The following is a 68,021-nucleotide window of genomic DNA, read 5'->3' as shown; positions in this document are numbered from 1 at the left end:
TATTGGTGCTGATTCATACACCTATACTGAGCTTGTCAATTTCATTAACTTTGCTACTAACTTCCACCCTGCCCTTCAATTCAATTGGTCCATTTCTGACACCTCCCTCCCCTTGCTCAATTTCTCTGTCTCCATATCTGGAGACTAACTGTTGGCCAACATCTTTTATAAACCTACCGATTCCCACAGTTATCTCAACTGTACCTCTTGTCACCCTGGTTCCTATAAAAATGCTATTCCCTTTTCTCAGTTCCTTCATCTCTATCTGCAGCATTCTATTCCAGGATGTCAGAAATATTCTCCTTCTTCAAAGACCGTTTCTCTTCCTCCACCATTAACGTGCCCTCATCGGCATCACTTCCATTTCCCAAATAACTGCACTCACCCCATCTTCCTGCTGCCTTAACAGTAATAGTTCCTTTTGTCTTTACTTACCAACCGAAGAGCATCGACATCCAATATATCTTCCTGAAACTTCCACCATCTCCAAAAGGTTCCTACTGCCAATCATCACCACACCCCCCAACCCATTTTCCACAGAGATTGTGCATGATCCTGTGTGATTCCCTTGTCCATTTGTCCCTGCAAATGGATTAAGTTCCCGCTAACTTCCTCCCTCACCTCCTTTCAGGACCTCAAATATTCCATCCAAGTGAGGCACATCTTCACCTGTGAATCTGTTGGTGTTGTCTATTCAGTCCAGTGCTCCTGATGTGGCCGCCTCTACATTGGTGAGACCCATTGAAAATTGGAGGACCATTTTGCGAAGCACATCTGCTCCATTGGCCAGAAGCGGAACTTCATGGTGGCCAAACATTTTAATTCTGAGTCCCATTACTGTTCCAACATGTCAGTTCATGGTTTCCTCTTGTGCCAAAATAAGGCCACCCTCAGGGTACATGAACAACACCTTGTACTCTGCATGGATAGCTTACAAGCTGATGGCATGAAAGTCGATTTCATCTTCTGATTTAAATAAAATACCCCTCCCCATTCTGGCCCCTTACTTTTTCTCACCTGCCTATCACCTCACCCTGGGTCATCCTCCCCTTTCTCCTATTGTCTTCTCTCCTATCAGATTCCTCCTTCTCTAGCCTTTACTTTCACTACTCACCTGGCTTCACCTATCACCTAGTTGTCCTTCCCCCCCCCCCCCACCTTTTTATGCTGGGGCTTTCCCCCTTCCTTTTCAGTCCTGAAGAAGAGTCTTGGCTGGAAACGCGGACTGTTTAATTTCCATAGATGCTGAGTTCCTCCAGCATTTTGTGTGTGTTGCTTTGGATTTCCAGTATCTGCAGACTTGTGTTAATAATTTTAAAAGTCCAGTCAATGTGATGGGAGGGTGGGAAGGGTTAGTGTTAGAACTGAGGGAAAGCTGGTGATGAGGTAAATTTCAACAATTATCAAACCAAGTGGTGAAACAGTCAAGGGGCTAAATATAGTTCTGTTTCTGAACTTCCACCTTTATTTATTTTTAATTATAGATACAGCACCGTACAGACCCTTCCAGCCCAGAAACCCACAAGTTTTACCCTAGCCTAATCAAAGGGCAAATTACAATGACCAATTAACCTTCTAACCAGTATGACTTTGGACTGTGGGAGGAAACTGGAGCACCTGAAGAAAACCCCTTGCATTCCACAGGGAAGACACACAGAGGATGCTGGGATTGAACTCTGAACTCCATCCCAAGCTGTAATCTTGTGCACGAACTGCTACACTACTCCAGCACCCAAACTTGCCATATTGACATAGTGGAGGAAGTTGTTGGGGAAGAATCTTGTCATATTAGCTTTGTTATCTGATTGGTCGAAACATCCTTTCTTTACAGATGAGAATGAGGAAATGGCTGAAAACAACTTTGGGGAGGGGATTGATAAGTATTCAGATTAATCTTCAGCATGAATCATCACCCATCACTAGGGAAGAATTGTCTTGAACTGGGCTGAACTATATAGAGCCTCTAAATCTTTGCATCATTGGATGTTTGGAAGGGATTATAATCTTGTTTGTGATATTTACTTGCATAATCAGTGAATGGGAAGAAGTTCTGGGACAGCTGGTTGCCTGCGACTGCACCAGGTATTTGAATACGCAGTGCATATTGATATCCGTGAAGCACCAAAGAGGCCTGGCTTTGGTGGAGATCAATTTGTGATATTATGCATGGATAAATATAAAAGATATCATAGAGCAAGGAGTTCTTGACATTCCATCAGTACTTGTTGCCTAACTTCCAGCGGATTATTTGGTTGATAATTGCATTGCTGATTGTGCTGATTGCTGCTGAAATTTCTACTTTACAACAGTGAATGTCATTCAAATGTGCCTCATTTAGCAATAAAGTGCTTTGGGGAGTCCTGAGGTCATGAAAGGTGCTATGCAGGTACATGCCTAAGATCTACTAACAACTCAGATCCCAAAAAAATGTGGATCTTTGTGTAAACTTTTTTTTGATACTTACAAAGGCAAATGATTTGGGAATTTTCTATTACTTGGTAATACCAGCTCTACCTTCAGGGTTCTGCAAGTACGTGGAATAACAAAAAAGCCCAGAAAATGCAGGAAAAGCTTTGCCATTTAAGCAGCATCTATGGAGAAATGTATTTCTCTCCACATTGCTGTATTTTACAAGGCCAAGGTGCTGGCTTGGCTCTCAAACCAGCACAGGTGGAAAGCATGCAAGGAGCCGGCCAGATTTGAACTTGCGACCATTCACCTCAAAGTCTGGTTCTGGCGCTGATGCCACTATACCACCAGCCAGTTATCTGTGGAGAAAGAATCCAGTTAATGTTTGGGTCAGGATCCCTTCTGAAGTGGGAAAGCAGTGGATAGCTTAGTTTTTAAAACAGCTGTACAAGTGTAAACTGTAAAGCAGAAGACTATGGAGATTATTTCAGACAAATGAGGTGATATGGAACATATGTACTGATAATTAGGAACACATTTTATAGAAACTGAGAAGAGGATGTAAGGATATTGATGAGTAATAATGAGACCACAGTTTACTGTAGGTTGGAAATGTCAGAAGGTTGTGTGCCTGATAGAAGATGCACCTATTTCTCTAATTTACGTTGAGCCTCATTTGGTCGTGGAAGAGACCACAAGCATGCATATTAGAAAAGGAGTGTTGTCACAAAATAGAGCTCTGTGGACACTCCACAAACGATGCATTTGTAGAGAAAACCACAATGACTACTGAATGCAATGAACTAGTTCAAAAGAAGTGAAAGTGAATCACTAGCTCACCTGGAATGATTCTTTGGGTGTCTGGATGGTCGGAAGTGAAGAATGGACTGGACTTGCATCTCCGTCAGTTCCAGAGAAAGATGCGGTCAACTGGGAATCTGTTTGGTGGGGATACAGAAGTATATTATGGAGTCAAAGTGAGTGGTCCAAATGAAATTCAGAAAGGGAAGAAAGAAGATGCCATTGGTGGCTGGATCGTATTGCAATGGGCCGGAATTGTCAGCTACAAAATTAATTAGAATTTTTCCAAATGAAGTATGGATTCAATTGAACTTTATTTGATGTTTGCAATTTAAGTTCCCCTGCATTGGAAAACCAAATGCAGACCATAAGATATAGGAGCAGAAGTAGGCCATTTGGTCCTTTGAGTCTGCTCACCAGTCAATCATGGCTGATCCAATTCTTCCAGTCATCCCAACTCCCCTGCCTTCTCCCCATACCCTTTGGTGCCCTGGCTAATCAAGAACCTATCAATCTCTGCCTTAAATGCACTCAATGACTTGGCCTCCACGGCTGCTCATGGCAACAAATTCTACAGATTTACCACCCTCTGAATAAAGTAATTTCTCCGCATCTCAGTTCTAAATGGACGTCCCTCAAAGCTGGGTCATGCCCTCTTGTCCTAGACTCCCCTACCATGGGAAATAACTTTGCCATATCTAATCTTTTCAGGCCTTTCAACGTTCAGAACGTTTCTATGAGATCCCCTCATTTTCCTGAACTCCAGTGAATACAGCCCAAGAGCTGCCAGACATTCCTCATACGGTAACCCTTTCATTCTTGGAGCTTCTGGGTTCAGTCTGAAGCAGTGTTTGCATGCCATGTTAATTCTAAATCCCATTCCTCATCTGATCTCAGTGGCCTCCTCTGCCACTGTAAACTAGGGCAACAACACCTTCCATCTAGGCACTTTGCAACCTTCAGTACTTGTGCCCCGTAACAAATTGTTTGCTTATTTAGCAATACAATGTGGAGTAGGCTCTTCCACACTGCTCCTGCAACCCCACAACTATGATTAACACTAAACTAATTTTGGGACAAATTCCAATGACCAATTAACCAGTATGGGCCCAGACCTTGAACTGTGAGAGGAAACCAGAGGATCCAAAGAAAACCCATGCATTCCACGGGGGCAATGTATGGAGACTCCTTACAGAACGGTGCCAGAATCATGTCTTAATCAATCTCCATTGCCTCTGTGTCCACTTCATTATGTACACCTGTACATCGGCTCTTTAATGCAAATATCTAATTAGCCAATCACATTGGCAACAACTCAGTGCATAAAAGCATGCAGAACTGGTTAAGAGATTCAGTTGTTGTTCAGACCAAACATCAGAATGGGGAAGAACTGTGATCTAAGTGACTTTGTGGAATAATTGTTGGTAAAAGGCAGGATGGTTTGAGTATCTCAGAAACAGCTGATCTGGGACTTTCCCACGCAACAGTCTCTGGAGAAGTGGTTCTCAAGCCGGGGTCGTTGGAGCCCTTGCTTAATGGTATTGGTCCATGGCATAAAAATAGTTGGGAACTCCTGCTGTAGAGTTTACAGAGAATGGTGCAAAAAAATAAATAAACTTGCAGTGAGCGGCATTTCTGTGGGAGAAGACACTTTGTTAATGAGAGAAGTCAGAGGAGAATAGCCAGACTGCTTCAAGCTGGCAGGATGGTGACAGTAACTCAAATAACCACACGCTGCAATGGTTGTGTGCAGAAGAGCATCTCTGAACACACAACGTGTCGAACCTTGAAGTGGGTGGGCTACAGCAGCAAAAGAATATGACCATACTTTCATTTTCAGCAGGTACAGGAGATACCTAATAAAGAGTCTACTGGGTGCATAGTCGTTTGTCTTGTACCTCACTCATCCCCCAGTTCTGTTTTGAAAACTAAACTCTCTGAGGAAGGGTCCCTGATCTGAAACATTTACTATTTTTTCCCTTCTTTCCACAATTGCAGCTTCACTGGCTGAGATCTTCCCATATTTTAATTCTTATTTCAGACTGCAGCATCTGCAGCTTTAATTATCTTGCATTAAATGAATTTTAAGTTAGAAAATTAAGCATTCTTTTTGGTTAACATTGATACATGTATCTAGTTTGAGAGTTGGAAGTCTAGTTCTGTTAATAACTAGGTAATTCATTCGGTTATTTGACAGCAGTTGCTTGTTTTGATTTATACTCGTGCATTGATTCAATCAAAAATATGGATTTCAGGGATTTCAGATGACTGCAATATCAGTGAAAGTTGATAATAACTGATGTTTTTTCCTGCACTTTTGGTGTTTGATGGTCTTTTGTTTTGATGGGTTCTATTAGGTTTCTTTTTTTGTGGCTGCAAGAAAACGAATCTCGAAGTTGTATGAAGAAAACATACTTTGATAATAAATGTACTTTGAACTTTGTTATTCATAGAACTATACAGCACATTTGACTCATTGTATCGTCTTCCAAAGTTGGCACAGCATTAAAGTGTTTAAGATGTTCCATGTGGTCTGTGGGCACTACTCACAGGCCAGTGTATTCACTACTTCAATTGCTCCTGAAGGTGGAAGTAGTCGTGAATCTTTAGGGCTTGCATTCCTTCTGGCGAAAGTATTCCTGTGGTGTTATTCTGTTAACAGGTATAAGATTTGTATCCATCAATGATGGAAAAGGTTGCATATGCAGCTAGGAGAGGAATTTCCAGGTAGTCATGTGTCTGTGTGCCTGCTGCCCTTGTTCTTTCTAAGTTATCAAAAATGAGAAGTGTTAGTGGCATAGCTTTGGCAAGTCTTAGACTAAAGAGAATGAATGATGAGGGAGGAAGTAAAAATTTAACTCTTAATGTTATGTATCTCACATCTGAAACAATGTGCCATTGTGGAGACCAAACCCTTAAAAGGATGCATAGTATGTCTTGGGAGTCTTGGTAACGTATCAGTGAATCTTTGCTGCACTCCTTGCAAGAGATTATATTATGAAAATAAATTGCATATTCAATTTCCATGGAATATTTTTTTAAATGATTGTAGTGTGATAAGTATGCTCTCCAAGAAGTTCTGAACTCAAACTTTTTGAGGGATCAAAGGTATACTTTTATCAGAAGGAAAGAGTGAGCAATTTCAAGTTTCTGGGTGTCAATATTGTGATGATATCCTGAGTTATTCATTATGGACTATGCTTTTAAAAAGAGAGAGAGAGTGTGCAGCTGTACAGCACAAACAACTTGTTACTGAGAGAGAGGCGAAGGCTGCTCACAGTTTGTTTGGAATTTCTGCAAGGACACTGCCAGCTTCTGAGTTCCTACAGAGAGAGAAGGGAGGAGCTATTTGATGGACAGCTGGTGTTCAGCACAACAGTATTTAAACCAGCGTAATTGCTTGCTTCACAGGACACGCAGACGCACTAAGGTGTGGTGAAGTTACCACTATTCTGTTCAGGATCCCACGAGTGTGGGACTGAGGATCAATTGTGAGGAATCGATCTGTGATTATTAGTGCGTGAAAGAGCGACCCTGTGGAGTCTACCAGTGTGTCTAACCCTTGCCTGAGTTGGTAGATTATCACTTGAAGACGGTGCTCTTAAGTTGGTCAAGTTTGACTAACTTGGAAGTTTCGGAGGACAACGGGAAGATTGACGGCATCAACTCACCCGAAGAACCAGACACCTCTCTCTCTCCATCACTACTCAACTCAATACCACAAACTGAACTGATTTCATTTACCCGTCATCGTAAGACTGTATCTGTGTATCCTCTAGACTTGGAGAAGCTTGGTTTTTATATTTCCACACTTAGATATATAATCATTGTTGACCTGTTTGATTTATCTGATTTTATATTACTGTATTGTGTAGTTACTAATAAATAGTGTTAGTTAACAGCAATACTACACTCCAAGGTGTCTTCCATTTCTGCTGGTTCTTTAACCCGTCACGGGGTCGACATGACAAAATGCCTGAGGATCTATTCTGGACCCAACATATTGATGCAGCTACGAAGAAGGCGCAACAGCAGCTATTAGGAGTTTGAGGAGATTTGGTGTGTCACAAAAACACTCGCAAATTTCTACAGATGTAGTGTGGAGAGCTTTCTAACTGGCTACAGCACCATCTGGTATGGGTGGGGGGGGGCTACTGCACAGAATTAAAATGAGCTGCAGAGAGTTGTAAACTTAGTCAGCTCCATCATGGGCAATAGCCTCTGCTGTACCTAGGACACCAAGAATCAATGCCTCAAAAAGGCAGCATCCGTCATTAAGGACCCCCCCCCCATCACCCTGGCATGCCTTGTTTTTTCATTGCTACCATCAGGAAGGAGATACAGAAGCCTGAAGGCACACACTCAATAATTCAAGAACGGCTTCTCCTCTCTGCCATCCGATTTCTGCATGGGCATTGAAGCGTGAACACTACCTCACTGCTTTTTTATTTCTATTTTTGCTCTACTTATTTAATTTAACTATTTAGCGTGTGTACATGTACATTTACTGTAATTTAGTTTTTTTGCTATAATTATGTATTTCATTGTACTGCTGCCTCAAAAACAACCAATTTCTCAACATATTAACCCTGATTCTGAAGATGTCAAGTCCTATCCTATGTAGGTAGCTATGGTACCCTCACTAAAGGGAGTTCATACTGCAGCCACCTACTCTTCAAAGGCTAGATCACATACCCACTATTTGAGTAGTGAGAGGAGATACTTCCAGTCAGTGAAGTAGTTAAAACACAGTTCATCTAGTTTTAGTGATACACATTTAAAATCAGAAAGCTTTCTTGAAAAACGCTTAAAAACTCATGAAGGATTTCTATTGTATGAATGATTTCCAAATTACAAACAATTTCTAAAACTCAAAGGATTTCCAAAACACAGGTACAACTCCTATGAGCTAAAAAGACATGCCAATCTTGCAGATGAACAAGTCGTCTATCACAGAGTTTGAAGGCAAAAGATTGGATTTTAGTCACCCTGTATTTCTGCCATTATTTTAGTCATCCTCTGACCATTCCTAACAAGCTTGACTACTCTCTAACATTTATACTGTTTCCTTGCCTCTTGGGTGACTTCACACAGATGGTCTGAAAGAGAGATCCCAACCACCCACAAATAATGCTGTAAGGGCTGACTCTCTGAGAACACAAAGCTTCCAACTATTGATAGATCAGCAGTTTGATGTGCTGTGACAGTATCAATCTGGTCTGTAAACTATCTTCAACTAAACAACTTAGCCACTGCATCTCTTGAACAGCCAGTTCTGTATGGTAGACCATCATCCTGTGCTCTAGAGATGGTGTTGTTTGTTTTCCAAACTGTCTTTTAACTTCAAACTGATTATTGATTAATAACGGAAGACTGGCTCCTATTTATGACAAAGAATCTTGGTTGGAAGTTTAACTTATTCAAAAACAACACTTTGATCTCTAGAAGTGTGAACTGTTGTGTTAAAAAGCTAAGCTTGGCAAAAAGCTCCCTGCCCCTGTACAGTGAATATCCCACCCAGTAGGTAGATAGTGAAGTCCTTTAGCTGGTGGAGAAGTAATGGTCAAGAGTCATGGATTTAAAATTAGAGCTCCGTTAATTGGGAGTGAAGTTAGGGCAAATATCTGCATACAAATGGTGAAATGTGGAAGAGGTTTTAAAATTGCTGCAACATACATCAAAGTTGCTGGTGAACGCAGCAGGCCAAGCAGCAACTGTAGGAAGAGGTGCAGTCGACGTTTCAGGCCGAGACCCTTCGTCAGGACATTTTAAAATTAAAATTGCTAATGGTTTTATAATTCCACCGTGCCGTGGGAAAAACACATGGAGGAGGCCTACAAGCGGAAAAGAGCCAAGTATGAAGATCTGAAGAACAACTGCCAAAGAAGAGACTGGAGAGCAAAGTGTTGGCCCGTGGAGGTTGGGTGTCGCGGCTTTGCAGGCCAGTCGCTCTGCAAAGTATACACTGCACTTGGAATCATTGGAGAGAGAAGAAGAGCCATTTCTACCTCCACAGATGCAGCAGAGAAAGCGTCAAGATGGCTCTGGATAAAGAGGGCAGGTCTGTGGGTTGCTGCTAGGGCACTGGCCAGGGTCTGATCAACTCCGGGTCGGGGTCGCCTGGGCGAGGGTGTATGATGTTGAAAGACCGGAAACACCTGACGACCCCAGGTAACATCACTGATGATGTGCCCTAGCTTAGCATTATGCAGATGTTTCTGTAAGAACAATTTGGGTAGAATATTAAGTCAAGGTGATGGGAGGGGGTGCCATCGACCACGAGGGGAAGATGGTGATGAGGTAAATAACAACCATAATCTAACCAAAGAGTGAAATGGCGTCAAGGGGCTAAATGTTATAGTTCTGTTTCTATTTCCCACTTTTACTGGCTACCCTGACTTAGTAGAGGCACCTGTTGTCATTTTAGCTATGTTATTTCAGTGGTAGAATAACGTGCTTATACCCATACCCATTCTTCAAGGCCGAGGATGAGGAAATGGCTAAAGATACCTTTGGAGAGGGGATTAATAAGTATTCAGACTAATCTTCAAAATGAATCATCACCCAATACTATGGCAAAGAACTGTTTTAGAAACATAGAAACATAGAAAATAGGTGCAGGAGTAGGCCATTCGGCCCTTCGAGCCTGCACCGCCATTTATTATGATCATGGCTGATCATCCAACTCAGAACCCAGCCTTCCCTCCATACCCCCTGACCCCTGTAGCCACAAGGGCCATATCTAACTTCCTTTTAAACATAGCTAATGAACTGGCCTCAACAGTTTGCTGTGGCAGAGAATTCCACAGATTCACCACTCTCTGTGTGAAGAAGTTTTGAACTGGGATGAACATGTATATATCTTCTAAACCTTTGCATCACAACCTAATTGTATATGTTTAAGTATTATTGGAAGTGACTATAAATTTTCCGTCAGGATTCACCTTCGAGGCTTATATTCCTTCATGTGAAAGTACCCCCTGTAGTATTATCCAGTTAATAGGTAAAATTATATCCAACAATGAAGGGATAGGTCAGCCGTGCAGCAAGGAGAGGAGATGCCAGGTGGTCACCTGTCTATGTGCCTGCTGCCCTTGTTCTTCCCAGGTTATTAGAAATGGTAATTGTGGGAGGTGTTAGTGGCATAGCTATGGTAAGTCATAGACTAATGGGAATGAATGATGAGGGAGGAAGTAAAAATATAACCCTAAATGTTATGTAGTCAAGTCTTCAGCCTTATTAGTTCCAAAGGAAATAATATCCACCCTTATTTCTGGCAGTCTATACTTGTAAATCTTATTTGTATCTTTTCTAGAACTATTATCTATTGTAATTAATTATCAGAACTTAAAAGTAAAATCACTACTGGCACAATGATCTAATAATTCTAAAAACTTGTAAGTGTTTTCTCAAATAAGGTCTATCTTCCAGGGAGGGGAATTGGTTTATACTGAACAATTTTAACAAATAGCAAGTCATAGTGTGTTTGGCTTCCTCATGGAAGCCTTGACTCAAATATTTATTTTCCATTTCTTACCTAATGACCTTAACACTTAATTGATTCCGTAAACAATTTGAAAAGGCCTTCATAATACTTTCCTTGGACGGGGTGTGCAATCTAAGTTTGCCTATTCGTGGATCATTCCGGTCTCACAACTGGTCTTCCATAATGATTGCTGTCCTGAGGTCAATTTGAATTTCATGGTACTCGCAGAGAAGCATATTTGCATGAACATTTCCCAAAGTATACTGAACCCTCTGAGGTCAATGAAATACCTCTGGAATAAAGGCATTGGAGCTATAAGACAAATGTGATAGTTAATTAGCACACAGCATGATAGAAAATTGTGATTATATCGTATCTACAGCACAGGAGGAAATTGAGCATATTAATTCTGTGCTGCTCTGTGTTGAGTTGAGACAGTTCAACTCCCTGGCCCCTTTCCAATAGCCCAGCATTTTTTTAACCTTCAATTTTACCCTCATAAACTACCATTCAGTTTTCATCCACTGCACTGTAATACTTCGCTTTTTGTATCATTTGTTCATAGTGTAAAAATATAACTATGGATCTTTTTGCCAGCCACTTTAAATCTATGAGAGGCATGGTCCTTCACCCCTTTCCTTAAGCCCATAATTTTGTAAGTCAATGTCAGAAATTCTTGAACTCCAAAAAAAGTTGGAACTATTCAGTCAAAGAGCAATCAACAGACACTGGAAAAGTTATATACATAGTGGATTCTGATTAATTGGGACACGTCGGAACCAATATAGATTATGAGAACACTCAGTCCTCGTTTATTGTCATTTAGAAATGCATGCATGCATTAAGAAATGATACAGTGTTCATCCAGAGTTATATCACAGAAAAACAGGACAAACCAAAGACTAACACTGACAGAACCACATAATTATAACATATAGTTACAGCGGTGCAAAGCAATACCATAAATTGATGAAGAGCAGACCATGGGCACGGTGAAAAAAAGTCTCAAAGTCCCGATCGACTCCCAAGTCCCCGATAGCAGGTGGCAAAAGGGAGAAACTCCCTGCTATAAACCTCCAGGTACCGACAACTGCTGATTCATTGGAAGCACCCGACAACAGCCAACGCTGAGTCCGTCCGTCGGAAAACTTCGAGCTTCCGACCAGCCCCTCCGATACAGCCTTCCGAGCGCCATCCTCTGCAGAGCGTCTTCTACCTCGCCCCGGCCGCCAAAACAAGCAAAGCCGAGGATTCGGGGCCTTCTGCTCCGGAGATTCCGGTTACCACACAGTAGCAGCGGCAGCAAAGCAGGCATTTCAGAAGTTTCTCCAGGGGTTCCTCCGTACTCTCACGTCTGTCTCCGTCAAATCAGAATTGTGCCTAATATATTATTGCCTAAATTAACCTGGTGCCCCAATTAACCGAAGTTTCATGGAAATTGTTAAAAAGGTGTAAAAAAGACAAACCACCATTTAACTGAGTAATAAATTATGTATTTAAATGAAATACAGAACAAATTGGAACACTATCAATACTATTACAGTACTTTAAGACCATAAAATACAGGAGCAGAATTACTCCATTTGGCCCATTGCGTCTTCTCTGCCACTTCATCATGGCTGATCCAATTTTCCTCTCAGCTCCAACCTCCTGCCTTCTCCTCATATCCCTTCATGCCTTAACCAGTCAAGAATCTATCAACCTCTGCCTTAAATATACAGAAAGACTTGGCCTCCACAGCTGCTTGTGGCAAATAATTCCACAGATTCACCACTCTCTGGCTCAAGGAATTCTTCCTCATCTCCGTTCTAAAATGACACCCCTCTATTCTGAGGCTGTGTCCTCTGGTCTTAGACCCTCCCACCATAGGAAACATCCTCTCCACATCCACTCTATCAAGGCCTTTTACCATTCAATAAGTTTCAATGAGATCATTGAGGTCACCCCTCATTCTTCTCGATTCTAATCAATACAGGCCCAGAGCCATCAAACGCTCTTCATATAACAAGGCATTCAAACCTGGAATCATTTTTGTGAACCTCCTTTGAGCCCTCTCAGAATCAGAATCAGGTTTATTATCGCAAACAACAGGAATTCTTCAGATGCTGGAAATTCAAGCAACACACATCAAAGTTGCTGGTGAACGCAGCAGGCCAGGCAGCTTCTCCAGGAAGAGGTCCCTCCCCACTGATCTCCCTCCTGGCACTTATCCGTGTAAGCGGAACAAGTGCTACACATGCCCTTACACTTCCTCCCTTACCACCATTCAGGGCCCCAGACAGTCCTCCCAGGTGAGGTGACACTTCACCTGTGAGTCGGCTGGGGTGATATACTGCGTCTGGTGCTCCTGATGTGGCCTTCTATATATTGGCAAGACCCGACGCAGACTGGGAGACCGCTTTGCTGAACACCTACGCTCTGTCCGCCAGAGAAAGCAGGATCTCCCAGTGGCCACACATTTTAATTCCACATCCCATTCCCATTCTGACATGTCTATCCATGGCCTCCTCTACTGTAAAGATGAAGCCACACTCAGGTTGGAGGAACAACACCTTATATTCCGTCTGGGTAGCCTCCAACCTGATGGCATGAACATCGACTTCTCTAACTTCTGCTAATGCCCCACCTCCCCCTCGTACCCCATCTGTTATTTATTTTTATACACACATTCTTTCTCTCACTCTCCTTTTTCTCCCTCTGTCCCTCTGAATATACCCCTTGCCCATCCTCTGGGTTCCCCCCCCCACTGTCTTTCTTCCCGGACCTCCTGTCCCATGATCCTCTCATATCCCTTTTGCCTATCACCTGTCCAGCTCTTGGCTCCATCCCTCCCCTTCCTGTCTTCTCCTATCATTTTGGATCTCCCCCTCCCCCTCCAACTTTCAAATCCCTTACTCACTCTTCCTTCAGTTAGTCCTGACGAAGGGTCTCGGCCTGAAACGTCGACTGCACCTCTTCCTATAGATGCTGCTTGGCCTGCTGCGTTCACCAGCAACTTTGATGTGTGTTGCTCAGGTTTATTATCACCGGCATGTGACGTGAAATTTGTTAACTTAGCAGCAGCAGTTCAATGCAATATACTGTATAATCTAGCAGAGAAGAAAAATAATAATAATAAATAAACAAGTAAATTAATTACAGTATACGTATATTGAATAGATTTTTTAAAACGTGCAAAAACAGAAATACTGTATATTTTTTAAAAAGTGAGGTAGTGTCCAAAGATTCAATGTCCATTTAGGAATCGGATGGCAGAGGGGAAGAAGCTGTTCCTGAATCGCTGAGTGTGTGCCTTCAGGCTTCTGTACCTCCTACCTGATGGTAACAGTGAGAAAAGAGCATGCCCTGGGTGCTGGGTGTCCTTAATAATGGACTCTGCCTTTCTGAGAGACCGCTTCCTAAAGATGTCCTGGGTACTTTGTAGGCTAGTACCCAAGATGGAGCTGACTAGATTTACAACCTTCTGCAGCTTCTTTCGGTCCTGTGCAGTAGCCCCTCCATACCAGACAGTGATGCAGCCTGTCAGAATGCTCTCCACAGTACAACTATAGAAGTTTTTGAGTGTATTTGTTGACATGCCAAATCTTTTAAAACTCCTAATAAAGTATAGCTGCTGTCTTGCCTTCCTTATAACTACGTTTGCACATCGATATGTTGGGAACTTGAAACTGCTCACTCTCTCCACTTCTGATCCCTCTATGAGTTTCAGTACATCCTTTCTAAGATAAGGGGCCCAAAACTGCTCATAATACTCCAAGTGAGGCCTCACCAGTGTGTTTTATAAAGTCTCAACATTTCTTCCTTGCTTTTATATTCTAGTCCACTTGAAATGAATGCGAACATTGCATTTGCCTTCCTCATACCAGACTCAACCTGCAAATTAACCTTTAGGGAATCCTGCACAAGGTCTCCCAAGTCCCTTTGTGTTCTTTGTATTTTTTTTCCTTTTAGAGAATAGTCTACCCATTCATTTCTTCTACGAAGGTGCATGACAATACACTTCTCACCATTGTATTCCATCTGCCACTTCTTTGCCCATTCTCCTAAACTGTCTAAATCCTTCTGTAGCCTCTCCACTTACCTTGCTATCATCTGCAAACTTTGCAACAAAGCCATCATTTCCATCATCTAAATCATTGACATATAATGTAGAAAGAATCCGTTCCAACACAGAACCCCGTGGACCACCACTAGTCACCGGTAGCCAACCAGAAAAGGCTCTCTTCATTCTCACTCTTTACCTCCTGCCAATCAGCCACTGTTTTATCCATGTTAGAATCTTTCCTGTAATAACGTGGGCTCGTAGCTTGTTAAGCAGCCTCATGTTTGGCACCTTGTCAAAGGCCTTCTGAAAATCTAAGTACACCGCATCAACTGATTCTCTTTTGTCTATTCTTTCTATTTCCTCAAAGAATCCCAATAGATATCTCGGTTCTTGATTCTTGATTCTTGGTTTTTGGTTGGTGCAACTGTAATGAAACCCAATTTCCCTCGGGATCAATAAAGTATAACTATGATTTGTCAGGCAAGATTTTCCCTTGAGGAAACCATGCTGACAATGGCCTATTTTATCACGTGCCTCCAAGTACCCTGGGACCTCATCCTTAGTAATCGACGACAGCACCGTCTCAACCACTGAGGTCAGACTAACTCTCCTATGATTTCCTTTTGTCTGCCTCTCTTCCTTCTTGAAGAGTGGGATGACATTTGCAACTCTCCATAATCTAGTGATTCTAATGCTTCCACAATCTCTTCAGCCACCTCTTTCAGAACCTTGGTGCGTACACCATCTGGTTCAGGTGCCTTATTTACCTTAAGCCCTTAAGCTTCCCAAGAACCTTCTCTCTACTTATGGTAACTTCACGTGCTTCATGACCCCTGACTCCTGGAACTTCCACAATAATGCTAGTGTCTTCCACAGTGAAGACTGATGCAAAATAATTATTCAGTTCATCTGTCATTTCCTTGTCAGCAATTACTACCTCTCCAGCATTGTTTTCCAGTAGTCTGATATCCACTCTTTCCTCTGTTTTACACTTTATGTATCTAAAGAAATATTTAGTATTATTGGCTAGCTTACTTTAGTATTTCATCTTTACCTTCTTAATGACATTTTTATTTGCCTTCTGTTGGTTTTTAAAAGTACCCCAATCCTCTAACTTCCCAAGAATTTTTGCCCTAATATATGCCCCCTCTTTGGCTTTTTCATTGGCTTTTACTTCTCTTATTAGCCACAGTGGTGTCATCTTGGCTTTAGAATACTTCTTTCACTTTGAATATATGTATCTTGTGCTTTCTGAATTGCTTCCAGAAATTCCAGCCGTTGCTGATCTGCCGTCATCCCTGCCAGTGTTCTTTTCCAATCAATTCAGGCCAACTTCTCTCTTATGCCTCTGTGATTCCCTTTTCTGCACTTTAATACCTATACATCTGACTTTAGCTTCTCCTTCTCAAATTTCAGATATAAAACTCTGTATTAGTTCCCACTAGTTATAGACAGAGGAATTCATCCAGTGTATGGAATGAACAAAATCAACACAGGCATATAGTGCAGATAATGGACTTCCTTCATACAATGGTATTGATGACTGCATCCTCCAAATCTTCAGTTTCATTACAGCATTCAAGATGATTGCTGATACCTTCAAATTCCAACTTGTTGAGGTAGTGAAATCATTTCATTTTCATTCCCAGCCATTTCTGGCATCTCCAAGCCTGAACGCCTGAAACCGCACAATGAGTAAAATAGTTCTGAATTGCCTTTCTGCTTATTTCGCATCAACTATCAGTGACAACAATCACTGTTTTTTGAACACAAGAGCATGAAACTGACACTATCTAAAAACTTTTCACTCAAGTGTGGTGTAAGTGCAGGCATCTGATGCTAGTTAAAACTGTTCAGCAACGGTCTCCTGTCCCAATTAAGCGGCAGAGTATCCCAAATAAATGATGGGAATCCTGTTTATTTTCTCGATTAGTATTTGTTCTTTGAGAGTTGTCCCAAATAAGTGGCTGCCCTGATTAAACGATGGACCAATTGGAATCCACTGTGTGTGTGTATATATATATATATATATATATATATATGTGTGTGTACACACACATATTTATATATATACATACACATATACACACAAACACACATATATATGTATATGTATGTATGTATAGATATATATGTACATATGTGTGGGTATTGAATTTACATGTGTATTGATTTCCAACACTTGAGCATGAAGGGTATAATTTTAAAGTCTGTGGGCAATATAAACCAGATAACATAGTAAACAGGAGGAGCAGAGCAGGATTCAGGAGAATATGGAGACACCTAATGGACCAGATCTTTGTGGATCCTGCCTGCTGCCTGGTATTGCTGGCCACACTCTCATCATGACCTTGCATAATTGAGATAGACGTGTCTGTGCAGTCTCGCTTGGCTTCTGTGTCTAGGTGGTGCTGTTTAAGCCTTGGAGATGCCTGAGTAGCGATTAGACCTCCAGTGGTGTAGGGCTGAGTCAATCACTCCTTTCTATCCAACGTCTCAGAAGTCGGTCATTTTCCTGATATATAATCTCTGAGTTAAGGACATGCTTGGATGCAGCTTCGTCACCTGCCGGAACAGTCAAGGAATCTGACAAATTTCAAGTACCTCAACATTTGTTCCCCATTCTGTAGGGTACTCATTCTGATTCCATTCACTCCATCTACACTTCTTTCTGCAAGTAAGATAATCAAGGAACCCTCCCAACAAGAATAACATGATTTTAAAGTGACAGAGGAAATGTCAAGTTTGAGTTCATTGTCATTCAACTGCACACATGTAATCTGCCAAACAAGGCAACATTCCTCCGTACCAAGGTGCAGAAAACAGTTCGTATAACTCACACACATAAATTAGCAAATAATAAGGTGGATGCATATGCAATGCAAATTAAAAAGTAAGCAGTATAACGCTATTGGTGCTTCAATAGGGCTTTACTCTTTGGAGAGAAGGAGGATGAGAGGAGACATGATAGAGGTGTACAAGATAATAAAAGGAATAGATAGAGTGGATAGCCAGTGCCTCTTCCCTAGGGCACCACTGCTCAATACAAGAGGACATGGCTTTAAGGTAAGGGGTGGGAAGTTCAAGGGGGATATTAGAGGAAGGTTTTTTACTCAGAAAGTGGTTGGTGCGTGGAATGCAGATACACTAGTGAAGTTTAAGAGACTACTAGACAGGTGTATGGAGGAATTTAAGGTGAGGGCTTGTATGGGAGGCAGGGTTTGAGGGTCGGCACAACATTGTGGGCCGAAGGGCCTGTACTGTGCTGTACTATTCTATGTTCTATGTTCTATATGTGATGAGGCAGATAGTTCAGTAGCCTTACGGCCTGGGGAAACAAGCTGTTTCCCATCCGAACAGTTCTTGTCCTAGTGCTATGGTACCTGTTGCCTGATAGTGGCGGGGGGTCAAATAAATTGTTGGAATCACTGATAATGCTAAGGGCCCTGCGTATGCAAAGTTCCTGATAAATATCTCTGATGGGCGGAAGAGAGACTCCGATGATCCTCTCCACAGTCCTCGTAATCCTTTGTAGGGACTTGCAAGAATAATATGACTTTAAAGTGACACAGGAAAGGAGAGATCCATGTGTATGTATCTGGAAAGTGGTGAGTTAATGCCGAAAGTTCAAGTTCAGAATGCCTTGGCTTTATTACTATAAGAAAGAAAATAATTTGAAAATGACTTGTGTTGATATTTTGTCAAAGATGCATCCAGCTGGGTGTTTAGGGCAACTACTTAGGAAGGATATAAATTTCTTGAAGAGGTAGAGAGAACATTTACTGAAATTATACTAGAGATGAGGGACTTGAATGTGCAGGGCCGAAAAGTTGGCTTTGTTCCCTTGGAGAAGATAAGGTAGAGATCCAGTTTCATCAGTGTGGTCAATATAATGAATGACTTTAATAAACTAGAAATAATTTCCAAGGCAGCAGTTTCAATAATCAGACAACTCATGCGTGAGGTCGGAACAGAAGAACCTGCAGGGAGATGAAATTTGTTAGTTACTGCAGTCTAAGATCAGATGACTGAAAGGAGATGGAAGCCAGTTCAATACCAACAATCAAACCGGATGGAGGAAAAGTTACACTTCAATGAAGAAAGTGGAACATAATCTACTCATGATGGAACCTTTGCAAACAGAAACTTTACCTCTCTTTCAAGTCAACCGTGGATATGGCCCAAACCTGGTATGTAATTCTGGTTTTGACGCTAGAAAGGAATTTAAGATCTGAGAGAGAATGCAAACAGAACTATTGGAGTTCTTAGACTATTTCATGGAATTTGGGTGGCAAGTTAGCGTAACAGATAATGTAGTGCTTTACAGTGCCAGTGACCGGGCGTCAATTCCTATTCGACGTACTTGTGACAATTAAAGGTAATCTTTAATCTTTAAAAAATACTATGATATTTCAGTTACAAGGTGAGACTGGGATTGTTCACCATAGAGCAAAAGAGGTTGAAGGACTTGTAGAGGGGTACAGTACCATAAGGTTTTGGTTTGGTTTGGGGAAATAGAAATTGTTTCAATTACCAAGTGGTTGAAGGATGAGGAGATATGGATTTAAGATGAAAGGCAAAAGAGAAAGGGGATTTTAACAAAATATTTTTTTCATGTAGTGATGGTTTCTAACATAATATATGAAAGGGGGTGGAGTCAGATCCAATAAGGGTTTCCAAAAGTTATTTTCATAGACACTTGAGGTGAAAATAATTTGCAGTGAGGGGGCTAAGCATGATTTAATGAGCTATACGGTCTTTAACATCAGGATTATATTATTCTACCAGCACTAAGTATGTGCAAGGTTCAACCCAACTGATCTGAGTGGTTTCAAAATTAAGATGTGGCAGATACTGGAAATCTTCACCACTTCTGTAGAGAGAGGAGGAGAGATAAAGCTTCAGACTGAAAAACAGCATGAAAGATCATTGGTCTGAAACATGTTGTCTGATTCAAATTAACATTTGAAATTTATTTATTTATTTATTGAGAAACTGTGCAAAATGGGCCCTTCCAGCCCTTTGAGCTGCACTGCCCAGCAATCCCCTGATTTAATCCTAGCCTAATCAATAGGCTCGATAGGTACATTTATTGTCAGAGAAATATATAGAATGCACACCCTGAAATTCTTTTGAAACCTATTGTGCCTAATCATGAGACAATTTACGGTAGCCAATTAACCTACCAACCAGTACAGTACATTTTTGGACTGTGGGAGGAAACTGGAATGCCCGGAAGAAACCCAAGCAGCCACAGGGAGAATGTACAGACTCCTTCCAGATATCGGCGGGAATTCAAGACTGTTTAATGTCATTTCCTGTACGTAAGAAATAATTGTTCCTCCGGATCTGATGCAGCACAAAAATCACAAAATGTAAAGAACAAAATAATAATAATAATAGTAATAATAATAATAAAGACACACAATAAATATAAATAGGTAACTTATTTACATAGATTAATTGTATGTCCGTAAACTGACGCTAGGTTGTACATAAGGTGATTAATAACATGCCGAATATTTCGGGATTTCTTCCCCTTCTATCATGGGTTTCCAGTATCAGCTTTAATTTAGCTCGGGGGGGGTCCATGGACTCCTTGGTTAACGGTAGGGGTTCCATGGCTTAAAAGAAGTTGGGAACCCTCCGATTTAGTTCTTTGCAAGCATCAAGTAAATGGCCGATGGGCTGAGTGGCCTCCCGCCGGAAGGCAAGGGGATGGCGTGGGGCGGAGGCCGGCGGCAGGTGGCGCTGTGTCAGGAGGACGGCGTGAGCCCGGGCTGCTGTGAGCCTGGGGGGGCGGGGGAGTGCGCGGGGCGAGCTCGGTGCGCAGGCGGTTCTCCTGTAAACTGGGTTTCCGCTGTGGCCCATGTGAGCGGCGCTGCCATTGTGTGAGGGAGGGAGCGAGCGAGTGCGCGGAGCAGCGGGCCCTGGCGGGGAAGGACCAGTGAGCGGCGAGTCGTCGAGCGAGAGCGCGATCACAAGACCGGCGGCGCCGATCGATCGATCGGTCGGTCGGGGAGGTGGAGGAAAAAAATAAATAAATCCCGATCTCTGCGCGGCGCCCTCCCGCACCCCAACCTCCGACAGGCCGCTGGAGCCCAACCCACAGCCTCGGGACCCGCGTAACGACTCTCCCCCCTTCCCCCTCCCCACCCCCCGGTTTCGGTTCATGAAGAAATGTCGGCCACCAGCGTCCTGGATCAGGTATGGACCATCAGTGTTTACCGACCGGGGTCGGCGTTCGGATATCTACACGGGGCAGGGTGGTGGTTGTGGCTGTTAGGCCGCAGCCTCGGCACTCCATTAATGATTTTTCCTCTTTTCTTCTCTCCCTCTTTGCTCACCCTGGTGGAAACCTACTGACGCAGAGACCGAAAGGCCAAGGAAACAAAGGTAAGAAAGTGTGGTTTGGTCCCGCCTGAGGGGCCGCCAGGGCGGCGGAAGGCCCTGCCGTTTCGGCCTGTCCGGGGGTTTGATTCTAAAATGGTGGCTGGAGCCGCGTGTGAAAGGCGGGAGCGGGGCTTGGTTCTTCCTCCTTTCGCAAGAACGGGCCTGCCTTCTCGAATCTCGCCCCTGAGATGGAGAAAACCTTGTGTGCTTGGTGAGGGGAAGAGGGAAAGGGCAGTAGATAGGCCTGAAAGCCTGGGTCTCGAGTTCAGTCAGTCCCCTGATACATCTGTTGAACTGCCTTCCCGCTCCAATCATCTTTCCCTTCTGACGCACCCCAACCTTCATACCTGTTAAAGTGTGAATCCAGAACGGGAGTTTGTCTTAAAATAAGTTTGTTACAAGACGCACATTTCCCCATCAACAGGAAGAATGACTAATGTATTTTAATACCATCGTCACTTTAGATTCTCAAATATTGATCGCAATTCTTCGCGAGATTTAGGTTTTTATTTCAATTGTGGAACAGTTCCACGAGTTGAGGGTTTAAAATTATACAAATAAATAGTCTTTTCATTCCACTTCTGGAAATGGGGGAGTTTTGATTCGGGGAATCGACCATCGCATTGACTCTGATACTAATTGACCCTGTTGAGTTCCTTCACCTAGTTTGCTCTTTGCTGCAGATCGCTGCACCTGCGGTTTCTGGTGTCACAAGTTTTATTGAATAAGTAATCTTATATAATAAACTCTCCATTGAAAAGACTATCTCTAACTTTATAAACACATTCACCTGCTGGGGATGCTTGGATCCATTTTATACTTTTAGCTATGTCGGGTCCATAATTTAATATTTCCTGTGTTTAAATGTAAACATTTAATTATTTTAATAAATGTAATTTGGTATCAATTAGGCAAACTAAATACATTTATTATTATGCTTTGTATCATTTCCTGCAGCAGGCAACATTTTGTTTCCGTTTTTCTTAAGTCTTTTTCACTGTTCACTGTCGTTATTTTTTTTGAGGCAAGAACTAGTTTTTTTTCTCTCCATGGTTTATTCCTGTGTAGGAAATGTGTTTGTGTTGGTTTGAGTGTAATCTGTAATGCTGCCTTTGTGGAAAAGTAAACATTTTTTCAAATATAAATATGTTTGTAGTTACAACACCATACTTTTACATCATTGGTGTATCAAAATTAAATGCTTTCCCATTCTGATTATTGCCTTAATTAGTAATTGATCTCTGCCAAACAGTGCATATCCTTTGCCCATAATAAGTTGGTTATTTAAATCTTGATCAATCTAACCTTCCAGATTATAACATTTTCTTTGTCCTGAAATCTTTTACTTGTACATTTACTGGTTATCTGGTAATAGGTCCCAAATACAGGTTAAATATATGTGGGAACGGAGTAAACTTAATCCCTAGGCAGGTTTCAGGCTGGCCAATAATTTAACTAAAAGGACGGATTAGGATAATCGTTTCACATTTTCGGGCTTGTGTTTGCCAAATTCATGTTTCTGGAAAGATGCATCTGGGTTCTCTGCCAGCATTGGTGTGTGAACTCTAAATACAAGTCCGGCACAAATGAAAGCATTTGTGACTATGTTCATAAAGGTTGTGTTATCACTTGCTGCAGTCATTAGCATAGTTTAGAATCTTCCAAAGATTTAGCATTCCCACTTAAAGTAGTGTTATTTTTAGTATGATTTTAGTTGTGATGCAAACAGTAGCTGATTTGTCTTGGGAGGTATCAAACCAGAAACTTGGCTTGATATTTCCAATCTAGATTTTCCTTGTTAATCCCCAAATTTTCTTCCAACTTGTAACACAAATTGTCTGCTACATAAAGATTGGCCATTTATTGCATGTGAGCTCCAATATTGTTGGGGAGCTGTTTGATTGGAAGGATTAAATTTTGTTGTATATGTCAGGAGCTTTGCATTTTCTGCGGGGGTCATTGTATCTGTGTACCTCCTTGGACATGCATTGCTGAGACAAATTATAGAATGTTCTAGCACATTATTTTGGATTGAAATCAAATCTGACTTTCCAGTTTGTGACTAAATAGGATACAAGACTACACTTATTTATTGGGTTAGGGTTGTAGTTCATGTTATTATGAAAGTATTTATATACCAGTATCCTCTATTTTTTGGTGCTTCTGAAGTGTATTCTGGTTAATTGGGACTCTTCGGTGCTAGTACATTTTGGCCCAATTAAGTGGCTGTCCTAGTTAGCCAAAGTTTCATGGAAATAGTTAAGGTCTTTTAAAAAAAACAAATTACCATCTAACTAACAAATGATGTATTTAAATGACATGCAGGACAAATTTGTACACAATCGATAATACGGTATTATAAAACTATATTAGTTACTCATAGTTATTGATGGAGGAATTCATCTGCTGTATGCTGCCATGTTCTTTTGATTGTAAATGAACTAAATCAGCGCAGATACCTACTTCAGATAATGGACTACCTTCATACAATGTTTTCAATGATTGCATCCTCCAAATCTTGATTTTCATTGTAACATTCAAGGCGATTGTCCATACCTTTAACTTCTTCATAGTTCCTAGCTTGTTGAAGTAGTGAAATGATTTCATTTTCGCTGCTGGCCATTTCTGGCATCTCCAAGCCTGAATGGTTGAAATCATAGTGAGCAAAACAATTTTGAATTGCCTTACTGCTTATTTCTGGCCAACATTATTTTCTGATAAAAATCACTGCTTTATGAACATAAACACATGCAACTGACATCATTTTTAAAACCTGTCCACTCAAAGCATGATATAGTGTCTAACAGCGACAAAAATGTATGCGACTGATGCTAATTGGAATCTGTTCAACAACATTCTCTCGCTCTAATTAAGTGGCATAGTGTCACAAGTAAACGAAGGGAATCCTGGTAATTTTCTGGATTTGCTTTTGTTCTTTAAGCGTTGTCCCATATAAGTGGCTGTCCTGATTAACCAATGGTCCAATTTGTCCGGAATCTACTGTATTTATTCCAAGTGTTGGACAAGGAACTTATTATTGGTTGCCTGGAGTTTTAAAAGTGGTGATATGCCCTATTAACAAAAGCATGCAACATGAAAGCTAAGCTGCTATTCATAGGCATTAAGCATTTTTATCTTGGCAGGAATGCCATATCTTTGAATGGTTACACCACGTGCTTGTCTGGCCTACTGAGTAAATGGCGAGTTAGTGAGTCATGCAAATCAAACCCTTGCTTAAGTGCAAGAGTAAGTGTCTGGTAAGGATGCAAATATGATTAGTTTTGTTAATTTTCTTTCTGAAAGCTGTTCTTTACGGGAGGCTAAAAGAGATGGCTTTCTCTTCGCCTGATTCTATATCACTCAATTTTATTTGTAAGCAGATCAATCTTGGTTATTTACTTGGCACTATAGTTGATCCTTGGGTGTTTTCTGCTCGTGTGACCTAAAAATCTTAGGTTTTCATTGCATTTCTGTCTCCCATTTCTTTCCCATCACCATGTAGTGCACGGGCTCCAAACCTGGGGTCCCCAGGCCCCCTCGGTTAATGGTAGGGGGTCCATGGCATAAAAATAGGTTGGAAACATTAGAGCTTCTGCCTTGCAGCTTCAGTAACCTGGTTTCAGTCCTGACCTGCAGAGCTTGTTTGTTCATGTGATTGTGTGGGTTCCCTCTAATGTGAAATGGAGACAGCTTTCTCCCTTATTAGGTAGAGAGAGAGCCTGTGGTATGTCGAATACCGGGTGAACCCGTAACCTTTGGAGTACTGCAAGTCTGCGTCTTTGCTGTTGCTTTTGCTGCACGCTTGAGTGCTCGGTGATGGGTGTGGATGCTTTTTTTTCCCAGTGGGGGGGAGGGGGGAGTCATTATTTTCTGTCGCTTACGTGCCGGAGGGAGGGGAGCTGGGGGGTACTTTGGGGTTCTAACATTTAACTGTCATTCATTCTTTGGGGCACCCCTCTTGTTTTGCGCAGAAAAAGCATTTCGGGATGTATATTGTATACATTTCTCTGTTATTTAATGTACCTTTGAAACCAACCTTTTTAACCCCATGGAGCCTTATCATTAACAGAGGGGCTTGTGACCCCAGGTTGGGAACCCCTGCCCAAGGTGCTGTGGTGTCGTTCACACAAAGTTAGATTGGTATGTTAATTGGCTTCATTAAATTGTCTCTAGTGTGTGGATAACTAGTAGAATTTAGGAATGGGATAGTGGGAATGTGTGGAGGAATAGATTGTGTTATAGTAGGACCGATGTTTAACGATTGTGGTCAGCTGAAGGGCCGGTTTCAGTGCTGCATCTCAATAATCCATTGATTATTTCTTTTATAGTGCAAAATGGAGCGGTTCACCAGAAGGATGCACTGAATGATGACGATTTTGAGCCTTATCTGAACACTCAGACTAGGCAGGTGAGTATGTGTGGAATTTTAATAACAATTTATGATTTTTGGGAAAGAAAATTATTTTTAATCAATGTTATAGTATAGTGGAATTAAGTTGTGATCTGTTCTTCCAGAATAATGTTGCCATCACCCTAGGACAAGGTGAAATGAGAGACCGGTTTTCTGGTGTTATTTTAAATATATGGCCTTTCTTCAGTTACTCTTTGCAGTTACAATATGTAAATATTGTGATGAGAAACACTTGTGTCCAAGCAGCCCACGGATTTTATAGGAATATGGTAAATAGGCTTTCCTCATCCGTTCTTGTATCTTTTCTTTCTTTCCAGCCACAGCTTAACTGAACCATTTCCTCAATTGAGGCAGAGATCGGTAGTGTGGCTTTCCATGAAGCAGGAAGAGGTCGGATAAAGGAAAGGGCATAAAATCTATTTTGGCAAACAGGCAGGACCTAAGTATCAGATTCCTTGACCCAAAACATTTTGTCTTTCCTAACCCTATACTATCACAACTGATTATGTTGGCCCCTCATGGGGTTCTTTAGTTGACCACCAAACTAGTGAGTGAAGAAATTTGTGCTAACTCAGTCATAAAGTACTGTCCCCTTATTCTGAGGCACTGTCAGCTAGTTGTGTATTTACCACTTTTTTCAGTATTAGTGACCTTTATGTGGCACATTAACATTTTGACGGCACTTGATTGTTCAGGCCTTCTGTGACGACACTCGTGCATGTGAATGAACAGTAGCACCCGAAATCAGTAAATTGTTGGCTGAGGAGGTGTTTCCAAAATTTCCAGGAAATCCTCTGTTTTGCTTCTTGGTTCCCACCAAATAGTTTTTAAAATTGATGTGAAGAAAGGCACGTTCTTTGATTTCAAGATAATCTGAAAAGCAACCTCCAATATTTGCTTTAAGACACAAACAAGATGATTCAAAATTATATTTCATCCTTGCAGGGGTTCCCAACGTGGTCCATGGACCCCTTGCTTTAATGATATTGGTCCATGGCATGAAAGAGATTGGGAGCCCCTGCTTGAATGTGTATTCTCAGCTCACATTTCTGAATAAACAAAGTGCTATGATGGGGGCAGACTATTTTGAGGTCTCATGAAGTTTTTGATGAGTTTTGCTAATGTGTAAGTAATTGTGTCCTTTAGTCTACTTCATTGTCTCTGAGGTAAATGTTGAGTTGCCAATTCATTTTGAATTAATGACCAGTTTTAGAAAGCAAAAATAAAATATGTAGAAGAGCTAACACAGTATTATTATGTTTAATAGCTCTTTGTATAATTTTTGAAATATGTTTGGCAATGTTTTTTGCAGAGTATATTTGGTGTGAGCTTTGTGTGGGAAATTAGAAGCTATCTGTCCCTCTGATTAAATTCTGACTGTCAAGCTTGTTGAAAAATGGGTGCATTGAGAAGCTAATCAAAAAAAGAGAAAAGCAATTTTGTGCTTACTGGTATCTTATGAAACACAAGACCGACAGGATGAGAAAGGTTGGCTTTCATTATTGTTTTTTATTTCCTGTTTTTCTTGATTCTTCACTTCTAATATCTCCCTTAAGCAACTAAACTTAATTTTGGTTCTTCATCTGTATATTCAAGTAGAGTATTGGAATACACACCCAAGTATTTGAAACTTTTTTTTCCAAAATGTCTGTTGACCTAGTGCAGTTGTGATTGTCTGGAACAGAGGAATTAAAAGGCAAAAATAAAAGACAAGAATGCTGGCAGGCATATTTAATATTTCTAAGCTTTGGTGTTTTCATGGCTGACATAAAAAAGCAGTCCACTCTTTCTGAAATGTTTTCTAAAAATTCTCACCATGGGAGTCTCGTCACAGTTGGTCGACATAATTTAATGTCATTGAGTTTGTTGGTTCTAATCAGTATGGCACCAAAAAGGGTTAAAACTGGATTAAAATGAAAACCAAAAATTCGGCAGATACTTTATAGTTCAGACCTCATCTGTGGAGGGGGTAATATCACTGAGTTTTCATTGCTAGTATTTCCAGCATGTTTTTATTTCAGGTTTTCAGCATCTGCAGCATTTTAATTTTAAACGTCCTGTTTCTGGCCTAGGGAGCAAAACTGCAACTGTAGACACTAGAAATCCTGAAATATAACAAAACACAGGAAATAATAGCAATGAAAGGTCATTGGCCTCAAATGTTAACTCTTCTGCTGATGCTGCCTTGATGTATATACCCCATACTTCCCGTTTTCATTTGAGATGGAGAGAATGTGAAGAAGTATTGATTCCTTTTCCACAAGGACTATTCTTGCTAGCTGTTAGATGTTTAGTGAAAATAATACTGAGTTCATTAAATCATTAGAAGGTAAATATCACTTCCATACGTACAGTAACATCCGAACTTCCATTCAGACTCGCTGTTGTTGGACCAAGCTATTTATTAAATATCTGGACTTGGATCTTTTTGCTTCTTACTAATATTGCTCTGTGCCCCTCTACAACACAGGCCTCGGTATCCTGCTGAAGGTTGTCCTCAGTCACAGACTCACATCCTTTGTATCACTAAATCATTGACTTTCATTTCTTGTCCTTAACCACACCCTCTTATTACCAGAAACCTAATGTTTGAGTCATTTCTGGAGTCAAGTCTCCCTTTTCTTCCACCCACTATAGTTCTCCAGTAGTCCAAAATGCTGATCTTTTTTGATGGAGATAGAGCTACTGTCTCAAATCTGCGTTTGATTCCTGTCTGTAGGGCTATTCATTTAAAGGACTGTTATTTTTGACCTGTGTCAAGGTCCCAATTTCCTTTTGGCTTTAACATTTTCTGTCCGCACATTAACTATCCATGTTTTAGCTGTACTTCAAGCTCTGGCTTTTTGTACATGGACGGGAAGGCTTTTGACCACTTTTGCTTTTTCTTTCTAATTTTATACTTAATATTTTGTTTACTTTTCTCTCATCTTTTCAATTTTCAATCTTCCAATCAATTCATCATTTCAGATTAGCCATTGATACCTTTTTGGATTAATAGGTTTATTTGCTATTGTGGGATCTGTTCACTCCTTTGTGTTGCAGGCCATTATGTTGACACAATCTGGTGGCATAAGTATGATCCTTTATGATTGCTAGATTTAACTTAATTCCAGTCTTTTCAGAAATCAGTAAACAAAACATCAGGTGTGAATTGTTCTTTTTGGAGCAATTTGTCACAAAGCTAATTTGCAGTATAATGAACAACTGCCTCTCATTTGTGGATTATTTCTTTTTTGAACATTAAGATCCTTATCCCTGAGTTCCTCCAATGTTACAAGCTAAGCATTTCCTTCCTCCTTCCTCCAGTCATAAGTTCTGGTCTGCATTCTCCCCTGCCCCTCCATGTCCCTACTAAATCTTCTTTTCACTAACTTTCTATTTCAAATTTGAGCTTTTGCTAGGAGCAAGTGAAAACTGTTCTCTTTTCCTGTCCCATGACAAATGTCTTGGTTTCTGTTTTTTTTGATGAAATATTGCTTTAGATATCCTACAATCTATGTTTCCAAACTGCTCCTTTTTGCATTTTTGCCCCCTACTTATGGTGAAATTTAACAGAAAGGAAGACCTTGCTTTCTAAGAAATGACTTCTCAGAGTATCTGAGCTGCGATATTGACTGTTGATCATAGGTAGCAACTTCCATATGATTTATAAGTGCAGGCAGTTGCAACTTTTCCTTCTGAGTTGGTGCATATTCAGTTTGTTATATTGAGTTCCAGGGATATCTTAAGTTAAAGTAGCTTCATAAATATACGTCGTTGATTAATTTCTTGTCTATCTTTGTTATACCTTTGAGAAGAAATGGGTGAAGTCACTTTTGCCTCTTCCTGATTAGGTATCTAAATATGAGAACAGTGGGAATTCTTTCCTCTCCCCTCAATATCTAACGGCATAATTTGTTGGGTAGTTGACTATGCAATCAGTTCATGCTGGAAAGCCCCTCCAAATAAGGTATTAATTCAATCCTGCTAGACAATGATGTAATGCTTCCTTTTTTTGTGTGTGTGCCTTTCCAAAGGATGTTTCTTGGGGGTTGTTACAGCAGAATTGAATTATTTCTCCGTTATGCTCTGGCAATTATAGTATAATTGTGCATAATTTGGGTTTCAGCAATCATAAAAAAGATTGCATTTATGTACTTCCATGGAGATGCTTGTAGCCAAATTCCTTTGCCAAGCCTGGTCTATATTTGATCGAGCAAATTATTTTAAAATAATGTAATACAAAAAAAAATAGTAATTGGTCTAGCTTGACAAAGATTTATCCATTCATTGTTCGCATTACCCTGATTTTTTAAAAAAATGTACTTGACATTGTGAGCAATATTAATGCAAAGGGAAGTTCTAAATAGCCAGTTTAACCCATGTACTTCACCTTCAGCATCAAGTCATGTGTTGGTGCTTGCTACTTTCTGAAGTATCATCTAATCTTTCGATAGGCTAATATCTATATTCTGTTCATTTAGGGGTGATTTTGTGCTAGATTTAGATATGCAATCCACAGTATTTTCACTAAAGATGGAATGCTACCAAAATAATCTTCATACCTTCAATTTGTGCTGAGTTCAACGCATTCTGCCGTTTGACCCGGATTTCATGTTGGAATTTCCCACATGTCCCAATAATGCAATTGTATATGCAATCTGTTATCAAAATATCTTGGGTTTGAAAGACCCCCTGTGTGAAATTTTAAAAAAATTTAAAACGCAAGCAAATTCTGAGGAAATATAAACCTGGGAATCTGAATTTCATGATGTTTAGTATAGTTCACATATTTTTCACATGGCTTTTAAGTTCTATACTTTAGTATTAGCCAAAAGGCCTTGTACCAAGAAATTCCCAATCATAACTGCAGCAGTTTTATAATCATGGAAATAAACTGTATCAACTTGAAACTCCTGCTGAATTTTTCTTTCTATTTCTAGTTGTAGTGATGTGCGAAAAACTTTAATCGTAGCAATGGCATGAAATATTTCCACTTTTTTATGGCAGTTAAGCTGAAACTTTAAATGCTATTTAAATTCTTAAAAGATACTCATTCCATATGATGTCTTTCATTACTGAATATATTCATTTTTGTTTTGCAGAACAATACCTATACTGCCATGTCTGACTCCTACCTACCAAGTTACTATAGTCCATCTATAGGGTTCCAGTATTCATTGAGTGAGGCTGCTTGGTCTACAGGAGGGGATCCACCTATGCCCTATCTGACATCATATGGACAGCTAAGTAATGGAGAGCATCATTTTCTACCTGATGCCATGTTTGGACAGCCAGGGACTTTGGGTAATACTCCTTTCTTGAGCCAGCATGGGTTTAACTTCTTTCCTAGTGGTGTGGACTTCTCGGCTTGGGGGACCAGCAGTTCTCAGGGACAGTCCACTCAGAGCTCAGGCTATAGCCCCAGCAGCTATGCCTATCCTCCTAGCTCTCTGGGTGGAGCTATGATGGATGGACAGTCAACTTTTGCCAACGACACACTGAATAAAGCACCAGGTATGAATAGCATTGACCAAGGAATGGCAGGACTGAAAATAAGTGGTGGCGAGGTGGCTAGTAACGTATCTAAAATGGTAGGTTCAGCTGTTGGGAGCAATCCCATATCGACTATTTCAAATAATGCGATACCTTCAAATACCATGCCACCGACTACAATTGCTCCTCCCAAGCCAGCTTCATGGGCGGACATTGCAAGCAAGCCTGCAAAACCCCAACCCAAGAAAGCAAAAGGTGGGTCCAGTGGGCCATCTCTACCACCACCTCCAATTAAACATAATATGGATATTGGTACCTGGGATAACAAAGGGACAGTGGCCAAAGCTGCTCCTCAGCCATCAACTCAAGTCAGTGGCCAGCAACAAGGCCAGCCACCTCCACTGCCGGTGAACCAGCAGGTGGTCAATATGCAGCCTCAGCAAGTGTCCTCAGGCCAGCCGCAGCAGCAGGTGACCCCACAGCCGGTGCAACAACAGCAGCAGCAGCAGCCACAACCAAATCGCTGGGTTGCACCACGTAACCGTGCAGCTGGCTTTGGCCAAAATGGAGTGGATGCTGGTGGTATTGGGCTGGTGCATGGGAATTCAAATTCTGCCTCAGTGGAAGCGCATCCTGTTTTGGAGAAATTGCGTTCTGTCAACAACTATAACCCCAAGGATTTTGACTGGAACCCCAAACATGGACGAGTTTTCATCATAAAGAGCTACTCTGAGGATGACATCCATCGCTCCATTAAATATTCCATTTGGTGTAGTACTGAGCATGGCAACAAGAGACTGGATGCAGCCTACCGTACCATGAACGGCAAGGGTCCTGTTTACCTCTTGTTTAGTGTCAATGGGAGTGGTCACTTCTGTGGTGTTGCCGAGATGAAGTCGACTGTAGACTACAACACTTGTGCTGGGGTATGGTCTCAGGACAAGTGGAAGGGACGGTTTGACGTCAGGTGGATATTTGTGAAGGACGTGCCCAATAGTCAGCTGCGGCACATTCGCCTGGAAAACAATGAGAATAAACCTGTCACCAACTCCCGAGACACTCAGGAGGTGCCCTTGGAAAAAGCCAAGCAGGTTCTGAAAATTATTGCCAGTTACAAGCATACGACCTCCATCTTTGATGACTTTTCTCATTACGAAAAACGTCAAGAGGAGGAGGAGTGTGTTAAAAAGGTTGGTCATACTAAAAAATGTTAATTGGAAAGCTGTAAAATGGTGAAAATTGTCAACTTTTGAAAGTCGATTGAAACTTTTGAGTATTAAGTTTCTTTTAATATATATATATATACACATACACACAAGACAATCTGTTTACTTCAACCCTGGTAATCCTAATTTTGTCTGAATTTGATGATTTATGAATGTTACTGGGATCTCAAAAAACAAAAAGTAGGGATGTGAAAATGTTCAGTGTACTCTTGCACTGTGATCCCTCACTGCAATTATTAACGCTTTAAGTTTTGTCCTTCCAAACTTGGATAGAATCTGGGAAATACTCTTGATTTGTATTACAACAGGATGAAGCATTGAGAAAAATTTAAGGTGTCACACAAGTATATCATAATAAAAGTGTATTGGCATAAATGTGATTTTTTTTTCCACTTGTAGTTTGAAAAACAAAACTGGTGATGACGACACTGGCCATGTTAATATAAGATTTGAATCTAGCTCCTTGTATAGTTAAAGGAATTACGTGGCTAAATTAATTAAAGGTTTAGGGTACAGCTACTGAACAGAATAGTGATGATGACCCACTATTTGTTTTTTAAAAAAATACATTTTCATTTTGCTCTCTATCACCGTAGAAAGATTTACTTCCTTCACTGACTCTGAATTCTGGTCAATGAATTAGTGTAAAGGATTCATCTCTAGATTTAAGTCACTGTGGTTTGCATTTTAGACCAGTTCCAGCTGACAAATGAAATGTTTTTAATGTTTGAAAGAAATTTGGGAATATCTCTGTTTCAGTTGGATTTTAACGCAATGATGTGCAGTTCCGCTTACTTTGATATTGTGGTGGTGGCAGTCTACAGAAAGGTCACAATGGCTGCTACAGTAAACCATGATTTTCTTTTGGAGGAGAGTTTACTTGAACAGTAGATTATTTTAAATTCTGTAAATCCAAACAAGAGATGTCTATTTTAGCTGTAAGGTTTGGTAATGTTAGTGAATGAAATTAGTGTTAAATTCCTCACATTAATAGTCTGGATAATAAGCACTAAAGATAAACCGATGTCTGAAGCTGTTATAGTTCTATTTTCTGTTGTTCAAGTCAGATATTGTATTCAATTGTATAAAAATACCAAGTGATGTATCTTGCGAGGCACCTGCTTGTTGGATTTTGTTGACTCTCCATTGTTCAGGTACAGTGATGCAGTAAAAACCATCTGAAAATTGCAGACTGATGCCTCTCAACCTTGAAATCGCATCATTTTAGAAGATCGTGGGTAACGTCGCTATCTCACCATCTGCTTTGGGCATGAATACCTTCATTATTGCTAGTCATAACTGTTGAACCTGGTTAGCGAATACTTCCATTATTAAAGTTGTAACACCACCAAGTTCTAAATAGCAGCTAGGATTGCCCTTGCAAATGGGGACCAAGCAAACTCGCCTTCAACAGGATTCGTCTTGTAAGCACGATCATTTGGTAGTTGAGGATTCAGGATGGTTACCACTAGTTTCCATTTAAACTTGCACTTTTATACTGATGGAAGGCACAAGATTTTGAATCAAAATATTTAATTATTTTTTGAATTTAAAGTAAATAACCACAAAGGGGAAATTATTTTGGATAATTATTTAATCCTGGTAGTCTGAATAGATCCAAGTTAAACATTTATTTCTTCCATGTTATCTGATAAAACGGTCTTTTAACCTGAGTAGCACATTTATCCTTCACCAATTGAACTGGTATTCATTTCTGCTATGGAATCACTTTTTCTGTGGCTGAGAAATTTGTTGTAAAAGATGATTAAGTTGGCAGTTTTAAATCAAAAATCATATACATCTCTGCAGTTTAAGAACAAATTGAAAACTGCAGATTTTGTTGGTAAAGGATTTGTCAAATTTGAATGTATTCCATGCTGCCCTTCCAAAGTTAGGGGTAAGGTGGGTGGGTTCTGTGGTTAGGCCAAGATTTGAACATATATAGACTTGTTTGACGCTTCAGTATTGTGAATAAGAGGTTGCATTACTAAAGATGCAGTTTTTTTGGGTGAGAAGTTGTACTTTGAGACTCAGTGTTTTGTGATTAGCTTGGAGGATCAGTGTCCCACTTGTAGGAAATTTGTATTTGCTCATAGTAAAAGCTAGATTATGTATTAACCAATATTCATTCTCTCGTACAGTGGAAAAGTTGGGCAATTTTGGTCTTTCTCATAATGCTGACTATATGTGCTAATCCCATTAGGTCAACTTCCTCTGTGCCTTTCCTTTGGGAGTACCTGTCCAAATGAGTTTTCAGTGCTATTATTGTAATTCATACTTGCCCCTTAGATTTCCTTTTTAAATTTCTCCCTCCTACCTTAAATCTGTGCTCTTTGGTTCTGGATTCCCCAAACCTGGGGAAACTATTCAAGAACTTCATCCTTTTGTAAACCTCTACACAAGTCTCCCATCAGCCTCCTGTATTCTAGGGCAAATAAATCCAACCTGTCCGAACTCCCTATAAATGCTGTCCTCCATTCCAGACAACATCCTAGTGAATCTGTTCTGTACTCTTCCTGAATTGAATTTCATATAAAAGCTGTAAGACACTATACAAATTGAGGTACTTGTTGGCCAGGATTTTTTTTTTCTTAGCCACAATGCTAATAGCCAGATGAGTGGTCTTTAGCTGTGCTAGATATTGCTGGTAGAGACCAAGACTACTGCCCCAAATGCAGCACCAAGAATAGGCAGCACAGTGACGTAATTAACAGCTGCTATCTCAATTCCAGATACCTGGGTTACATCTCAACTTCCAGTACTTCTGTAGAGTTTGTACATTCCCCCCGTGACCACATGAGTTTCTTCTGGTGCTCTGATTTTCTTCACACATTGCAAAAAGTATGTTGGAAAGCTTAATTGTCAATGTAGCTAGGAAAACCTGTGGGGATGGGAGGGTAGTTGATGTTGATGAGGATTTAGTGTAGGTGGGTACCCAATTGAACTTACTGTGTCTTGGGGCAGTTTATGTGCTGTGATTCTGACTATATCTAGGTGAAATACTACAGATTGAATATGGGGATAATGGGTAGCTGGATATGGTGACGGAAGAATACGTAGTGGTTAGAGGGATGGGATACTATGCATATGGCAACTGACAGATCAGTGTCTATAATAAATTCTGTATCTTAAAAGTAACAACTTGTTCAGTGTCTGGTGTGCCACACTGAATGTAGATTAACAGTTTAAAGTCTGAATCACCAAACTTTAGCATAAATGGCTGATTAAAAACTAGTTTAATTTTTGTATTAAGTATTGATGTGTACTTTTCAATGCAGAGTTTAATGCTATATTGAGGATGGGTGGCATTTCCTAAATTTTTTTTTTGCCACTGTTTCACTTCCAATTTTATGAACACATTATTGAATCTAATTAATGAATTTATCAATTTGGTTATGCAGTGAAAATTTACAATGCAAATATTTAATAAAACTGTCATTGAAGGAGCTGTTTAAGAATAGAATGCTTTCCTCTACATGCAAATGGAGAAAAGTGCAAATTGGCTGTCATCTGAAACTGGTACTGCCTGTGTTGGCATTTAGCTGCAGTCTAAAATTTCTGTGTTTCTGTCCACAAAAGTGACTGCTGTTTTTCTACAGTACTGTGCAAGTCGTAGGCACACATTAAAGAAAATAATTCTATACAATGAAGATGCTTTCAAAATTAGTGAAATGGCAAGTTTTAACATATCAAATAATTTACTATAAAGAGCAGTAAATAGTAAAAATATAAATCAATTCAATATTTGGTGTGATAACCCTTTCCTTTATAACTACATCAATTCTCTTAGCTACACTGGTGTGCAGTTCTATAAGAAAATTGGCTGGTAGGTGGTTCCAAGCATCTTGGAGAACTTCCCACAGTTCTTCTGCAGACTTTGGCTGTCTCGCTTGCTTCTATCTCCAGGTAATTACAGACAGTCTCGATGATGTTGAGATCAGGGCTTTGTGGAGGACATGCCATCTGTTGCAGAACTCCTTGTTCTTTTCAGTGAAGATAGTTCTTTGTCCTTGGCCGTGTGTTTGAGATACTGGTGCTGCTGCAGGATGAAGTTGGGACCAATCAGGCACCTCTCTGATGATACTGTGGGAGGGATGAGAATCTGCTTGTACTTCTCAGCACTGAGGATTCCATTAATTCTGACCAGATCACCAACTCCATTTGCAGAAGCGCAGCCCCAACTCTGCAGGGAACCTCTGCCGTGCTTCACCTTTGGCTGCAGATACTTGTCTGTGTAGAGCTGTCCAGCTCTTCTACAAACTGCCTCCTGTTTGAGCTAAACGTTTCAAATTTTAACTCATCAGTTCAAAGCACTTGCTGCCGTTGTTCAGCACCATAGTCCTTGTGTTTTTGTGTGTAGGTGAGTCCTGGCTTCAGAAGAATAGCTTTTTGGTGGTAATCTTTCATGAAGACCACTTCTGACAAGACTTATCCAGACAGTAGGGGGGTATACTTGTGTTCTAGTGGTTTCTGCAAGTTCAAAGCTAATAGCAGTGCTGGACTAATTCCAGTTTAGAATGGATGTCAGTTTAATGTATCTCGTCAGCTGCACTCAGCTTCTGTGGCCAACCTCTGTTTCGGGTCCTCAACCTTGCCAGTTTCTTTGTGCTCTTTCAGAAGAGCTTGGACAGCACATCTCGAAACTCCTGTCTGCCATGAAATTTCTGCTTGCGAAAGACCTGCTGATGCTGGTTGACCACCCTGTCTTGTTGCTATGCTCACACTTGCCATGGTGCAAGAATTGATTTGAAGGTTAACCTGTCACACCCTCATCTTTTATTTTCATTATCCTTCACTCAGTTTGATTTCTACTGCAGTCGTTTCTGTTTCAGTTAATAAGTTTAGTTCATTCAGCTTATGTTATTGACCATTAGCACCTATTTGTTATCTTTGTTAATCATGCACTGGGTTATACACCTACAAAGTAATCAAGTTTTTATTTGAAATGTGGTCTAATACTTAATATGCTACTTTTAACAAAGTACAAAAAAAATCATTTGGAAAATGAATGTTTGGAAATATATAAATATAGGGTGCCTAAGACTTTTGCACAATACTATATATGGTCCAACTATTTCATTTTCCATGCAGCCCATCTAAATTTGAATGTAGTATTATACTTTAAATGTGGATGGTTTTTGAAATTAATTGTGCATAAATGTCACCTTTGGGTTGTCTTTACCATATGGGTTAGATTTAAGCGCAAAGATAAACATTTTTGGACTTACTCCAGTATGATTTTGCAACTTGGCTGGGCACAGTTCACTGGTTAGCTGAATAGACCAGACTGTGCTTGTATTCTAGGTGAGTGCATTGAAATCCAGCTGGTGACTTTGGAGTCTTTTACCTTTGAAGGGGAATATCTGATTCTGGTTTGAATCTGCTCATTCTGGCACAATTTTGAGATGGAATAAATGCACAATTTTTAACATTGTTTAAAGTTTTAAATATGTTAAGCTCTAACATGTTTACAATTTGGAAGGATTAGGTTTAAATTTTATTTATTGATAACTAACCTGGAAGTCTAATCTGTATTTATGATTGGCGTGTTTAGATTTTGAGACATATCCTTGTTTTTTCTGGCCAACTTCAAATGAACTGTTTGTTGACCATTATATGCTTTGTTGCCTTTGCATATACTGTATAGGGATTTCCCAGGTTATGAATGACCTGACTTGTGGGAATCTGACTTCACACAAATTCCTTCATAAACTTTTAAAACATTTTGAAAACCAATGTAATGTTTGACAATATTAATGACTGGGTTTAGAAAATATTCCATTGTCTTAATTATGGGTAATGATTACGTGACTATTCAATGAAATGAAAGAATTATAACAAATATAGAGCAATACAGTTCTATAGAAAATGGATGCTTCTGACTTGTGAAAAAATTGGCTAATAGATGACACTGGGATGCAGAGCTCTTGCATAACCTGGGGACTGCCTGTCTTACCCAACTGAGATACTAAGGGAATACCACATTGCTTTTGGGAAGGTATAACAGATTCCAAAGCACTAATTTACAAAAAATGGCTCCATAAAAAGATATTGACTCTGTTTTCAAATGTTTGTGCCTTTTGGGCTTCTTTTGTAATCTCTGTGATGTTTTCAGTTCTCTGTAACTGTTCTATTGCTTGAGGCTGGCCTTTTTTCCTCTGATAAGCAGTTAGAAATGTTTCACTTTTAGTTGCTATAATTAATGCAACATATGTTAACCTATTGAGATAAAAATAACAATTGGTAGTAGAAATTATTATAAAGTTGTAGCTTGTTAACAGTTGCATGAAGTACTAGAAGTTTTGTTTTTGCAGTTATCGGTTTTCTTAAGCAATGTGCAGTAAAATAGGCATCAATTTCAAGAATGTTGGAAATACAGAAGGGGTGGACAGTGGGGTAAGAGATTGAAAATGCAATTGATTGCAAATGCACAATCCTCCTTACACCACTCGGAGAGTCATAATCATAAGGCAAGAAACATGCTTTTTGGCTCCCAGTTGTACCCATTTTCACTAATTCCACTTACCAGCATTATGCCAGTAGTCTTCTATACTTTATCAATTCAGAGTTGTCCTAATGCTTCTTGAATGTTGTGAGAGTACCTACCTCTGCCAGTTAAGGCAGTATATTGCAGACTTCACCCTCTATATAGGGGTGTGGAGGTGCAAATTATAGCTCTTGGATCACCCACTAAACCACCTACCTTCCACACTATTTCCTCTTAGACACTCTTCTCCAACCAGCACTCCTCACCCTACCTAATAAAGAAAATGATGTCTGCTGTCTGATAACTTGTGTTTACCTCTTTATCAGGTACTTCTCAGCCTTTCCTACTCTAGTGAAAACAAATATAGCCTTAAACTTAATAATTCAATCAAGGCATCGACTAATAACTCTCCCTGCACACCCTCTGACACAATCACATCCTTCATATAGTGTGACCAATGGAACTCTGTGTGCCAGACCAATCTTTTATAGAAGCGTAACAGGAAATCCCAGCTCTATTCATCAACCAAATCCTAGAACCTAGAATTTGCTTTGTAATCCTACATTCACTTGCTTTGCTAGAAACATTATTTTATAGTTAGACCGTAAGATACAGGAGCAGAATTAGGCCATTTGGCCATCCAGTCTGCTCTGCCATTTCATCATGCCTGATGTATTTTTCCCCCTCAGCCGCATTTCTCTGCTTTCTCCTTGTATCCCTTCACGTCCTGACCAATCAAGAATCTATCTACCTCTTCCTTAAATATACCCAATGACTTGGCCTCCACAGCCAGCAGTGGCAACAAATTGTACAGATTCACCACACTGGCTAAAGAAATTCTTCTTCATCTCCATTCTAAATGGAAGCCCCTCTATTCTGCGACTGTGTCCTTTGGTCTTGGACTCCCCCACCATAGGGAAAATCCTCGCCATGATTAAAAGCTATTTGCTATTGCTTTGCTAAATTTTTCCCAGCTGATCAGTGACATGCATGCTTAAACAGCCTCCTTTGCTATCGACAGCATCAACTTCATATCATCTGCAAATTTATCATGCCTTGTATATTCAATCCCTAGTGAACACAGTGTAATTGTGGAGGGAAGCACTAGTGTCTTGTCTTGTGTTTGAGAACCTTTGTGGATGGGCAACTAAAATTGCATTATGTTGTGTCTGCTTGACCTGTGGACAAGAGTCCTACAGCCATACAGAAGTAGCTTTTTAGCACACGTCCACACCAATCATCCAGCACCCGTCTATATCAGTCAGATTTACCTGCACTTGGTCTGTAGACTCCTATGTTCATCTAGGTTCTGTTAGTATCTGCTTGCAGCTTCTCAGTTGATGCTTTCAAGACGACAGTTACCCTTTGGGTGAACAAATCCTTCCTCTTGTCCTCATTAATCCTTTTACTCCTTGCCTTAACTTCGAAGGCAGAGGTTTATGGGGGGAAAAATTGAATGCTTGTCTCTGCCTCATAATCTTGAATAGTTTATCAGGTCCCCCCCCCCCCCGCCCCAGCCTTTCCAATGAAACAAACTTGGTCTATCCATTCTCTTCCTAATTGAAATGTTCCAAAATTAGGCAACATGCAGTGAAACCACTTCTGGCCCAAGTCGCACCATTCACCTCATCTAAAAGAATGAGTTGTTCTTAATTGATCAAAATTTGGTTTAATATTATCAATAATGTAATTTATATATATATTGAGATTCAGTTACAATTTGGCACTTTGAGCTCCCCCACTCCCACCCATTGTGTTGATTCACAGCAGTTAAGCTAATTCTTACCAGTGTTTAATTTATTTGCCTGTCTTTTGGTAATTATCTTCAAGTTTTGTAGCTGGTGTGAGCTCTATGACATGGGTCAGAAAATACTCAGTTCATATAGAACACCGACTGAAAATTATACTTCAGTGAAATCTTCAGTTATCATCATGTTTCATCAGTGATGATGCAGCCTTTTGTATTAAAAAAAGTTATGTGGAGTATTCAGATTCTGAAGGCTGGCATCCGCTGCCAGCCGTTTATTTTAATAACTGATTTTGACCACAAACCTTTGGGTCCATTCCATAATTTGGGGCTGGATGCATTTGACTCAATGATATGCAAACTTGATTTAGGAAAACAATGCATTTCTCCAGGACCCAGTTCAAAATGGCTCCCTTGTTGATTTGGTCAATCACTTGGAGGTTATGTTGTATCAGCATTTCTTGCGGAGTTCTTTTTAATTGCTGTTTCTAAATATAACTCAGATGTTAAATCCCAAAAGCATTTCAGATGTTTGTGAAATGAAGTGCAGACATTAATTTGTATATGAAGTAAAATCTAATGCTGAATATGGGTAGTTGAGTATGAGGCGTGCCGAAGGGTGTGAAGACTGCGTACAGCAGGTAACATTAGTATGATATGCAAGGACAGTTAACTACTATTGAGTGACCATTTTTGCCACAGCTGAGAAATAGTGTGCTTATTTTTTAAAAAAATCAGTTAATGAATCCAGCACTACTCAGAATCTTTGTCACTGAAGCAAGGTGGTACAAATACTGAATACTTTCTGTGCTTCAAGTGAATTCTTGTAGTATTGGACAAATGTTGGATTTTTATGTCCTTGGGTGGTACAGAAACTTGTAAGGCAGTTTGGCTTTTCCACAAGTGTAACTAGTGTATCAATGTGCATGGAGGTTCTGCAGATGCAGCATGACATTTGGAGGAAACAAATGTGATCCAGGAAAACAGAGGGCTGGGTTGGATGACAGTTTAAGGCAAAAAGTTGATAAATAATTATGTGGAATTAGGAAGAGCTTATTACTGTATTTTTGATTCGTGTTCTCAGTGGTTCAGATGAAGTTGTGGTACTCTGATAATTTATTAGTAATCATAGAAAAATATCGATTGGATTTTTGAGCAGTTAACATCCGGGGTAATGTGCAAGGCTGAACTAGATTAGACATGATTCCATATTTCTGTGCAAAAATTGACCTAGTAAATTTCATTGTCACGAGGAAAAGACTAACCCAGTAAATGTCATTGTCACAGTTGGAGTGAAGTTGCTCATAATTGAACAACTTACCCAAAGTCAGCTTTACTTTACTATGGAATGGGCCAACCACTTCCGAGAATATAAATGGTATTGGCCTATAAACAATTTGTCATAGGAAAGCATACTAGATCTCCAGAGTGATTGTACTTGGATGGTATTCATGCTGTAAGTAATAGCAAAAGCTATGTTTATCATGTAAATACTAATCAAGCCCTAAATATAAAGCGATTTTGTTTAATTTCTTGACAGACATTAATTCTTTGAGAATCTAATTTAGCAAATGCTGAAAAAGAAATGGCAAGTCTCTGATTTACAAAATAGCTAAGGGCTCCAGCATAGACCCCTTATTAGAAATCTGATAGTGGGCAGTGCTTAACAGGAATGTTAAAACTGGAGATTAAATCCATCAAAAAAAGGAACTGGCCAGGTAGATTTGTTGTGTAGGTTAAAGCATCGTGGCCTAAATAGCCAGCTCTATTTAGACTCTGCATTGACAATTGTGTGCGCATATCTGGCACTGTAAAGAAGGAAGGCATGGTAGCCTAGTGGTTAGTATAACGTTATTACAGTGCTAGCGATTACTGTTCACGATTCAATTCTTGCCACTGCCTATAAAGAGTTTGTACATTCACCCCCATGACCCTGTGGATTTCCTCTGGGTGCTCTGGTTTCCTCCCACATTCCAAAGATGAACATACAGGGTTAATGAGTTGTTGGCATGCCAAGTTGGTGCCAGAAGCATAGTGACACTTGCAGGCTGCCCAGTAGAATCCTGACTGATTAATTTGATGCAAGCATTGCAGTTCATTTGACAAATAAAGCTAAACTCCAATGTTGCATTGGTGTTCAAGAATATGACTTGAAATAATTGGGAACAATCCTCTAAGAACAGCCTTGCAGGCTTCACTTAACTCACCAAAGCATCTGTTTTCTTTTATAAGGAGCAAAACCGGTGGTTATTGTAGACCTGCGGGGGCAAATGGGAGAGTAAACCTGTAGGATAAGGGTGGGGGATAGGGGAGGTAATAAATGATTTACTAAATTATATATTCAGCAAAATAAGACTGTCCAATTGTATCATGTGGAAGAACCTTACCAACCTAAGACAACTTTTGTTGTGGATTTCTTCCTGATTGTTTCAGGCAGTGTGCTTCAGTGTGCTGGGACCCCAGTTGTTTACAATATATATTAATGACTTGGATGAGGGAATTAAATGCAGCATCTCCAAGTTTGCGGATGACACGAAGCTGGGTGGCGGTGTTAGCAGTGAGGAGGATGCTAAGAGGATGCAGGGTGACTTGGATAGGTTGGGTGAGTGGGCAAATTCATGGCAGATGCAATTTAATGTGGATAAATGTGAAGTTATCCACTTTGGTGGCAAAAATAGGAAAACAGATTATTATCTGAATGGTGGCCGATTAGGAAAAGGGGAGGTGCAACGAGACCTGGGTGTCATTATACACCAGTCATTGAAAGTGGGCATGCAGGTACAGCAGGCGGTGAAAAAGGCGAATGGTATGCTGGCATTTATAGCGAGAGGATTCGAGTACAGGAGCAGGGACGTACTACTGCAGTTGTACAAGGCCTTGGTGAGACCACACCTGGAGTATTGTGTGCAGTTTTGGTCCCCTAATCTGAGGAAAGACATCTTTGCCATCGAGGGAGTACAAAGAAGGTTCACCAGATTGATTCCTGGGATGGCGGGACTTTCATATGAAGAAAGACTGGATGAATTGGGCTTGTACTCGTTGGAATTTAGAAGATTGAGGGGGGATCTGATTGAAACGTATAAGATCCTAAAGGGATTGGACAGGCTAGATGCAGGAAGATTGTTCCCGATGTTGGGGAAGTCCAGAACGAGGGGTCACAGTTTGAGGATAGAGGGGAAGCCATTTAGGACCGAGATTAGGAAAAACTTCTTCACACAGAGAGTGGTGAATCTGTGGAATTCTCTGCCAGAGGAAACTGTTGAGGCCAGTTCATTGGCTATATTTAAGAGGGAGTTAGATATGGCCCTTGTGGCTACGGGGGTCAGGGGGTATGGAGGGAAGGCTGGGGCGGGGTTCTGAGTTGGATGATCAGCCATGATCATAATAAATGGCGGTGCGGGCTCGAAGGGCTGAATGGCCTACTCCTGCACCTATTTTCTATGTTTCTATGTTACATTAAAAATAGTACGAAAAAGGGTTGGTGAGGTAGTGTTCATGGTTTATGGATCTTTCATAAATCTAATGGCAGAGGGGAAGAAGGTGTTCCAAAAACATTGAGTGTGAGTCTTTAGCCTCATACCACCTCCCTGATGGTAGTAATGAGAAGAGGGCATATTTTGAGTGGTGAGGGTCTTTAATGATTCATACCACCTTTTTGAGGTATTAACACTACATTCAGGACTGCTTTTTGAATCCGCTTTTGTCTTCCTTCCCACAGAAATGTATATACAGTTATTGCAGAGTCTATGGCTAACATCTTAGGAAAAGAAGTTCATTAAGCTTAATTTTAAGCTATCTGTTAGGTTCATAATAAATACATCTGATTTGGTTCTATAACTTTTGATTAAACCACTGCCAAGAAAAAATTCAAGCTCCAATATAGTCATTCATGTTAACCACTCTTCGTTGCCCCCACTTAAGACATTGTTTTAGATGCTGAGAGTTTCAAATTTCTCTTTTGGTTGAATTCTTTGGTGGAACCTCTTGTTTAAGGAGGATCTGCTGAAGTTTCTTTATTATTTCATCTTTACAAAGTACCCCATCCTTGAACCTTGAATGCAGTTTTGTTCAGTTCATCCTCTTCATTATTTATTCACTCTAGTCAAGTTAAAATCATCTGCTGCCATAGTCTGCCCATTGAGGTGCATCTGTGTGTTTGGAATGTGTGTCAGTCACAAACATCTTGCTTGCCTCCTTTCTAATTATCTTTGAGACTTTTAGAGGTCTGTTTTGGTGGGAAGCAGCTAAGTGCAACTATAATAGGATGGGAAAGGTGAAAGTGTCCATTTGTGGTCATGGTCAAAACCGGGAGTTGTCAATGCAGAATAATGAATAATAAATCCATTGGGAATTTGAGTCGTATTTGGCTGGGCCCCCTCCACTTTGTCTATACCTTCCAGTATTTGGTGGTTTTCAGTTCAATGAGGTCCATCCCTTGTTCTTCTAAATTCTATTCAACATAGGTTCACAGCCATCAAAATGCTGCTTATATGCTAACCGTTTCATTCCCAGGTTTATTCTCGTAAGGTAGAGTAAGGTCAAAGGTGGAGGGAGAATGGGGTTGAGAAAGTTCTAAAACTTCAGCCGTGATTAAGTGGCTGACCAGTCTTGATGGGCCGAGTGGCCTTTCTTAGTTTGCAGTTGGTAAGAATGTGAAAATTATTTCCATGTTGCCTAGCTGGAGGTGAGCAGCACAGGAGGAAACATTTGAAGGATCAGGCGAAAGGATTAGGCAAAATTTTTGGGAATTAGATTGTATGCTATATAAAACATCAGCACTGACCAAGTGGATGTAATAGACTCATATACTCAATAAAGCACTAATCCCATTAATTTCCTGAATACTTTGTGTATCTAGATTGTCGCTGTCTGCACAAATATAGTTTACAATTTAGTTGTTTGGGAAAAGGCTTAAAATGAGAGGCTTGCGCTTAATGGCAACTTCCATTTTCTCACCCTTCCTGTAGCCAATTAATATTCCTTAGGCAAGAATCTACCAAATTGTGCATGAGTTCCCATGACTACTCAGTTTTGATACTGGTAAAATATGAGCTTTGGGCGTGACAGTGGGGAGAAGTCACCTGCTTTATATAGTGCTGTGGGATTATCCACCCACAAGAGTAGACAGCACGCAGGTTAAGCTTTCTTAAGAGTAAACATTGCATACATGTTGCTGTTACTGTTTTGAGACCCAGAACAACTTTAAAATCACTTCTACATATGCTTGTCTGATAAACAAATACTAGGAGTTGTGAATGTAGAGTAGTGAATAAGAAATCCATTCAGAGTTTGGCGCAGACTTGTTCAGAGTTCGTTAAGGTTGTGGAATAGTGTTGCGCACCTGCTCTGTCTGCCACTAAAGTCAGGATCTCCCGGTGGCTATCCTTTTCAATTCAAATTTCCGTTCCAATTTTGACATTTGTCTGTAAGTTTCTGTACTGCCGTGACAAGGCCGAGCTCAGGATAAGGGAGGAATACCTCATTGTCTGAGTAGCCTCCAACCTGATGGCATCAACGTTAATTTCTCTAACTTCCAGTATTACTACTCTTCCCCTACCCCCCCACCCACCTTTTTTCCCTCTTTCTCCCATTCCACATTTTGGTTACTCTCTCACAGTCTCTTCATCTGCCTCTGGTTCTCCCCCTCTCCCCCTCCTTCCCGTTCCCCTATGGTCTACCTGGTCTCACCAATCTCTCGCCAACTTGCACTCCTTCCCTTCCCCCACCTTAATCTGGCTTCTGCCCCCTTTTCCAGTCCTGATGAAGGGTCTTGTCCTGAAACATTAACTGTTTATTCCCCTCCATAGATACTGCCTGATGTGCTGAGCTCCTCCAGTATTTTGTAGTTTTTCAGCATCTGCAGAATGCCTTGTGTTTGTAAACAAATAATTCTCCCACAGTTGAGTCAACACTTATTTCTAAGGACGTTAAACAGTTTTCAGCATTTCTTAAATAGTTCAGTTATAAAGGTATAATTAATATTGTAAAAACATTTACAATGAATTATTAAGGACAGCCATGAATGTTTCTAGAAGTCTGGAGGCATTGATCCTCAGTAATCAGTCTGAAAACATTTATACACATTGGTTAGATTTCAAGATTCCCGGGCAGCATTTGGGCAAGTTTTATTTTTAAAACAAACTCATTGCACATCCTTCAGAACTTTCTTGATAGTTTATGCTTGAATAAATAATCTAAGTCCACACTTTGGCTTGATAATCAAATCTGGAATTCTCCTTGCTTTTTCATCTGTATTGCTCCCCTTCATTTGATCTGGTGTTCCTTGGCCCAAAGAGCCAAAAATCAAGCTGAAAATCAGTTGCAGATCCAGAAAAATGCCTGTTTGCCTATGGATGGATATGGAATGCTGAGTGAGGTACAACAGATTTTTAGTTAGGATTGATTTTGTTAATGGAAACTACACCCGGAAGACAGGAACTGGAAAGTTGGTTGTAAATTGAGTAATGCAGTTAAGGTGTAAAGAAGGAACTACACTGCAGCAAGTAATAAAATTCAACTCCTTTGCAAATAATGCTTGCTGTACATTGTATTAGTTGTGTTGTATATTGTTATAATACCTTTTATTCTGGTGTACTCTATTTCCTCCTTTCACCTATTTTTCTATCCTGTAGTTTTGTGTGCATCTTTAGTATATCCCTAGCTCATTTTATTTGCATACCAACCCAAATCAGGTTCATAACGAGTATAATTTTTTGCTGGAAATAAACAAAAGATCTAAGATCAGGTTGGTGAGCCTTGCAATATCCTCCATGCCATGCACTACTACTATGTCGACGCAGGCCTAAAGGGCCGGCGTCGGGCACAATGACGGACTCTCCACTTCTCCCTCTCCCTCATCAGTGTGTTCAGTTCACCTACATTAGCCGCTGTCTTCTAGGAGCTTGTTGACCATAGTCTTGGGAGGGCCCCCAGGGTTCATCCTCCCGTGCTTGGGCTCCCATATGATGACTAGGCTGGCAGGTAACTCGGGGTGGTGTAGACAGTGCCCGGCTAGTTGCAGTCTTCTCGCCTTGATTTTAGTGGTGAGCATTGGTAGGTTGTTACAGAGCTCGATGTTCATCAGGTGCTGTTGCCAACACACGTCAAGAGCCATCTGGAGCATTTGTGTATAGCAACCATCTAGAGACTTTCGCATAGTCTTGGTAAGTGTCCACGTCTCACATCCGTATGTCAGAATGCCATGCAACTGAATCAGGAAACTGTTGAATGTTGATTTAATGTTGTGCTCTCTAATATGGGGTTATTGTAAGTTTGTCATGAGTGTACTTGTCTTTTCAAATAAAAGTTTATTTCTCAATTTAATCAATCTGTTTCCACCAGCTGAGAAAGTAATTAATTTCTGACAACAGATCTTTGAAGTATTAGCTCTGGTTTTTGTTCCATAAATGCTGCCTAACCTGCTGATGAGTGTTTCCAGCGTTTTCTGCCTTCATTTCTGTTTTCAGAACCTTCTCGGGCAGTCAGTTGTAAATCCTGCCCAGTTACTTTATCATACATCTGAAGCCTATCCGCTATGAAACTGCCTTGCTGGTTAGAATATTTGTTGTTATCACCCAAGAAGGCATGCCCAGTTCTTTGGATCTGAACTTGGATGTGATTGGTATAATCACCAATAGAATTTCAGTTCTGTTCTGTGGTAGGACTGCTGGAATTGATTGTTGCAACTCCACAGAGCAATTAACTACTTAATCAACAAGTTCCAGTTTATTAACCGAAGTGGTATAATTCTGGCCAGTTGAAGTACTGTTAAGTGGTGAGCTAGGTTGATTAATTTAGTAGTACCCTTGAGTTCTGTGGGCCTCTCAGTTACTGGATTACTTTGATTCTACACTCTGAAGATAGAGATACTGCACTGAATCCGGCTTTTCAGCACACCAAACCTGTGCTGGCCATCAACCATCCATTTACAACAATCCTGCATGAATACTTTATTTTCACCAGTTTCCACAGATGTTCCAATGTACCTACATACAATTTAACCTTCCAACCTAAACTTCTTTGGGCTGGAATGGTGGCAATGCTTTCCAAATTTTCAAGCCCACAATAAACAATTTTAAACTGAGAATAGGAAATACAGGTATAGAATTATGGGGATTTGACTGTGTTGTTGCCAGGGCTTGATCACCATTCTATGGAGTGGAAGTGAAGGTCGAACAGCCCTGGCATGAAAGAATAAACTACTGGCTCAAGCTGCCTTTGCAGTTGAACCACTGGCTGCTATTTTAACCTTCATTGCACAGATGGGCAATGCTTCTCATCATCAGTTTTTTTTTGACGTTCTAAAATTTGTCAGAGAGAAACTTTAGATACACATCTCAGCTCCCACACTTGGGGAATGTATCAGTGAACTGCTGAGATGTGTGATGTCTGTCACTGGCCATGTCATTGCCAGCATCTACTAAACTCTTCATGGTTAGAGTTGCTTCCTGAATTGCATTGGGAATTCCATCCAGGTACAGCTTAATAGATGAAAGTCATTGCATTAACTCCCAAGAAGTGTGGGTAACTATGACCTTTTTTGACCTCAGAAGCTTTCTCTAATTTAGAGGATATGTGGAAGCATCTTGTACCTGGTTACTGAGATTCATTCCATCGTGTATATTTGTTTCATAATGGTATGCAGGCCATGATTATAAAAATGGAATCTATGTAAACTGAGCTTGAGAAATGCAGTGTTGTTACCTCTATCCTTTCAATATTTCTGGCCACGTAACTGCACTTCCAAAAAAAATCTTTTTCTAAATTTATAGGACAAACAGGAAGGTGCTTAGTCTTTATTATCTTTATACAAACAAGGGCCACCTCAGCTGGAACAAATATTTGCATATGCGTCCATTCTAGCCTTCGTCGTCAGACTTCTGAATGGACAGTGAACACTACCTTAATATTTATATACCAGTGATATTAAACCTGAGGCTGAGTTCAAAGTCATGTTAACTCATTCACTTTCATAAGACTGATTGTTAGTAACCTTCCCACACTGTACAATATGGATCAGTGAAGTGGAAATAGACATTTAGGTTCTCCACATACTTCTCAAAGGAAGCAAACCTTAATGAACCACTATCAGAGGATCAGTAGAAAGGTGTGCTTCAAGATCCAATTCTCAAACCCTGCACTAAAAGGCAGGAATCGGAGCTTCTGAATGCTGAGGTACAGGGTACTAGAATAGGCACCACAAAGCAGTGTTTTAATATTGTCTGTAAACTCTGCACATCAGTGACAAAGCTGTCATTGGAGTACTTCAGTACTAATGTCTTAATTAACTGAAATTACTCATAGTTAAACTATTATTATTTATATGCCAAACACCATATTGCCAAAACTTTTGCTTTCTTCAAGCTATAGAGCTCGAATGGCAAAAAAATTGAAAAACGTGTAATATCCACAATCATTCAAATGGCCCATGACTGCTTAAAATGGAGGGGAGTCATTTGGGTGACATTGATCCCTGTTCATTTTTCTGGAGCACACAGAAGTTCAGTATAAATGAATGAGGTCATTGCCTCCCAAATTACCACTTGCTAGGCCTGTCATGTGTAGTACTGTGCAAAGATCTTAAGGCACATATTTATAGATAGGGTGCTTAAGATTTTTGCACAGTACTGTGGTAATTTTATATATTGCACTGTACTGCTACTGCGGAAAAAAAAAGAATTTCATGACGTGATGGATGATACACGTGATTCTGATGTGGGTCTCTATTGTGGACTGAGAGTGGGAAGGGTGCAGGGACAGGGGAATCATGGCTGGGAAAGGGGGAAGGCCGAGGGGACGGAGTGGGAAGCACCAGAGAGGCATTCTGTAATCAATAAACCTATTGTTTGGAATCAAATGACCTTGCCTAGTGGTTTCTCTGGACTGGGCATGTCTGCAGCTGTGCCACTCCCTGCCTCTGGCATTCTTCTGCCACCTATCCCACATCCCCCTCACAACGTTCCACCCTTGCCATTCCCAACATTGCTCTCTGCTCCACATTGACAAATATAGTACTGTACAAAAGTCTTAGGCACCCTAGCTGTATATATGTGCTTAGGACTTTTGCATAGTACTGTACCTGTAGCAGAAGCTCCAGGTCCCATGTTGCTTCATCAGGCAGCTCAGAGCATAAACAACTTCAATGGAAACAAATCATTCATGATCCCAAAGGAGTGCCTCATTAGATCATCGTGTAGATTCAACAAATGCTAATGTTGATAGAAATATGCTAAGGTGTTTTAAAATATTTTCTACTTTATTTTCTTAATTCCTTTTCCAGCTGAACATCTTAAGATTGTTATTTATTGAGACAAGCGTGGAACTGGCTCTTCCAGGCCTTTGAGCCATGATGGCCAGCATCCCCTAATTTAACCTACCAATGGGTATATCTTTGGATTTGTGGGAGGAAACTGGAGCACCCGGCGAAAACCCACACATTCCATGGGGAGGATGTACAAACTCCATGCAGATGACATCGGAATTGGGCTCTGAAGTCCACCCCAAACTGTAATAGTGTCGCTCTAACTGCTACACTACCATTGACCTATTGTGTTTTTTGTAAATGCCAGTTCTTCATTTTTCATGTTGGTCATGTTATCTTCGTAGATGAACACTGCAAATGAAGAACTTGTATTGTGGACTTTCTTATCCTTCCTCTTTCGAGGTAGTTGAAAGGATCTCGTGTTAAGTTTGTATGAGCTCGGCTTGTGTTTCTGATGTGTGTGTGTGTGTAAGAAAGTTAGCATTTGACTAGTATGAAAGCCCGAATTGCAAATACTGGTCTAGATAGATAATTTGACTCCAAGCAGCATGTATAGCAAAAGTGATAGTATAGAGTGGTGGTAGAGGGAAAATGGAATGGAAAAAGTGGATCAAATCCAGAAATGTGATTTTTTTTTTGCACTATCATTTATTCTCTCTGCATTTTCTGCTGCCAAATGTATTCTCTGCTGCATGCAAAAAGAATATGGGTGCAAAAATGAATGTGAAGCTTAACAACTGAAGAAAATGTTTTCTGTTTTTATCTTTAGAGTTTGAGCTGTAAATGCTGTTGCACGAATAAATAACCACAGTCATCTATAGCGCATTCTTACAAAATTTTAAGGATTATGTAACCTAGAAATCAAGCATCTATTTCCCTTCCCCAAAATCAATCTGTTGTATTAAGCATTTTGCCCAAACTGCTGTTATCTAAGGATTTCACCTTTGAAATGAGAGGAATAGTTTTTATGGGGAGAAATTTGAGTGAATGTTGGTACTTCAGCATGAAAGAGTACAGGTTTCCTCCTAAGCTTCTATAAGTGGGGGGAAATAAGCAAAAAACTTTGGATATCTTGGAAAGTTCTGGCAGTTTTGAGATTTATTTGGATTGCTTTTGTAATTTGATACATGATTTTATATCCAGGGTTCAAGAAACGTAAATGTTTGAATTTAACATAGTTTGCATTATGTAGTGCACAGTACAGGTACGATCTGTTACACACATCCTTTGTGTATAAGAATAGTTTTGTTTTTAAAAAAATTCTAGTTATTGTAAATTGGAACTATTAATTCATCTAGGACTGTTAAACACTTTAAAAACAAAAATAAAAATTTGCGTAGTGCTGCCAACTTTGAGTAGGCAAGATTTGTAAATAGAGTGGAAATATCTTAGGATTTCCAATTATTAGTTTGTTTTTTTGCTTTCAGAATCATTTTGTGGAGATCTCGTGCTGTGTTTTAATCTGTAAATTTAGCCTGTTCTCTCATTTTCTCATTAAGTTATGCAGCATGGGAATGGGCCCATTAGTACAACTTGTCCCTGGAAATCAAGCTCTCTATCTGAGCTAGTCCTATTTACATGCTTCTTGTCCAGGAGCTCCCAACCTTTTTTATGCCATGGACCAATACCATTAGGTAAAGGGTTGGGGAACCCCTGCTCTAAACCTTTCCTATCCACTTAACTGTCCAAATGCCTTTTCTAAATGTTGTCACGGCATACTTAGAAAAGCAATAGGACTGGGCAGTGTGAAGGTGGATTTATGAGATGAACAGTGTTTGGAGATTGTTATTAGAATGGATAAGAACAAAATAGTTGACATGTCTTTGGATTTTTGTTAAGGTTCCACATTTTGTTAAGGGCAAAATAAGGTTAGTAAAGACAGCAAAGCAGGAATAACAGTGTAATTTTCAGGTTGGGAAGCTGGCACTAAGGGCGTGCTGTAGGGATTGGTACTGGGAACCCAGCTGTTTAAATTTCAGTAATTTGGATCAGAGGATCAAGTGCAAAATTAAGAATGGGCAAAGCTGTCATTGTCGTCTTAAGCCCATCATCCCTAATGGGGCAGACAGAAGCTTGCCAATGTCCTTCCTCTCCCAGGAATGAGGTCTTTGGAGCTTCTGTTGGTATTTCAGTAACGCTGTGTTTTTACGGGATGGGGTGCTAGCCCTCCTTTTGCATCCGGGTTTGGGATGGACGTTGGTCAAGGATGTGCAGATGGAAAATAAGTTGGACAGATTTGTGGGAGGAAGGTGTATTTCTTTTTTAAAATGATGACCTTGCAGGGTTTTAGTATCAATAGGAACTTGAATATCCTTATTCATGAATCACCAGCAGTAAACATGCAAATAGAGCTAGTGATGAGGAATGCAACTCCTGTTTTGGCCTTTTATTGCCAAAGAATTTGAGCACAAAGATAGAAACATCCTCAATTACATAGAGCCCTGGAGAATTCATAACTGGCATATTGTCATGTCTAATTTGCACAAGTATGAAAATTGTTTGGCAGATTGAACAAATAGAACACGTAGATTCTTGTAAGGGAGGTGTTTTGTATATGTGAGATGCGCAGTTAACATTTCCCTTCGATGAGGTGCCTAAAACCAGTTTTGGTCATTCAGGATAGAGATGTGAAGAAATTTCTTCATTTTGAGTATTGTGAACCTTTGAAATAGTACCAGAATCCAAAACAGTATGATTGCATATGTGTAATAAATATAAAAACTAAAACATTTGTGTGCTTTCTCACTGCTCGTGTTCCTGAGTCATGGCTTTGAATCAGTACATGCGGATCAGAAAAATACTGTTTTAAGTGTGATCTGTCAATGCCAGGTTATACTTGTACACTGGTACCCATGCAGGCATGGGGAAAATAGCCTTGTATGAATGATGGTCTTTCTCTGAATCCGGAATCCGCTTTGATAACCACAGTGGAGACGGAAAATGAGCTGCTTTAAAATGATTTTTTAGTGCAACCCAGAGGTAACCTCACAGGGTTTATGTTTGTGCACAAATAACAGCATCAAATGATGAGTAGGATTCCATCTGTGACTTGTTACTGGGAATCATTACTCTCGACCGCTAATATTTTAGCTTTTGTATACCTTGCAGATAACTCAAAAGTACCAAACTTAAAGTGGTGAATAAGACCCAAATTGCATCAAACCTGATGCAACCCACTTCCACCATGGGCCATTGATAGCAATGAGGATTTTAAGCCCTAGTTAATTTTTCTCAAGCCTTCTGTCACCCTCATGACCTTATTCACCATGTAGCCTGCCCCACACAAGTTGTCCTGGATATTAGGAGCAATTACTGTATCCTTATCCTGGCCAAAATTTCTTCCCTTATTTAATACCATCACAAGAATAGATAAATTGGGTGCTGGTGTTTGATTGTTGAAGTATGCATTTGGTCATTTTTATTTTCTACATGGTAGTGCTTTGGATGTAATTTGCTTGGGTGGGAAGTGCTTTAGGCTTCTAAGATTGTGGACCAGTGTCCATGTTCCACTGTGTTCTTTATTTCCTAGTAATTCCCCATATAACATAATATATGCTGCACAGTGATTCTGGGTTACTTCAGATATGGAAAATCTCAATTTTACACTGCTTTTATCAAGTAGGAAGTTAGCAGATTTTAATTGTTTGCCACGGTGAAGAACAGGTTTCAGCTTTATTAGGTTTTTATTGACCATCGATAAGAACCAAAGGATCTTCCAACACAGATACAGTCTTAGTGTTGATTCTCTTGAAGAGCAATGAAATTAATTGCTGTCTCTTCACACTCAACAGAAGCCAGTTCTTTCATCTGTGCATTGATGGCAAATGCAAACTAATAATGTCATAGAGTTGCTTTTGGAGCTTGCTTCTCTTGATTTATTTATTTTGTATGTTTAGAGATTCAGGCCCTTCCAGTCCAACGAACCCGTGCTGCCCAGTTATACCAATGTGACTAATTAACTTACCAACCTGTATGCCTGGAATGTGGGAGGAAATGAAGCACCCAGAGGAAACCTACATGGTCGTGGGTACAAACTCCTTACAGGCAGTGGTGGGAATTGAACCTGAGTTGCTGGCACTGTAATAGCACTACACTACTCTGTTTCCCCATTTTATAAGCTCCACAAGTAACAGATAATTATAAGAGAGGATTCCACATTCTAATTTCCCAGAGCCCCTAATTCAAAGGGCTAACTTTACTGAAGTCTTGGTTTAATCTGTTGTCACTGAAACAAGAGAATTGTACATTGAACCTTTTCCTTGTTTTTACAGGAACGCCAAGGTCGTGTCAAATAATACTGCAGTCTGGAAATGTGACGTCGGCCTAAATGTCATATCCTGAATTTTCGTCAAGAAATTGAGTGATAATGAAGATTCCCTTCTCCACCCCTTCCTTCCCACCCACCCACCCTCTTTCATTTTCAGTGAATTCTACGACTTTCAGCCATGTAGTTGTCAAACTTAATCCTCTTCTGTAGCACTATGGTAATAATAGCAAGAACTAGGTGGGGAAACAAAACGTTTTAAGGATCCTTTCTCAATTATCAGTTGTGACTTTATAAAGTGGTACATTTGTTTTCCTTGTTTAAAAAAAATATTAAAACAATGAATCATTTCTTGATTTTTATGGTCCATGGGCTGCATATAAATGCAGTTCCATGGAGAAGAGACCAGTTGCTTCGCAACATTATTACCCAGCTGGGTCAACGTGTGAACAGATTCCTTCTCCAACTCGGTTTAATTTATGGAGCCTAAATTGTTTCATTCAGGCTTTTGAGGACTGCCCACCCCACCTCACCCTCCATTTTACTGAAAATGCTGCTTGTTTTGTTTTTTAAAAAAGGCTCCTGGGAAGAGCAGTTACTTTTGTGTTTGTCCCGCCTTTCGTTCAAAATATTAAAAGCAAGTTACTCTTGACAGAAGTTATTGTGAGCAAATTTAAAATAAAAATTGCCACCAGTTAAGTCTAAAACCTTAAAAAAAAAGACTGGACTAAAGAAATACTGTAAGGAATTTTTCAAACAGTGAACTTTGAGAAACAAAAACTGCTTAGAATCTTTTTTCAATCCTCGTCAACAGTGGAAAAACTGGGAACTTACCCTTTCTTCATTATTAATCACTTCTCAGTAATAAATGTGATATCCTGTTCAGCAGAATGGATGCGTTGAATGCATTTTTGTTTGGTGTTTCATTCTTCCTGGTGCTTTGACGTTACTTGCTGAGCGACTATTGTGGAGGTTAATGAGAATGTTATATACATATCTGATGTAGTCTGTGTCCATCCAGTTAAATTTAAATTCTGCCATCCGAAGATTTCGCACTTTGAATACGAAAGGTTAGGGGAATGGTGAAATTTCCAGCTACTGGAACAGATTAGTCAAAATAATACGGTACTTTATTGAGAGTGTGGCATTGTTGAATGTGGCATCATTCAGCTCAGATGTTAAGTAAAGTCTCCCATGTTCTCTGAATTGATTTTTTAAAAAAAACCTGAGGCACTATCTGTAGTAGTAAAGTGGTAGCCCTTCAGATTCGAAGAAGACACTGTTGTGCAGTTCATCTGTGAACACGGAGGTGGCTCTGCAGTCCCAGTCTGGAAGCGCAGAGTCCAGCACAATGGGGGCACTGCAAATCCATTGTTGTAATGATTGTGGCTGCTGTTCTGTGACGCTGCTCACGGTTTTCCATCAGTTTTTGGCAGTGCCTGTCTTCAGACCTGGTGCAGGCTTCATAGCACAGGGCTCGCCAGCGGGCATCCACAGATTCTAGTTCCCTTGGCTGGATGTCAGCTACTGTAGTAGTATGATGGGGTTATTCATGTGCTCCTTTCACTGGAGCAGTTTCTGTGAAATTGGTGGCAGAATCATGTAGTGCTGTGCTGTGGCATGTCACAGCTCCAGCAACTATCTGTGTGGAGTTTGCATGTACTCCCTGTAATCTCATTGGTTTCACCGAGCTGCTCCAAAGTCATGGGTTGGTCACTGTCCACTTAAATTGCCCCTAGAGTGTGGGTGTGTGGGTGAGGAGTGCAATCTTGGGGGGGGGGGCGGGGAATGGTTGTGGAATAAAGGGTGAGAGTTTTAACCATTTCATGGCTGCCGAGAATTACAACACAGAAGTAGGTTCTTTGGCTGATCCAGTCCATGGGGAACTATTATTCTGCCCAGTCCCATTGACTCAAAACAACCCTCCATAACCCTACTTATCCAAACATTTCTTAAATGTTGAAATTGAACCCTCATCCACCACTTCTTTTGGCAGCTTGTACCACATTTTCACCACCATCTGAGTGAAGATGTTCCCCATAAACATTTCATCTTTCACCCTTAACTCATGACCTCTAGTTTTTGTCTCACGCAAACTCAATGGGATTTGCCCTATTTATATCCCTCCTAATTGTGTATACAATGTATATTTAATAAATTGACAGAGTATTTCCAACAAATTTGTTATACTTAATATATCCTTTAAAATTATAAATCAATATCAACTGTTTTAAAATGCTTTTTATTATCTTTTGCAAATAGCGATACAGACTCTCAGTAGGATGAACTGTCAAAGACAATCAGGGAATTATTGAGTGGAGTGGATTGAAGCTGTGAATCCTGGCAGTCTCATTCACGGTTGTTTCCCCCCCCCCCCCATGACGGAGACCTAAGGATTAGTATGACTGCAGGGTTGATTGGATGGGATGTGTAGGGCAACAGTGTGTGTTTCAGTGTGACAAGGTGGGTGAACAGAACAATTCCGACATCATCTTCTGTAAGGAGTCTGTGTGTCCTTCCTGTGCAATGTGTGGCTCTGGGTGCTCCAGCTTCCTCCCACAGTCCAAAGACCTGTTGGTTAGTGTGCTAATTGGTCATTATAAAAATGTCCTATGATTAGGCGAGGGTTAAATTGGAGGTGGCCGCCTGACGTGTCTCAAAGGGCCAAAAGGGCCTAATCCATGCAGTATCTCTAATTCACATTAAAAAAAAGTAACAGAAGGGAATCTACAGCTGGAGGGGAGGAAACGGCCCTGATATTGACAGAATACACTTGGGAGTAGAATGAAATCCTTGTTTCAATGCACACTGACAGGTTCCTCCTGGCTGTCAGCTTTGATAACAGTTCTGACTCGCCATCAGGCAGAGAACACAACTCAGCCCTCAGGAGAAGGTAAGGAACGTGTGTGCTGCCATCTGGTGGAATCGGCTGCAGCGCAAGGTTAAGGTGGGAGCCAATCACCAACTCTACACTTGATACATCAGCGATGGTGGGAGGGGAAGGCTTGCAGAGCTTTAATTCTTCCGCTCCCGACGCTGTGTTGCAACATCATTTACTTTTTCTTCCATGTTGTTCCTGCTCCCTTTGAGTTAATGGGTTGCCTTGGTTTGGAAGCGTACTGGTCAGCCTTTACATGTGATGCTATCAGCTTCATTTTGGTAGTTGGTCTAATCCCTCATCTGGGACTGGGTTGGCTGACTTGCACCAGACTGGCTTAATTTGGAAGGGTTCTGAAGTGTTTCTTTTTACTATTTTCACAAACTAAATCCATTTAAATTCAGTGATTTAGATAATTGCCGAGCTGCTAATACAGAAGACTGGTTATAATTTTAAGGGATAAGATGTGTTGACCAAGTATTTCTACTACACCTTATGAGAGTTCATTCCCTATGTGGGCATGGGCAATCATGGTCTTACCATGACCATCACCGTTCTTGGCAATTTTTTCCACTTGTGGTTTGCTGTTGTTGCCTTCTGGGCAGTGTCTTTACAAGCCAGGTGACCCCAGCCATTATCAATACTCCTCAGAGATTGTCTGGCATCAACTGCTCATAGGACCATCCACCACTGCTCACATGGCTTCAAGTGACCTTGCTTGGATGTGGGGTGGGGGGGAGGGAGGAGGAGTGGCTAAACAGGTGCTACACCTTGCCCAAGGGTTACCTGCAGACAGAGAGAAGGAGTGCTTACACCTTTTTTGAGAGTAAATAGGGAAATCTTGCTGAGCACGTTATTTCCGACTGGTGCTTTGTAACAGGGCGATGTTCAGAAATTGATCCAGTAAGAGTTACTGGCGTTTTGTCTGCCTTTCCCTGTGAGTTCAGCAGAGAATCGAGAATTGAAACCGAAGATTAATAGATTGGGTCACTAAGCTGAGCGAGCGGATCCTACTCCTCCCATAAATAGTAATAAAGGTCCGGAAAGGAAGTTAATGAACCTTTGAACCCGAGACTTACATGGTGTCTTTAATCAAACTGGGAATAAAGCCTGATGGAGTCTGTATTTTGTATTGATCAATCAACTGACTTGTGTTGCTGCAGTCAATAATTTAGTTGGGTAACTCCCACTGCATACTAAGCATTAAAACTGGGCGTTTTCCTGTGTTGTAATTATTTAATCCTACCCATTCTCAGTTTTGTGACACCCTCTAAAGTGCAGATCTTCAGGCAGTTTCACTTTGTTCTATAAATGGTCCCCCTCTGATCTCTGCTGTCCGACTCTTCACATGTACACGCCCATGTCTGCTTGTTTGTCCTCCTTTCCCTCCCCTCATCTTTTTATTCTGACATATCTCCCCTTCCTTTCTAAACCTGATGAAGGATCTTGACCCCATTCATTCGTTCCATAGATGCTGCCTGACCTGCTGAGTTCCTCCAGCGTTTTGTGTGTTCTTTTGCATTTCCAGCATCTGCAGAATCTTTTGTCTATAAATGGTTGCAAGATTTTCAGTTTAAGTTAAAATGCGAAGTAAAATCAAGATTTTTAAAGAAGAAAGTAGAAGTGTATGAGTTGAAAAAGCAGACTGAATTTTCTCTGCACTGCTCTAATTAACTCCTGCCCTCTAACTCCAATTCACGTGAAGCCTACATTTGGTTCAAGTCCCTGAGTGGAATGTCATGGGAGATGGACTACTTAGTGTAGCTTAAATGGCCTACAAACTGATTCCTTAAAACTGCTGCATGTCTCTGGTGCTGTGTGATAACTGATGGTGCTGCATGTATCCCCTCTATGTGTTACCATCACAAAGCTTTGGGTATTTTTTTTTTACGTAATTGCTCATTTGCTGGCTTGTCTACAACAGCTGATCACATTGCAAAAATATATACTGCCGCAACAGCGCACATGCTGCAGTTGTGACAGTGGTTATGTTTTTTTTAAACGTAACCTGATGCAAGTTGGGAGTGCAGTATACTTACAGCGTCTGTTACCTTGGCCTTCTGAATAAACCACCCACCTTGTGTCTAGTTAGGATTATCCAGAATTCTCCCCTTTAGAAACAGGTTTCGGCTTATCAGCAGTTAATACTCTTCACCTGATTCCTCGGACCTCATTCTTTATCTCATTGAGGCCAGTTGATGTGTTCTGTACAAGCAGTTACGTGGATTGAAATGCTGCCTGTGGAGATGAGCCCTCACACTTCTACATGGGGTTCTCCTGAATTTCTTCTGTTTTTTGTAATTACGAATGTTCCTCAATTGATGAGTATTTGATTTTGGATCTTTCCCTATAACCCCGTTACATCTAAGGGCATGCACTTTTTGAGGTATAAAGTTATTTTTGCTATAATAAAGAGCCTCCACTCCCAGTACATGGAAATACACTGTGTCGAACGATCCATTGTCTCTAGCCCAGCCTTCTCCATTTATGAAATTTCTCTTAAAACCTTCATTCTTGGGGAAGTATAACCTTTTGTTAATCAAGATGTTACTCTTGCCATCTTGTTTCGCCTCCAAAAGAGAGAACATTTTCTCTAATCCTATCGCATTCGATGAAACAACTTGTTTCTATGTCGTAAATACTCCATGCGCATAATTTGAAATGCTTCCATCAAGTTAGTTCTTTGCCGCTTTTCTGAAGGAAAATGCTGGTTGAGCATTTGGTCATGGTTATAACCTCTCAGTTCTGCAATTGTCCCTGAACTGCAATATAAACAACATGGAACGAATACTCAGGAGGTTGGACTGCATCTTGTGGGCAAAGAAACAGGGTTAGCTTTTGAATTAAAGTTTGGAGACCCTTTGTTGGTGTTGAGAAGGAGAGTTGCAGCAAGGAAGGGGTGCGATGTATCAGGATGACTGAAGGTAAGCTGTAAACAAAGTTACCTGGACAGTGAGTGAATGGGGACTTTGGGAGAGTGAGATTTGACAAGAAGCCATGCTGGCAGGTCTGATTAAGAATGTCCTCTGCTCTCACAGGGGTTGGGGGAACAGGGTATATAAACAAGCTGAGCCAGCCTCACAAATGGATAACTGATACTGACTGAAATTAATTTACTTGAAGTTGTAGAATTCAGTATTAGGTGCAGAAGGCTTCATTGTGTTCAGACGGAAGATGAGGCACGGTTCCTCATGTTTGTGTTAGACCTTGTACCAATATATGTACAGATAAAATTCAGTTGCATTTGGGATGTAACTTACTGAGCAATGATAAATTTATTATGGATAATAGACCTGATTATACAGAGATTCATGAAAAACCTGATTAGTCAGTTTCTGAAGCTAAATAGCGAGTGACAGCAACATTATATGTGCTGAAGGTTTTGGGCAATTGCAGGGCTACCTTAAAGATGAAATTATCATACACAGGTGAAGTTTTTGCTGTTGAGGTGAACAGGCGCTATACTTCCATCTCGGCGAATGGGGCGCCACGGTAGCATAGCGGTTACTGTGATGCTTTTGCAGCTCGGGGTGTCGGGGTTCAATTCTGATGTTATCCGTAAGGAGTCCCTGGACGTCCTCCCCGTGGAATGCGTGGATTTTCTCCGGCTGTTGTTGTTTCCTCCGCCAGTCCAAAGACGTACTGGTTAGCAGGTTAATTGTCATTGTAAATTGTCCCGTGATTAGGCTGGGATTAAACTGGGGGTTGCTGGGCGGTACAGCCTGAACGACCGGAAGGTCCCATTCCCCGCTCGATCTCAATAAATAGGTAATCCTGAGTGGATCTCTGCTGGAGAATGATGCAACATCTGTTAAATGTTCACAGATTTGACAGTAGCCTGGAAGAGTTAATGGATAATAAGCAAGGCCGGGCTGATTTTATTTGTTTTGTTTTATTCCCCCAAGAATACCTACGTTTCCTGCTCTCTCCAGGGCCACTGACAACCTTCATAACCTAATTGGAAATAATGCTGATATGTTAACAAGAATACTGCAGTGGTAGAATATATATGGCATTCCATTTATCCACTAAGTTTGTCCCACTCCCACCAGGGAGGAGGTTACATAGCATTCACACCAGGAAGATCTGACTCAAACACAGTTACCTGCCCCTGTCAGTAAGGCTGATCAACGCCGTCTCTCCACGAACTACCACTACTTTATTAGTTCCCGCCAGTCACTTTATGTACCTGTGCCTAGCATCGCTTTATGAACATAGTCATAGAGTTATAGAACACTACAGCACAGAAACAGATCCTTTAGCCCATCTAGTCCATGCCAAACCATTAATCTGCCTAATCCCGTCGATCTACACCTGGACCATAGCTCTCCCATCCACGTACCTATCCACATTTCTCTTAACTGTTGAAATTGCCACTGCATGTACCACTTGTACTGGCAGCTCGTTCCACACTCTGAATGAAGATGTTCCCCTTAAATAGTTTACCTTTCACCTTTAACCTTATGACCTAGTTCTAGTCTCCCCCATCCTCTGTGGAAAAAGCCTGCAATCAGACGATGTATGCAAGCTATCGGATGCATTCATATGTTGTGCTTTCTATTAGTATTGTGTGTTATTTTTAAAAAATCTTATAGCTTTTTTTTGTGCTGCATTGGATCTGGAGTAACAATTATTTCATTCTCATTTGCACTTGTATACAGGAAATGGCACTAAACAGTCTTGACTCTTGAAGTAAAAGGAAAACTGTTTTACTACCTTGGGATATTCACTGACCATTGAAGTACTTTAATAATAACTGGCAATACAGTACACACTGCATCCAGATCGATCACAGCATGCTCCCACATACACAAACCGCCAGTATGCCAATCAGATATATTTTCATGATGTTGACTGATGAATAATTATTGGCTGGGAGTTGATGAATATTCCTCTTCACGTCATTGAAATAATCTCATTGGATCGTTTTATCCCACCCCCAATGACAGGTGGGTTTTATTTTCATGATTTGATAGAAGGGCAGCACTGGAGTGTATGTTTAGATTATATAGCCAAGATGTCAAATGTAATCTGAACCATGGCATTCCGAGATCAGCACTCATTAATCAGTGTTCGACACTGTTTTTGTGCAGGTGCTAAACCTACCTCTTAATTTTCTGTTGACCAGCAAACATTGGGATGAGGAAATGCATAGTCTCGTCGATAATCATCAAATGTGCAGCTGGAGAATTTTGTACTCTGTCCTGTCACCCATGAGGCACCCACTATACTGGGTGAATAGATAGTACTCTGCTCTGTCACCCATGAGACCCTTGTTGCGTGAGTGAAGACACTGGAGAAACGTACTGGTAAATACAAAACAGCTTCTTTATTTGACAAGACAAGGTACAGTAGGCATCGTATGGAGACACTATAGGTCGAATGGTCTGCTGGCCCAACGTGGGGCTCGATATTTTATGTGCCAAGCACGAAAGGATGCCACATTTACAATATATGGACAGGAGAAAATCTGCAGATGCTAGAAATCGAAGCAACGCACACAAAATATGCTGGAGGAACTCAAAAAGGGCAGGAAGACTGGAGAAAAAAAATCAGTAAATTTAAAATGTGGCGGAGGAGTGACCTTGTGTTTCTCTCTCCCTTCCCTCACCTTCTAAATCTACTCATCTTTTTTTCTCCAGTCCTGCCAAAAGGCATCAGCCTGAAACGTTGACTGTACGTTTTTCCATAGATGCTGCCTGGCTTGCTGAGTTCCTCCAGCATATTTGTATGTGTTACAATGTATGGACAATGTTTTCTTTGAAACTACATACAACGTTCACATCTCCCGATTCACACCCAAGCCACAGCCATTCAAATGCATCTTAATCGGTATTGTCTGGGGTCATAGATTTTAGGAACCCATTGTTTGAAGCTGCACTCCAAATTAAATCCACAATCCATATTTTTAAATGTGAAGACTGGTAAGCAAAGTCAGTTGCTAAATGTATATGTCCTAAACCCAAAAATTGCTCTGGCACACCCAGTCACTCTATTGGGTGAATGGCCTCCGTTCTGTCACCCATGAGACACCCATTATATTGGGTGCTTGACCTCTGTCCTGTCACCCATGGGGGGGGGGCGAATGTCGAATCAGACCATGAGAGGCCTGTGTCCGGCCTTACAAGGTGCAGATTGGAAGTCTGTGTGGGGCGCCACTCCTCGCACAGGCACTAGAGATTAAGTGTGATTAAGTGCCTTGCTCAAGGACACAAACACGCTGCCACAGCTGAGGCTTGAACTAGCGACCTTCAGATCACTAGACGAACACCTTAACCACTTGGCCACGTGTCCAACAATGAGACATCCATTATATTGGGTGATTGACCTCTGTCTTGTCACCCATTATATTGCGTGAATGGCCTCCTTTCTGCCACCCATGGAACACTCAAAGTTTTACCCGTTATATTTGTGGGTGAATATTACTCTTCTCTGTCACCCATGGGACATCCAATGTTGGGTGACTGGAACTTATTAGAAAGATGATTTGATATGATGGTCCTTGAGGCCACTGTGGTTCATCGGTAACCTTGATGGCGCCTTTAACATACTGAGGTCCTTCGTAAATGTTGCCAAACCAAATCCCACGAGGAGATACGCACAGAAAATGCTGGAGAAATTCAGCCGACTGTTTATTCCTCTCCATTGATGCTGCCTGCCTGACCTGATGAGTTCCTCCAGCATTTTGCGTGTGTTGCTTTAGATTTCCAGTATGTGCAGAATATCTTGCGTCTACGAGGGGGAATATAGAATTATTCCACTTACCACGTGCCAAAAGCCGCCTTTACCACCTGCCTACCTGCGATGCTACTTTCTGCAAATCACCCAGTGTACATGGGTTTCTCTGGTCTACAGCATACCCTGGAGCCCTGCTGTTTACAGTGGAAGTCCTACACTGATTTGTCTTTCCAAACGCCTCACACTTAGCCGAATAAAAACTCCCGGAGCATTCTGCAATGTACTGCCGTTTGATAGCACAGGCCACGTCCCCATTTGGTCCAAAAATCTCACTTACTGTAGTCCAGATGGAGGGTCGACTATCCATTTCCCTTCACAGGTACTACCTGAGTTTCTCCAGTCCCACATACTGTACTGCCTCAGGGAAATTATATTTAACGGGAACGTGTACAGACGTAAGCTGCTTACGGGGACCGGAATCAAATACATTTTTGAAAAGGAAAAAAGAATGCAGTGCTGTGGTAAAGGAATGAGACAAGTGGTACTCCTTGAATAGATCTGTTAAGGCATTGTGAACTTAAAAAAGAACTTACTTCTGATCAAATTAAGGACTAAATATCGGAAAGTACTGATTAGAAAAGAGCACGCGGCGAAGCTGGGTGTACTTCATTTCGGTCGCCAGAGGGAGCTGCACCCTAACTTTCCGATTTGTGACTGCCTGCCTTTTAACAGCATCGAGCAGAATCCGTCAGTACTTTATGGGAGAAGAATGACGCAAAGAAACACTGCTGAGGCAGTAACAATGCAACTATACATGCACACAGAAATTACAGTCATTAAGGGACCCTCGCTCCGCCACATACCAACATTTAATAAATTAACTGCTTCGTCATATTGTTCAGCCTAGCTCTCGTTAATTTTGTAAGGTGAGTATTTATCGCATTACTTACTCCCTTCATTCGGGTTTCGCACTGACATTTAAATATATATCATAAACAGTAATTTTATATAGTTTATAAAGTTGAAATGAAATTTCCTCTATGTAGATTTGGGATTCTCTGCTCCAGCAACCACGGACGCTACTGAACCTAAATTTATTCAGGACAATCGGATCGATTTTCGACTTTCTAACAACACTCTTAAGAATACTGTAAGTTTGAGTCATTCTTCAGTGCTCGTGAGAGTATAGCCCCAGTCTCCTTAATTTCTTCTCATTCATCAAACTTATGCCGATTAAATAACATGATGTGTTTGGGAAGTAATTGATCTTGTAATACAATGAATGAGTGACGTAATAGGACCAGCTCTACAATCAACATGACGTCAGAGATTGTTGTGCACAATTGACAGGGGACCGCGTCCTCTCTACTTCCCCTCAGTGCCCACTCAACAAACCACTTTGTTTCAAAAACACAAGAGCTTCTGCAGATGCTGGATATCCAAAGCAACACAAACAAAACGCTGGAGGAACTCTGCAGCTCAGGCAGCATCTATGGAAATGACTAAACAGTGGATGTCTCAGGCCGAGACCCTTCATCATGAATTTAGAAGATTGAGGGGGTATCTTATTGAAACGTATAAAATTCTAAAGGGATTGGACAGGCTAGATGCAGGAAGATTATTTCCGATGTTGGGGAAGTCCAGAACGAGGGGTCACAGTTTGAGGATAAAGGGGAAGCCTTTTAGGACCGAGATGAGGAAAAACTTCTTCACACAGAGAATGGTGAATCTGTGGAATTCTCTGCCACAGGAAACAGTTGAGGCCAGTTCATTGGCTATATTTAAGAGGGAGTTAGATATGGCCCTTGTGGCTAAAGGGATCAGGGGGTATGGAGGGAAGGGCTCTGAGTTGGATGATCAGCCATGATCATACTGAATGGTGGTGCAGGCTCGAAGGGCCGAATGGCCTACTCCTGCACCTATTTTCTATGTTTCTATCACGGCTCACTTCATTTCAAAGTGTTCTGTTGCCTCTCGCAAAAGCAATGAGCTTCCCCCCCCCCACCTTTTTCTTAGGTTCATCAATTTGCAACACTGATTTCTTAAATTGTTAGCCTCATAGGATAGGCCTCTGGCAGAGAATCAGAAAGTGACTAGCAAAAAAAATCTGGTTTGACGCTACCAAGACCATTCGAAGTGGCTGCTTTTGATAAAAGTGACATCGTTCGGATGAGGTGTTCATCAGTGAGCGCACTGCATTGAGGGCGGTGAGCATGAGACAACTGATATCTTTTGCAATGTCTCCTTTATTTTTCTGTGGTCTGGCGTCGTTGGCAAAGCCACGTTTTTGGGCCTTCCTCCCCCCAACTGTCCATCCGAAAGTAGTGGCGAGTCAGGATCGAGGACATCTTCAAAAGACGATCCCTCAGCAAGGTGGCATCCATCATGAAGGACCCCATGGCCCAGGACATGTCTTCGTCCCATTGCTGCCATCAGGGAGGAGGTACAGGAGCCCGAAGACACACAGTCAATGATTCAGGAACAGCTTCTTCCCCTCTGCCATCAGATTTCTGAACGGACAATGAACCCATGAACACCACCTCAGTATTTTTCTCCTTTTTTGCACTCATTTATTTTTTATTATATACGTACTATTGTAATTCGTAATTTTTATTATTATGTTTGCAATGTACTGCTGCCGCAAAACAACAAATTTCACAACAGTTGCCAGTGATAGTAAACCTGGTTCTGATTAAAGTGCTGCAGTTCTTCTGGTGAAAATACGTCGACGCTACCGCCGGGCAGTCCCAGGGTTTAGATGCCGTGACCGGGAATGAAGAACACTGGATGGAACTCGGTGTTCCGTCGGGCTCTGACTATTAAATCAGCAAGACTGTAAATACGGGAATATGTATCTCTTCGTCAGAGCGTATATACCTCGACCCTCGGCGCTTGGGAAGCGTGGGGTGACTGCCCTGGGAAAAAGAGTTTGGAAAGAACGGGGCGAGGTGGGCAATGCGGTGGGGGAGGGGAATTGTACATTGCTCTTTTTTTTTGTTTTGACGCGGTTTTGAGTTATCGCACACACTCTCTCGAAACATTTTTAAAGTTATCCCGAGCTTGGGGGCATTCCGACAAAGATGGAACTGTTTGCAAAATTGTGCTGGAGTTTGCTTTCCTGCTCAAGGTGCCACAGGTGACTAGGAACCTCTGAATTCTGGGAAGGAGCCAAAAACAGGGTCCCTAAGCCAGGAGGGATGAGAAAACACGTTGTTGATATTAACGTTGGTTTTCTTTTAAACATGCAGACAGACAACATTTCCTCTTTTCGGAGCCAGACTGGCAGTGCCGAGTGGATCAGCCGTTGTCCTGACGAAGGCAGCGAAGCGCTCCATTCACTCCCCGGGAACGAAGGAGGCGAGCGAAGTTTGCGGCTAAACTTGGCCGTTTGCTACACATCGTTCATGAGAATTATTTTGCTCTCGGTCCGAAATTGCATGTTATCTGGCCATCGAGGGAA

The 68,021-nt window shown here is 40.8% G+C and overlaps 1 protein-coding gene across 1 annotated transcript; it reads left to right on the top strand.

Moving 5' to 3' along the window:
* The first annotated feature begins 20,547 nt into the window (after window positions 1–20,547).
* On the top strand, window positions 20,548–56,763 carry ythdf2 (YTH N6-methyladenosine RNA binding protein F2). The gene is made up of 5 exons (XM_063033618.1): window positions 20,548–20,948; window positions 21,113–21,137; window positions 25,463–25,542; window positions 30,630–32,210; window positions 55,013–56,763. The coding sequence occupies exons 1-5, from the start codon at window positions 20,922–20,924 to the stop codon at window positions 55,034–55,036; spliced, it is 1,737 nt and encodes a 578-aa protein (XP_062889688.1). The 5' UTR covers window positions 20,548–20,921; the 3' UTR covers window positions 55,037–56,763.
* The last annotated feature ends 11,258 nt before the right edge of the window (window positions 56,764–68,021 follow it).

Source organism: Mobula hypostoma, chromosome 26 (assembly GCF_963921235.1).
Source record: "Mobula hypostoma chromosome 26, sMobHyp1.1, whole genome shotgun sequence".
Classification (NCBI taxonomy): Eukaryota; Metazoa; Chordata; class Chondrichthyes; order Myliobatiformes; family Myliobatidae; genus Mobula; species Mobula hypostoma.
Note: the sequence above shows the minus strand (reverse complement) of the source record. Positions and strands in the feature narration are given on the sequence as shown.

What these genes read in the sequence shown, in the direction of transcription:
- ythdf2 (XM_063033618.1), top strand. Translation starts at nt 20,922, where the DNA reads ATGTCGGCCACCAGCGTCCTGGATCAG. An exon ending in CCACCAGCGTCCTGGATCAG is followed by an intron (nt 20,949 to 21,112) that starts GTATGGACCATC and finishes CTACTGACGCAG; the next exon opens with AGACCGAAAGGCCAAGGAAA. An exon ending in TGAACACTCAGACTAGGCAG is followed by an intron (nt 25,543 to 30,629) that starts GTGAGTATGTGT and finishes TTTGTTTTGCAG; the next exon opens with AACAATACCTATACTGCCAT.